The sequence below is a fragment of the Lagopus leucura genome, unplaced genomic scaffold, assembly GCF_019238085.1.
Source record: "Lagopus leucura isolate 7727_CA_CO unplaced genomic scaffold, USGS_WTPT01 Super-Scaffold_73, whole genome shotgun sequence".
Lineage (NCBI taxonomy): Eukaryota > Metazoa > Chordata > Aves > Galliformes > Phasianidae > Lagopus > Lagopus leucura.
The window spans coordinates 28,016,143-28,088,231 of record NW_024962252.1 but is presented as its reverse complement, the minus strand read 5'-3'; the positions used below and the strand labels follow the sequence as shown (position 1 = coordinate 28,088,231).

At 43.1% G+C, this 72,089-nt stretch overlaps 2 protein-coding genes across 4 annotated transcripts in view; one reads left to right on the top strand and one right to left on the bottom strand.

Annotated features, from left to right (window-relative positions):
- Nucleotides 1–26,350: 26,350 nt before the first annotated feature.
- CNR1 (cannabinoid receptor 1) lies at nt 26,351–41,493 on the top strand. 3 transcript variants are annotated; one of them, XM_042890256.1, is made up of 2 exons: nt 26,351–26,409; nt 38,467–41,493. In XM_042890256.1, exon 2 carries the CDS (start codon nt 38,528–38,530, stop codon nt 39,947–39,949), a length of 1,422 nt encoding a protein of 473 aa, XP_042746190.1. In that variant the 5' UTR covers nt 26,351–26,409; nt 38,467–38,527; the 3' UTR covers nt 39,950–41,493. The 3 variants fall into 3 exon arrangements, with proteins under 3 accessions (XP_042746190.1, XP_042746180.1, XP_042746199.1); XM_042890246.1 differs by lacking the exon at nt 26,351–26,409 and adding an exon at nt 26,860–27,016; XM_042890265.1 differs by lacking the exon at nt 26,351–26,409 and adding an exon at nt 28,321–28,338.
- Nucleotides 41,494–67,666: 26,173 nt separating this feature from the next.
- Nucleotides 67,667–72,089, bottom strand: part of SPACA1 (sperm acrosome associated 1) — a 19,047-nt gene continuing 14,624 nt past the window's right edge. The window contains exons 6-7 of the mRNA XM_042875927.1: nt 68,306–68,450; nt 67,667–67,751 (exon numbers count right to left, since the gene is read on the bottom strand). Coding sequence (XP_042731861.1) covers nt 67,667–67,751; nt 68,306–68,450 — 230 coding nt within the window. The remainder of the gene's footprint in view (nt 67,752–68,305; nt 68,451–72,089) is intronic.

The window sequence follows — 72,089 nt, the reverse complement described above, 5'->3', positions numbered from 1 at the left end:
CAAAATGGGTGACATTCTGATCCAATCAATATACTTTTTAAAAATTTCTGTCTACAAAGAGAAATGACATCATAATTAGTGCATTTTCATGAAATACTTCCTTTTGGGCAAAGTGGCACTTTCTAATGGGAGATTATTCTGTTAGACAATTTCAGATCAATGCTGCTGCTAACACACCATTCAATCGCACCTGCAAATAAACTCAGGCACGTAAAGCTGGTCTGTTGGAATCAATGGTATTTCTGTCAGAGGATTCAAAAAGTTTGGAATTACAGATGTGTAGGTACGCATGCATGAATATACATGTATCTTCATCATTTATGTATATTATCTATCTTTTACATATCTATGCCTAGATAATTATAGCAATTGCTGTATACACACATCAGAGAAATGACTGGTCTAACAGATGGGAGTCCTGCAGGAAACCCTAAGAACAGCCAGGGTTAAGGGAGAAGAGAGGCAAAGGCATATGTTTTGTTGTAGCTTGAATTACCAGGGCACCAATCCCCAGGAAGGGGGTACGTTTGACCTTCTGCAGCATGGGAAAGGTTAACCTTTCATATTTCTCAATGATCACATTCTAGGGAAGACTTTCTTCTTCGCTGTGGTGCTAAAAAGCATTGAGATATTACAATTTTTAGCAAGATGGAGATTCTGGAAGATGTTTTTCAGCACTAATAGTGCAACTTACCAACACTGCACTAGCTGAACAGTCAGCCAAATGCAAGTCTCTTAATCCTTGAAATTTGGCCGTTTTCCCATATTTAAACAATGCGGCCCAAGACATCTATTTTCATCCTTGGTTTCAGCGGATTAATGGTTGAATATGACATTGAGCATCATTATCAACTGATGAAAGGTGAAATGACTGAAATGAATGAGAAATACTACATTTTAAAATGTATGGGCCAGCCATCCTCCCGTGAGAAAGGAACAGAGTCAATCGTTAGTCAGCTTTGCTCTTAAATATCCTGAAATCAAACTGTAATGTAAATTACAACACTGGAATATTCCATGCAAGTAATAACTTTGTGATAGAAATTCATAACTGCAAAGAAAAAAATCTGTAGGTAGGTAAAGTTGAATGGAAGGTTTAAGGAGAAAGCCTGTAAATGAATAGTAAGAGCAGATTTTCAATGCATGAACAAAAGTATACCTAAAAAAACCAGACACGACCTCTGTTAGCAGTGTGCAGGCACATGTATATGTGAATGTGTGTAACCATGCCTGCACAGCTGGGCCTGGAGTTATGAAACAAGGAAAGCCCTTTTTTCTTTCTATGAGGGCTGCTGAAAAAGTAATGCCTTCTATTTTATCATATTGGCCTATGCTGTCAGAGGAGGATGTTGGTGGGATGGCAGTAGAGGCTGAACCTTCCCAACAATATTCTGTTACATATTGTTGCTGTGCGACACATGGCAGCATAGGGGCAATCTAACAAGTTGGCATCTGACATGGAAGTGCAGATGAATCAATGGTGTGGCAGTGAATTCCTCCATGCAAAAACACTGCCCCCATCGACATTCATCGACAGTCACTGAATGTTTACCAAGACCAAACAGTGGCTGTGAGCTCAATGAGGTGTTGGGTGGTGTGCTTCAGTAATAGCTGGTTTCAGTAGTGGTGTGTTTCAGTAGGACAAGCAGCATTCCAGACAGCCGTGCACAGCTGTCACACCACAAAATGAAGAGAGCCTCAATCAGCTCACCTGTGCAAATCAGCAGATTATGACCAGTGAATTGTGTACAGAGCTGAATAATCAGTTTCAGTGTTGGAAATAATAGTGGAAATGTTGATATATGGCAAAGATTGCACCAGAGGGGTCCACAGATACTCACATAGGAACAGAAAGAACGCCATATGCAAGCTTGTTAGGAACTACTGAACCTGGACAAGGCTGCAGGTGACATCTGTCTGGATTTCATCATCACCAGCGATAAGATGTCAAAACAGCAGTCCGTGGGTTGATGACATGTAAATCCCCCACTGAAGAAAGAACTCAAGACGCAGCCCTCAGTGGGTAAAGTGATATGCACTGTCTCTTGGGATAGAAAAGAGTTCTTATTCCAAATTTCCTGGAACCCAGACAAACTATCAAACCATCTGACCACTACATCACAAAGTTGACTAAGCTGAAGGCTCTGCCTTCCAGTGCAAGGCTGGAGAAGACAACATTTCTCTTAAAGCATGATGACACCAGAGCCCCATACCAGCTTGAAGACCATGGAGCACATTTGCAGCCTTAGTTGGAATATTCTACTACATCCACCATATAGACTGGATTTGGCACCTTCTGACTTCCATTTGTTTGAGCTCATGAAAGATGGACTGCATAGGCAACTTTTCCTAGAAACAACACCATCATAGCTGCTGAGAAACTGTATCACCTCCAGTGGTGTGGATTTTTACAAACGCAATGACTGAGGCTCTCATTCGTCAGTAGCAAAGATGCATAGCTAACAGTGGTAACTAAGTTGAAAAGTAGCGTTTTGAAGCTAAGAATTTGCACTATCAAATAGTGTTATCATGCTCTTTGTATCTGTTGCAGTTTCCATGAAATAAATAGAAGGCATTACTTTCAGAACAACCTATGTGCATACAAATACTTTTCTCTGCTAGATTTGCTTTTGAAAATTCAGTAGTATTCTTTCTCTTAACACCACGCAGAAATCCTCTGAGATACATCTTCCATTCAGACCTTAATTCTGTCAGTTGTATCTAATATTGAAGCAATCTTTAGGTTGAAGTATGATATATTGCAGACATTCAGAGAATGGAAGCTTTAACTTTGAAATTTTTTTGCTTTTGTGGGCTTATGTCAGAGCTCTAGCATTGCTCTTTCAGTGGAGAAAGTGGGAGATTATGGGATTGTTATCTGGCCAAGAGTTTCTATACTTCAAAATACACAGGTTCTGATAAGCTGTCTCCACCTAGTAAGGTGGGTGTGTTAAGTTTCTTAGTATAGTAGGCTCTGTATATTCCAAGTTGCCATCTATTCCTCAGCATTCGGACTTGATCTTAGAGGTATTTGCCAACCTAAATTATTCTATGAGTCTGTGATTTTATGTAAGACATACACATGTACATAAGAGTGCTTATGTATAAATGTGTGCAAATAGATAAGTGTGAATATTTCTAATTGTATATCATGTCAACTACAGACAATGTGTCTGTACACTGAGGATGAAATGACACTTAGAAATCATGTTCATCCTGGCTGCCATGTTCTGTGGATTGCTATTAGAGGCTCTTAGATTTACTTCTTCTTCAGCATATATCACAGAATTAGCAAAGGAGGTTTCAGCATATTGGGTTAATTACAAAAGCAGAATCCAAACGGTTAAAAAATATGTATGTGCATCATCGGGGCAGCATGACCTGTTGAGCACAAACAAGGATTTATTGTTGGAGTCAAGACAGGCGTGTACCAAGAGTACAAGAGAAGCTAAAGAGCACGAGAGCCCTTTTATACCTAGTGATCCTGATAATGTGCTTACATGCTCACTGCAATAACCCCGCCTTTGCTTTTAATGGTTTAGCTGTGTGGGTGCTGATCTCCAGGTATCAAGCACTGGCTACTCCAGCTTCAGTGGTGACACTGAAGGACCTGGAAAGTCACTACAGATGCTCACTGACATCCTGCGGTTACAGCCTCCAGGTGTTTCCTATAATATGTTGACTTTTCTGATCCCCGTGAGCCTGCGCTGGGATCACAGGCCTGTGGCGGGCTCCCTGCTCCATCTGTACGGAGAGGTGAGAGAGCACACCCTGCTAATGCACTCACTGCTGCTGTTATAAAAGACAGCACCGCTTGCATTAGAGATGGCAGAGAAGTAGCCTGAGGGATAAGTGTGTTGTGCTGACAGTGTTACATCTATGCCAGCAACTTTCTGCTTCACAGGAGTCCTAGCTGCAGCTGCAACACAAAGGCTGGTAGTGCCTTCTCCAAGGGGAGAGGAGCAAGGCCAGTGAGGTAAATGCTGGATACAGCTCTCAGGGACGGAGGATGTGAGCTATGTGTCTCGCATCTGTTTAGATTCAGAGGTAGCAGTAAAGCCAGACCCCTGGTAGGACCTAATTACCTCCCATCTGAGCAGTAACTCAGAAGCTAAATACTGTCGAGGAGAGATGGGAACTCATTTCCAAGAACACAGGCGCAAACACATTCTTATTGGCCATAGAGAATGGTACTGTGTGTGCCAATATAGCATGGATGTCTGACTCAGAACATAAAGTGCAGGTGCCAGCAGCAAGAAGATGCTGTGGAGAAATACCAGCCCTCTGGGATGCAAAGTATCGGCTATCCAGGGAGACCAGAATTAGGAACAGAATGTTGCTGATAACTGCAGGCATGTTTTTTTCTGTCATCTCCTGCTCCTCACCATGGATTTGAAGCAAGGAGCTGTGGCAGCACAGAGCAGTGGAGCTGCCCCATGAACTGGATCAGCAATTCTGACCCATCCTGAGCATGCTGCAGAGGCTCCCTATGCAAGAGGAGCCCAGTGCATCCTTCGCTCTCCTCTTTGTGGGATGTTCCTGGAAGCAGACAGGACTTTGTGGCTTGTCCTCTTCCCCAGAGCCTGCTCCAGGAGGCAGTCTTCAGAGAAGAGAAAATCAACAGCACTGATGCATTCTGTGCAGTGCCTTGCACAGTGTGCCTTGCATAGTTGGGCACACCAAGTAATAACAACAAACAGGCGCTGTCTCTGAGGATAAGAGTGGGAAATGAAGTTATCTTTTGGGTAAAAATAGTTCCTTTTGATTGTGTGTTTTCTGCTGACTCTCTGCCTTCGGGCAATGTATGACAAGTTAAAGAGCACGTTTTTTTTCCCCTAGGCGATGTTTTATTGCTCCATGCCTTAAAGCCAGTCAATATTTGTAATTATCTGTCAATTCTACAGGTAAGCACAGGGCTTCTGAAACAAAAGAATGAAGGTGGCAGCATAGGACCTGACAACATTTGGAGAACTGAGATGATAAAATGTGGGCTGGTGAGCTTCAATCTTTAGCACTGATACAAAAGGCTGGTCCTTTATAGTTTAATATTATAGTTACTCCACAAAACCCATGCAGGTACAAGCGTATGTTTCTGTGTGTATGCACTCATCTATGACTGTATTTTCTTATTTGTGTATGTGTATGAATTCATGCAGCACATGTGGGCGGTGAGAAGCCAAGGGAATGTTTTCAAGGTTGAGGAGACCAAAATTCAATCCTCCTTCAGCCAGCTGGGTTTCACTAAGTGTGTGCTGAAGGAGCGAGGATCCCCTCACAGGCTGTAGGATGCTGCAGGAGGACAAAACCCCAGCCCACCAGCTCTTTGCAGAAGTGTTAGCCCAGCACACTGGCTCTGCTGCTGCCACGGTTATGCTGCTGACAAGCCTCGATAATACGGATATCCTCTCAGTCCCAAAAATAAGCCAGCAGGAGCTTGCTTTGCAATGTCTGCCTTGTGTTCCAAGCAGGCTAGTGTGGGATCTGAGACACCCGTATCTCTCACCAGCTGCCGGTGACAGAGCTGTTAGGAGGGGCACGGCTGGCATGCAGGGCCAGCACATGGCTTCCAAGCTTGCTGCAAGTGGCTCTCCCAGCTGGCCAGCTCCTTTTGGAAAGTGGGGTGTTTCCCCCTCAATAACAAAGATGTGAAAAAGGGAACCAACACCAAATTAATTGTTTTTGGGGGTAGCACACAGGCAAAGTTTCAGGCCTATTGACCTCAGCAGTGTCCCCATGAGTCCAGTTGTGCTGTTTGGAAAGGCAAAGCTTGCATAAAACATCATCCTGGCTCTCCTGCCTGCATTTCATGCATTCAGGAGCAGGGTACGTATGCGTGGTGACAAAAGGTTGTGACACAGCCAGTCCTACACCTCACAGCTCCTCCACTGCAATTGCTGTCACTGGCATCTAATGGTGCCAGGCCCTATGTGACAGGTCTTTTCACTCTCCGGGGAGCTGACACCAGCTCCCAGCTTCAACAGGCACACTGCTTTGTGGATTTGCACAGAGCTCCCACCCTTTCCTGCCAGATCAAGGCAGAAGTGTTTGTCCAGGAAGAGAAACAGAGGCAAGGAGCAGGGAGCAAAACAAGGGGTCCTCCAGGCACTAGACCAGAGCCCAGTGCTCTGGTTTTCTTCCACAGCGAGGCCTGCAAGTCAAGCAGAACACCTGGAGGATGACTTAAAGGCTGCCTGCTATGATGGAGCTGGGGTAAGGATTTCAGGGTGGAAAGAATTCACAGAATCACAGGGGTTGGACAGGACTTCAAGAGATCATCGAGTTCAACCCCCCTGCCAAAGCAGGTACTCTACAGTAGGTTGCATAAGTAGACGTCCAGATGAGTCTTGAATATCTCCACAGAAGAAGATGACTCCACAAGCTCTCTGTGCAATCTGTTCCAGTGCTCCATCATTCTTACCATAAAGAAGTTCTGCATGTTGGCGCTGAACTTCCTGTGTTCAAGTCTTAGGCCGTTACTTCTTATCCTATCACTATGCACCACTGAGAAGAGCCCAGGCTCATCCATTTGCCTTCCACCTCCCTTTAGATATTTACAAACATTATTCAGATCTTTCCTCAGTTTTCTTTTCCCCAGGCTGAACAAACACAGGTTACTCAGCCTTTAGTCACACAGGAGATGCTCCAGGTCTTTTATCATCTTAGTGGTCCACTGCTGGACTCCTAGGAGATCCCCAACTTTTTACAATTGGGGAGCCCAGAACTGGTCACAGTATTCTAAATATGTCCTTACCAAGGTAGAGTAGAGGGAGAGGATCACCTCCCTTGATATACTGGCAATGTTCTTTTTAATGCACCCCAGGATACCATTGGCCTCCTTGGCCACAGGGCCACACTGCTGGCTCACGGTCAACATGTTGCCCACATTCATGGATCCTGCTCCTGGACTTGGAGGTGCCTGGTCTGCAGGGCCAACCAGAGGTGCCGAGATCCTCACACAGCACAAAGCATCACTGAATAAAAGCCAATAGAGTCAACAGGTCAATGTGCAGGTCACCTGATAGGAAACACTGTTGCTGGCCATATAATTTAATGGTACCACCTTGTAGGATATGGATGCATGCCTATGCTGTGGGAAGGAGTCAGTTGACAATTAGACCTGTGTGTGTTTGTTAGAAGAATTTCACTTGGTAACAATTCAAAAGGGAAAGGAAGGGACCCCCTATCCCTCCTCTTAAAACTGTTCATTCTTCAGAACCAGATATGGAATTTGTTAAATCTGACTTTCTCCCAGCATGGTGCCGATGGTTGCCCCATGGGGCTGTTTTAGGCAAGATACAAGGACACAGTACTCTGCAGAGAGGCGAGAAAAGTGGATCTGAACTTCTGCAGCAGGAGAGGAACTAATCCTGTATTTGCCATGGCTAGGGTAATTGTTTTCACTGGAAGATAAATCAGTTATACCCCTATTTACTTCATCCCCATTTTGTGCTCAGAATCCATTTTCCTGTCTGGAACACCCAGGAAATACACAGTCTGTGGATATCACAGGGCTTAACCATGCAGTAAGGACTCAGTTGCTAAGCTGCGATAAGGTGCTCAGGTACTTAAGGATCCAAGGGAATATAGCTGTCAGAAATGTAGCTAAAGATTTGAGGCACCTGCAGGAGCAAACACAGGTTTATAAGCTCTTGTACCTGAACTGCGTTGCCAAAATTTTCCTATGCCCTTTACAAGACCTGCCTACTATGTCCCTTACCAACTTAGCACATTAATAGGGTTTACAGTTTTATTGATTTTTCTCATTAAGTGATTGAAAGAAAAATTGTACCCTAAGCCACTAAGACAATACAATAAATAGTTATGTTTGTAGACTGATAAATTCACGCTATGTGGTCCTTCCAAGGGAAACACATTTTTGTTTTTCAAACTGATAACTCACCTGGAAGACAAAATGAAGAGGGCAATCTTGTATTTCCTCACATGATGCTTGAGGGTTGGTGGGTTTTTTTGTTCACTGATCAAATGTAGATAAGAAAATCACATTACAGATCTGTAGTCTTTTCCACTAAAGTTGCAAATATGACAAAGAAGATCAATCTTTTAGAGATGTGGTAAGAAAAAGCAGAGCAGAATGGACCCATTAGCAGCATGAATCCATTACATTTACTTAATTTTTTCTAAAAGAGCTAAGAATGGAAGCAGACAAATAGGCACCAAAAATTCCTGTGAAACCACTTTGTTGAGCTGGCTAATAGCTCTGTAGTTCCTAAATCCAGCTTTTCATGAAGTGGGAATGAAATAATAGAGCACCGTGAATTTCTCCATTAACTGTCCATGCTCTGATAATGCAAAGCAAGGGAAGAGATGATCTTTCATCCCTCAGCTTAAAGAGTCCAGGAGAAGTCCATTTTTTGGTTTAGATCTGTTGAAAAGGTGGTTTTGCGCAGGGATTTATTTTTATCTATACTGAGGGTTTGGACTAGATGATTACTCTCTCTCTTTGATGGTTATGTGAGCAATATTGCCAGCTCACTACTGTGACATGCCGAAGTGAGACGAAAGTGTAAGCAAAAAGTGATGGTTTGTCACTGCCTGGTCAAATGCACGCTGGAAAATCCACTGCTGGCTTGTTGGACACAAACAGAATCTGCACAGGGAAATTCAAAGTTGTGCTGAACTTCAGGAGCCTCAGCATTTAGTCTTAAACTTCAGGCTTTGCAGGAGGAAATGTGAAAAAACAGAATAACACATTTTTGGAAAGAGGCAAAGATCACTTAAACACTGTCTGCATAAGATTAAGTACTTGTTAGGAAGCCAGAATTGCAAGAAGAACATTGATCATTTTTCTTTTTTTCTTTTTTTCTTTCTTCTTGTACCACATATTCACTCCTAATCCAAATTATTATTTTTCTTTCTGAGGCTTTTCTCTCAGGAATTACCAAACATTGTGACACTCTGAGAAAAGGTGCTGGCTCCACTCCTGCCCTTCCTGCTTTTCATAACAGAAATGCTGCAGGGCTCCCCTTAACCTCCCCAAGCTCCAGCACTGCAGAGCTCACTAGAAGGGGCCAGCCCAAGTACTGGTGGCTTCTGCTGAGATGTCATGGGTGTTCAGGGCTGAGGGCAGAGCCTGGAGGAAGTCCCACAGTGTGCCAGGAAGGCCAAAATGGCCAAGGGCCTTAGCATTCTCTAGAGGAACCAAGAATCTGCAGGGCACAAGCATCGTCTGTAATCATGCTGTCCCTTCTCTCCCTCACCGCCCCTCACCTCCCCCATTCTCACTGCCAGGATCTGCATTCCTTCCACGGTGATGTTTTCTTGGGCTTTTTGGGAATACTTGAGTCCCTGAGTCAGTCAAACAGCTGTGCCCTGAATGGCTGTAATTGTCAGTAATGACATCTGCTAAGAGCCCCTTGAGAATTGATCACCCATGGGCTTTTGCCAGGGCTTATGTTCTGTGCTGAGTGTCCCACAGGACCTACTCAGACACAAGAAAAACAATATTTGTACTACTTAGGGTCTCTGAGAGAAGCCTCCAACATGCTAGCTGGAACCTAGGAGCTGTTATGTGCCTCACCAAGTCAAATACATGTAATTATAAAGTTATTGTGAGGGTGAATAACATATCACACATCCTCACTTGAACATATGGACTTGCAGATTCTATGTAATGAGCAATAGTCTGTGTATTGCTGGAATCTCTTACAGCTTGGGGAGTAGGTTATATATTCACATAGTGTGATGCAGTAGTCCTTCAGCTCATATGTTCCCACAAAAATAGAGGAGCTGCCGCAGTTCTGCAGCAATGATTCTAGTGATGAGGCCTGTCAGAAATGGACATCTGAATAAAATCATCAGTTTTGGTTCTGCGTACATCAAATCCTTAAGCCCATTCTAGAAGCACTAGTGATAAGCTCCTACAGGTCTAAAGCAGGAAGCACCTATTCAACCTGGACCTGCTCCATCCCTATCCATGCCTGCTAACTGAGCCCCACAGCCCCAGACCAGGTTTGTTCCACTAGCATGACAGCCCAAGGCCAGCACAATCCACCATTATGGTGGCAATCTCTGTGACAACCCAGCCAGACCTCCCACAGAGCCCTGGTTCTCACTCTGGGGACTCGGGATTAGGATGCCCAAGGCTAAAACACTGTAGCATCTAGGAGCAAGTAGGCTTTCTGCCCAAATTTCCATTCTACAGGGGATATTTTTCATTCATTGTTGTTGTAAAAAGCCCCCAGGTTTACTATTCCCTTTAGCAAAGATTTTTGTGGGGAAATATAATTACAGTCATCTGAAAGGTCTTATTTCTATTATTTTGATTTGAAGAGCTTTTTCAAGTTTGTAATTTAATTTTTATTTATGAATAGAGCATAATAATTATTGTAATTATAAACAATATCAGATATGGTAATGCAATAATTCATTAGTATTCTAATTGGTAAGTATTACTATAACTGGTGTTTTCTTCGGTAATTGGCATTTTAATTGGCAATTGCTATTCAAAATGGCCATTGGGGTAATTCTTACTACTGACTGGTAATTACAATGGAAATTGTAAATTGGTTCTCTAATTGGTTTAGTAATTCATATTTGGTTTGCCCATTGGTAACAGAGCAAAGTGGTCATTTGTAATAGATAATTGGTTTGGTAATTGATTCAGCAATTGGTATGATAGTGAGTACAACGTAAGCGATCAAAACACATTAATTTATTAATAATATAAAATACACGACATTTTGAAATGAAAGCTTGTTTGTGAAACTGATTATCAAACTTTTCCAAACCAACCACATCATGTGAAAAATGTCCGATTTTAAAGAAAGGATCCTATTTTTAAAAGCTTTGGTGTTTTCTTTAATGGAAAATAATTTGTGGAAATCAACAAGACCATCTCAGTGCTCCAACTTAAGCAAGCTGTTATTTTCCATTAAGTAAGTATTATTCTGGAGAATTTTTGAGTGGCTTTGCTTTACCATCCAGAGCTTGTCACCCGCCTGCTGACCCTGGGGGATAATGCAGCAGGGTGATGCATCACAGCATGTCCACAGATGCTTTTGTGCCCACTTACATCATTCATATCCCTATGGTACCAAAATTGCTGCATATGAGGAAAGTCCTAAATGATTACTGAACCAAGCGTGAGCCTATTGGGGCAATGAATGAGGATTCTCCTATCCTCACATTAAGAGAACACAGGGCAGGAGATCAGTGCCATCATTCATCTCGCCCCAATGAAACCCAGTCATGATGGTATCCACTTGCACAACTCCTGAACTATGACCTCTGAGGAGCATTTTCTTGTTGTCCAGCTTTGAAACATCTCGTCCTCAACCATCTTCTGAACATGATGTTTCCTTGCAAACGAGGCAAAATTTTCCCTAGAACTGCTCTTCATCTCATATTTTTGATGCTATATGAAGTTAGAATGATAGAAGAAGCTGAAACAGCCCATCATCTGATTTCCCCCTTCTCCATATATACACATATACACTGTTTCCAGAAGTGGGGGTCCTTTTCTTGACATTCTGCAATATGGAGTGCAATCCACGGGTGGGAAACCATGTGGCTTAAAGAAAAAAAGACTTAGGAGTGCAGAGATATGGTAATGACATCCATATAAAGACAGAAAAATTAAGGTCTGAAGGGAAGAGTAACTAAAATTGCTCACTATAGACTTGGACGCAAGAAATAGTTGGTTGCTTATATAAGTGATGACACAAATTTTCCAGAGAAATATCCAGAACTGCCAGAACTATTTCTGTCTTATTATGGCCTTTGGAAAACTATTGATTTTCTTTCAGATGCATTAAGTTGAACATCCAATGTAATTTTTCCTGGCCAAAACGGTTTGCATGAAGATGTCTGAATATCTGGCTCATTAGATTGCGTGCTTCCATGCTAAGCATAGCAATTGGAGATAGAAAAGGCCCCTTTGGTCACCCAGCCCAACCCACAGCAATGTAGAATTGTTCCCTCTCCCTCCTACACGTTTCCAACTGTTTTGTCCAGCCTAGTTATAAATGCCTCAGATAATGGGTTTCCCCTGGAAAACTTCTCACCACCACTGTTATTATGAACTGGGACTGGGATTACATCCAGTTACAGGAAGAGAGATGTCAATGCAATGCACACAAAAGGAGAACAGAGGAAGCAGCCAAAGGAAAGCTATGAACTGAATACAAAGAGCCTGTGTTTCAAAGTAAAAGAGCCACCACTCAACAAGAGAGTATAATTTTTTCAGAATGCATCTATTTCAAGTGATCAGGAGGTAAACCAAACCTCATATGACTCATGTACCAGTCTCCCTCAGCTGGTAGCAGCAGTTTCAATGGGAGGTCAGTTGCAAACATGAACATCTTGAGGGACTTGTCTTCAAACTGCAAAATTCTGCTTGCAGTTTCACCTGGTTGAATTCCAAGAAAGATTTCCTTCCGATTCCTGTACTTCAAATAGTAACACAGAAGGGGAATTATTTTTAAGAACCTTGTTATAAACTAAAATATAGGGTACATTTCTAACATCATTTCTGGGACAACTTTTATCCTCCTTAAATTATTTTTGAAATCTACAAGGGTTTCTGAAAAACAGTTCAAAATGCTTGTCTCTACTACCCAGTAATTCAAAGCTGATTTCTAAATCCTTACATAATGTACATGGATTTTATAGAGTGCAATTACCTTTTTCAAATGCTTCTCCTTTGTCTTATTCTTTTCCCAAGTCTTGCTTAATTTAACCAATCAAAAATCCATTTATTTCTGATTTGAAAATTAGTTAATGCAAATAAAGCCTGGCTGACATTTGCAAGTCATTTGCAAATGCCCTTATAGCCTGCAATCACTATTCCTTCCTCTTCTGAATCCACATTTGCTCTGTGTGATTGTGGTTGGGTATACACTTAGCAACACATCAAGAAAACATAATATACCCCTGCTGTTTAGTATATATTCCACATAGCAATTATTATTCACATGTAAGAGTTTTGGCCATGTATACATTGAAACCCACAACAAAGACTCCTTGAAAATTAATGATGAAGGCACCTGAAGAAGCTCTTCCTACACAGCAAAGACACCTGCTGGGTTCAAAAACGCAAAATAACACCGCTGTGCTGTATTGCTTTTGGATCTGGGGCAAGTATTAGCACCAACACCCTCCTGCCAGGATCCTTGTCAGGAGTAGCCTTGTTCTCTGATATCTCAGGCAGTGCTGAAGGACTCACTGCCTTGTTTCTCATGCAAGAGAGAGCAGCAGAATCATGACAACAATAATCAAGATCCAAACTCTTCAGTGTTGAGTTTAAACCACCAAACTAACCTTATCCCCTGGCAATGAACCATCAAATGCCCATCTTCTTTCCTTTTACATATATTTTAGAAGCTAGTTTGAGCTCGAAGCCAATCTTAAACCTGGTATCAGCCTCTGGCTGGGGACGCTTTCCACGCTAGCAGCAGTACTGGTCAAGTGATAGATTTCATTCATAATTTAGCAAATGTCTTTCTTTTTTTCTGGGTATTCCAGGCTGTGGGATGTATGTGCTTCATCTCTCCAAAAAGAAGCTGCAGGGAAAACGCAGGACATTGTGTTTTGAAGCCTGACTTAGATGATTGATGGCTTTGGTACCAGCTAAGAAAATGCACGGTCACATCGCCAAGTTAATCTTTGCTTCTCACAAAGTGCAGCGACCTCATGATCCTGGAGGAGGTGGTTCAATAGCAGCATTAGCCTCAGGACCAGCAGTCTGCAGGTGTGCAGACAGCAATGCAGCACAGGGATATTACTGAGCTTTAAATTCATTAAGGCAGGTATTGAAAGCTATTTTACTGCAGTGACACAAAGCTCTGCATGTGCTAATTTAAGTTGCTCCTCAACTAACAGCTGTGTCCTTGCAGTAAGTACTAAGATTTTTATTATAACTATCATTATAACTATATATTGTTTTCTAGAAACTCTCTACAAGAGAATCCAACGTGGAATCAGCTCTGAATAAAGACACTAACATTCTGGCATGTTTGTGAAGGTGTTTAGGTGTTAACTGCAGCTGTCCAAGACCCCCAGTGGAGAGCTACTCTGGGCCATCAGCTGAGTTTGCAGGGCAATTCAATTAGCTCCAAACTAGAAACCTAAAGCCCACCTGAGTTTCCCAGAAGTGCATGTGTAGCACCTACACACCTGAGATTTTTAACATGAAGCAGCAGGTGTGACCTAGACTTACAGGAGATCCAAGCATTTCAGAACTACTTCATGCTCTAAGGAAGATTGGATTGAACTCGAGCTCTGCATTTAGGTATGTCCAGAGATGGATCACTTGAATCTCCTGCCAGGACCGACTCCATTGAATAAGTCTTCACTGACTTGGAGACCTTGCATGCCAACACCTACAAGCAGACACTTATGCTCAGGAGTATTAATACAGAGTTGTATGCCACTCCCGGTATGTGATTATGCACAGCATACTGGCCAGCATGCTTGCTGCTATGATATCCCAGGGATGGAAAAAGGCATCAGCCTATGCTGAAAGGTCAGACCACAGTGACTTCCCATTCCCATTCCTGTAATTCTAGCAGTGCCACTCACAGCAGCCCTGCTGCACCAAGAATGGTGCAACTCAGCAAAAATTACCAGGATGTGCTACAGAAAAAAAAAGATTCTCCTATTCCTGCCCTTAATGTGTCACACACAGACCCCAGTATCTAAAAACTCTCCTTCCTTCCTGATGAGGTCAGGAGCCTTTTGCTTTGTGCCCTTCATGCCACAATCACAAGAGATGACAGACAAATGAGGGTACAACATCCACCGAGAAGCGGGCAGGGGTGAAAAAGGACAGGAGTAACTCAAAAACAATGATGCAGCAGCTCTGATTAGACACAGTGTTGTCAACGCAGGTTGAGGGGGAGGGTCAGTTGTTGGTGGCTTATTTTCCTTCTTCCTTCTCTCAAATGTGAGCTGTTGGTGGTGAGGCAGCTGGTGTGCTGTGACAGCTGCTTGTCATGCTGCTCATAATTGCCCCATTGATACCTTGTGCTGCCTCTGGCTGTTCTTGGCACCCACCTGTTGTCCTGGGGCAGAGCTCCTCAGCTCAGTGTTACCAGTATGCTTCTCCCACCTGGCCATGGGCCCCCTTGCTACCGTGAGGTAAGCAATCGTATAGCACCAGCAACATTGCTGCAGAGTTGAGTTTGCTGCTGCAAAAGGCAATACTGCATGAAGAATTAAGGTTTGTGTTATGCTGGACATGTTTTATTATGTCCACACAGCTCATTACTAATTTACCATTTTACCATTTGTCACTGCACTAAAGTCCATTGAAGGAAAAAGTGAGTAAGAAAAAAAATACTGATGCTTTTGTATGTAGACGATGTTTGTGCATTGCTGTCTAGCAATATATCCCAACAGAGAACATTTGGATTCTTCAGATCTGCAGAGATTTTCATCTACTTCTAAAACACTGCCAGCTCAATGGACAGATTGATTGCACTTGGGATAGGCAATCACATAATAAAATGTTGTGTTTCATACTTCTGTTTTTTTTCCTTCCACTTGAGCAAAGTTTTTCAGAGCACACAGCCCAGAATTATGCAGGAAAAGTAGTGATTTACAAGGCATCTGTTATCTGTAAGACACATTGACTCCAGGGGTCCTGTTGCCTGCATGGCATTCTCCAGTTTATCAGACAGGGAGGTGGCATAAGCTGGAGGACCTTTTTACATAAACATGAAATTTCACAGTGACTTTACACACAGCTAAAATGAACTGAAAAGGAAAAAATACTCTGAAGACACAACACAGAAGTCTTAGTATGTCTCAGCAAAAATCTGAACTTTCACATGGAGGGTTAGCTCACCCCAGCATGCATGCATTGTTTATCAGAACAACATCCTCCAAGAATTTGACCTTGGCTGTGATTCTTCCTGGGTAACTGAATGCTGCAGAAAGAGAAATATGAAGTAAAAAATAACACCAAATCACAGAAACTCCATGGGTGTTGAAACTAGATGATCTCTAAGGTCCCTTCCAACTCAAGGCATTCTAAGAAACTTCAGATCAGAACAGATCTCTGGAGATCATCTGGCCCAGTCCAGCCTAAAGCAGAGTGACCTTTCAAGTAATATCCAGCTCTGAAGCCATAACAGGTAGCTCAGGGCTTTCCTCATCTGGTGTGTGAGTATCCCTAAGGACAGAGACTTCACACACGCTCTGGGCAGCCTGAGCCAGAGCTCCATCACTTTCACTGTGAAAAATATCCTAATATTTAAGGAATAAGAATTGAAGGAAGAAGCATTTAAGCAAAATTTCAGGCTGAGTTTCCAAGAGGTGCACAAGGCACCCTTCCAATGTATTTATGTCTGTCTGTTCCCTGCTAATAATTCCCAAACCTGATTGTTTATTTCAACCAATTCTGACAGAAACATAGGGATGTGATGTTAGATTTCTCCAAGTTCAATGAGAACTGGTGTGTGGGTAGATGAGACAGATACTGTCAGTACCCTCATTGACAAAAAGCTGCAATCCAAATCCAAATGTTGTTGAGCATTTGAGGACCACATGGCATAGAGACACCCTGAATGCCCCAGCTAACAGAAGAGATGTGATCAGACAGCCAGTGCTTTATTAGTCACCAGAGAACCCGACCACAGGCTTCAAACCTGTAGGGAACCAGGCTTCATTAGTTCTGCTGCTCACAAAATGCTCTGAGTTTTTTACCTTTACTCTTATGCTTCAGTCGAGCAGTCGTAAATTTCCAGGACCAAAAAAAAAAAAAAAAAAAAAAAGCTGCTCCATCCTCCATATAATGCCCCTTTATATATCATCCTTCTCTTACTGAGAAAGAGAATGGCTAAGAATAGCCAGTCAGATGATTTACTATTACAATTTTGTGCGGGTATATGGGATTTCTGGATGTCACTCAGCTGCCCTTAACAATAGCAAGGACACAATTGTTTCCATAGTAATACCCACTGCGATGGGGTGAAGGTGTGTGTGTTGGGAGGAGAGTACAAAGCAAGTGGGAGGCACAGGTTACACAGACTTGCATAAAGGACAAAAATCAGGCACAACAGAATTTGACTCCACGATCCTTGCCATAGAAATTCCTGTTTGAAGGTCAATTCTATTCCATTGAATCTAGCACAAAATTTACTTGAGCAAACACACACAGGCTAAGACTTTCACATTTTAGAAAATGAGCATACATGAGAGAGCTTTGTGTCTTTTGCCACTCTTCCATCTTGAATAACTTAACCACAAATGCACCACTTTTAATGAGAGGAGACATCCCGAGTTTGTGGTCAGTGTCAGAAAGGTATACCTCATCATACTATTTCATTTCTTACTTGATACAATAGGCAAACGTGGTCTAACAGGCTGGCTTCCCAAATCAGCTAATGGTATAAAACAGTCTCTCTGTGTTACTCTTAGAAAGTTAACCAGACAACAATTCCCTGACCAACAGGCTAAACGTGTCCAACATCTTTTCATCTCAAAATATCTCTGTGAACAGAGAAATTCTGATGCTGCAGCATACGTTGCAGCTTTTCTTGGTCACCCTTAAGAAAACAAGAATTGCAGAAACAAATGAAAGCCAACAGTGAAGTAAATAAAACCCTTCCGCTTCTTTCTTCTGTGGTTTAATAGAAAATGCTGCTCAGATGGTCTGCCAGCTGCAGCAGGAGAAGTACCTGAGGATTTAATAAAAGTTGCTTTTATAAATGGCTGATGGGGGGAAAATTGAAGAATTTATCCAGGATTCCATTTGCCCAAGATGGTTCCTGGTGCTGGTGCTAAAAGCTCTGCTATTGACTCAGACGGTTATACGACCCTTTGAGCCAGTGCCAACACAGATGAAGAGACGATAAGCTCCGGCTACTGAAATAGGAAAAGGGCATCGAAATGTGGGTAATAAAATGATCTAGTCCTTTTTCTAGTCCTTAAGTGATCCAGTTGTTTTGCTTTTCTGTTTTTTTGGGTTTTTTTTGTTTGTTTGTTTTTTAAATATTCTGTAATATGAGCTGTCAATCTAAATGTTGTAGGGAAGTAGCTATTAAAAGACCACATTTTATTACTGAATCTGCTCCCCAGGCTGGAGCTCAGAAGTCAGCTTTCCTTAGCCTACAGAAAGGGTGCTCCCAAAGAGCCTAGTTGATTTGTTTCAGATAAAATTCCGGTCATTATTATTTTTTTTTTAGCATTCTCTTCACACAGTTAATTGATTTTGGAAGTCAAAAAAGCCTTTCCTAATCACAAAACCATGTGAGAAAACTCAACTATTCACAACAGGGCTTCAAGATGGGGTCATGCCAAAACGGTCACTGTAAGGCTTCATCTGAAGAACCTCTGTCCCAACTTCTGCTTGTCCTGTTCCCTTCCTTAGTCAATACTTTGTGCTGCCAGGTGAGCTGCACTGGTGAGTCTTTGCCCAGAAACTCACTCCTATTACAGTGGATTTATTTTCCAGTGATGGTGTGGGGCTGTGGAGTGATCAGTCAGGGCAGCCAATTCCCCCTTGTTGCAGCAGAGAAAAGGATGAGCAGGCTTCAGCTTTGCCTTTTTGGGGTTTGATGTTTAAACCCACTGTTTGAAAACCTCCCCCTGGCCCCATTTTGCAGAGCTGAAAATGCTCTCAGTCACACAGATGCCACAGAATCTTAGCTGTATATTCTGAAATAATACAACCTGGGCTGATGGTGCTTCCGTGACCAAAGGGTTTTATTAAATGAAAACAAGCACGCAAATGTACATTTTATGCTGAGGCTAGTGACATAACAATGAATAATTTGCGGGGGGAAGGGATGGATAGCATTAGCAAGCTTTGACCATATGAGCAAATGTAGCCACAATAATTGTAATAATGGCTAAAAATAAATAAATAAATAAATAAAAAAGGCATTGAGAAGCTGGCAGAGGTGAAAGAAACAGCCAGGCTGTCTGCTGAGGACCAGACTGTGGTGCAGCTTGGCACAAAAGAGAGGTGGAAGTTTGTGTTTCTTACTCCTTCAGAATCTCTGCACGTTTCTGCTGAAGTGCAGGGGAGCAACTCACCCAGGATTACTGCATTTCCCTCTGCCACCACACTGCTGAGACACCCAGCCTCAGAGGGGAAGGCTGCAGAAATCTTTAAGCACACACACCACAGGGTTCCCAGGAACATGGCTCCAAGAGAGTGTGCTATGGATCTTCATCCCAGCTGGGTTTTATGGTTACGGGGGCAGCTGAGCTCTCTCTCCATTCTCCAGCAGCGGTCTCTCCTTATTAAGCATCACAGAAGCACACACACAGAAGCAGTGCCTCCTCCACACGGTTCAACTGTGTAGGGAACCTGAGCTAGGAGATGTGCAACCCTCATCCAGATTTGTAATTGTTTCTGTTTTCTGGAACTGAACGTGTATGCTGATATATACCGTTCCTATTTAAAACCTGACAGGAGGGGTTGTTTTTGTATCTAGCAGGGACAAGGAAAATGCGAACAAAAGTTAAGAGGGAAAACAAATCTGTATATTTCTATGAAAGAGCCAATCTTTTTCGGAGTCATCTTAGGCGTGTTTTCAGTTGGGTTTTGTTTGTTTATCTGTTGGTTCCTTTTGCCATGCTGATGAATGATATCGATTTGCATTGCATAGAAATTGCAGATGCAATCTATGCCTTTTTCCATTAAATGCAGCATTCAGAGCACCCAACATCTCTTGGAGACTTTCCTGACTTTGATGCCTCTGTATACTAGCAAAGGTAGAGCACAAGGGAAAGCTTTGTCATCTTGTTTCTCTCCATTTCTTCCCTTGGTCACACAGCTATGTTGTTTATTTATTTATGTTGGGGACCCGCTTTTTTTTTTTCCTTTTGTACTTTGCTATGCATACTTATAATGAAAAGATGATCTGTGTCCTCATTACTGTTCTATTGCTTGATGAAGAAAAAACACGTTAACAAAGGAAAATGCTTTTCAGTCAGCTCATAATGTTCCCTGCTGTTCAGCTGGGACTGTAAAGAGTATGGTTTAATGAAAGAAGGTGAGAAGGTGGGAAAAAAAACTAATGAGGGTGTTTCTCTGCATTGAAAGATCACTTAGGAGCAGCAGTGATTTCCTTTGTGTCAGAAAAATATAAAAAATAAGGTTCAAAGGCAGCATCCCCAAGGTCAAAGAGGCCCATCCTCTCTTACACAGCATGAGGAGTAACACTCTCTGGCGACCTCCTTTTTTCACCTAGAGCAGCATTTTGTAATTTTCACGTGGTAGAGGGAAATGAAGTTGATGTGTCTTAGCCAGCTTTTAATTCCCAAGGAACAGGCACAAATGCTGGAGTAGATGTGCAAAGCTGATTGCATGCTTAATGGAACAGCTCACAGACCCTCACCTGGAGCTGTAGATGGGGATTGAACCTCTGCACAAAAAGGGACTCCCAAATTGGAATCCCAAAGCTCACAAGACTGCTGCCATTTGTTCCAGAGAATATCACAGAATCACAGAACCATTAAGGTTGGAAAAGACTTCCAAGATCACCTAGTCCAACAGTCAACCCACCCCCACCATGCCCACTGACTGTGTCCCTCAGTGCCACATCCACATGGTTCTTGAACATCTGTGGTGACTCCACCATTTCCCTGGGCAGCCTGTGCCAACATCCCACCACTCTTCCTAAGAAGAATTTTTCCTAATATCCAGAGTGAGTTGATCTGAAACTGCACTGAGCAGAGCACATAGCAATGAGTAGTTTGCAGCACAGGGCCCATTGGAGTCACAGAAGCCATACTGTTCTGCTCCAGCCACAGTCACCATGTTGTGGCCTCACACAGAGCACAGAAGCTTCCTTCCAGCCTGCTGGAGCCGAGGCTTCAACATCAGAGGGAATGAGAAAGGAAGGAGAGGGGCACCGTTGATAAGGATCCTTTCCCAAGCGTAAACAAGTGTGTGGCAGGCAACAGATGACAGATAAGCAACTCCTTGCCACAGATCTGGGCAAGCCTTTGTTTCAAAGCAGTGGTTTTGCACCAGTCTTCTGACTGTTCTCTTTTCTCCAGAGCTGGTAGAAGGAACGTGATACAGCACAGCATCACTGCCTTCAGAGCAAAGGAAAAAACCTTGTTAGTGCCCTGCAGTGCCACCCACAACACAATAGGCAAAACACTACCAGAAATCAATACGGCAAAAGATTGAGCTCAAATACATTCTGTTTGATAGGGCTATTAACGCCCCTGTCAGTAATGGGTTGAGATTTTTTTACAAAAACATATGCATTCTTAACTGTGTTACACATCTCTCTCATCTTCCTAACTCACTGAGTTCATAACCTAAATTACACAGAACAGTGACTAAATTGGTTTGTCATTGCTCAACTCCAACCTAAAAGGACAAAGCAAGAAGCGGAAGAGAATAATATTTGGGGAACCGGAGAGCTTCAGGGGGTGGTTAATGATGGGACAGAGAGACTTGAATGGCTGCATCACCAGTTTTAATTTGGTTCTGGGGCAGTAGTGACGCAAAGTCATTTCCATACGATAGCTGTTTCTTTTCCTGGGTGAGAAGAGTTGGTGGTCTCGGTCTGTTCGTTGCTGGCGGATATCTGCATCACAAAAACCAGCGGCACATCGCTCATTCTCACCAGCTGGCTGCGTCGAAAAGCCAAGGTCACATCTGGGGAAAGGGCAGGGCCAGCTGAGCAACAGGCTGAAGCATGCTGTGGGGACAACCCCGAGCAGGGACACTGCCATCCTCAGCTGTAACATGAGCAGGGACCGCCTGCTGTCAGCTCGACCTTGCACAAGGGACCAACATCTGACTGCACATGGAGCTGGATAATTAGCAAAGCCCCCAGGTAACCCACTCGCTTTCATGGATTCTATCATTTTCTGAGTGTTTGGGGTTTTTTCATTATTTGCTTTGATGACAGTAAAGCTACTTCTGGGCAATAACATTTGGGTTTTTATTGTTATTATTTGCAGCATGACAGTGCCTGCAGGTCATAGCCAGGACTGGGGCTTTAATAGATGCTTACAAACTACTACTAAGAGACAGTTCCCTCCTTGATGAACATATCACTGAAATGGAAAAGCCTCACATTGGCGAGAGAAGTGAGATACTGTTATCCTCCTCAGCACAGGAAGACAAACAGCAGGACCTTCTGAGAGGCTGAGCTCCTGGGGCCAGTGAAAGCTGTGGGTGTTCAATACTGCTGAAAAAAAAAAGAACAGGCAAATCTGTTTAATCAGTTTCTGGATCCCGACCTAACGTGGTCTGTTTGATAGAGAAAAATGTAAAAAAGCTGAAAAATCGTGTTCCCACGAGACACTTTTATTGCTACAGCAGTGCCTGATCGTTGGAGGTGCTCAGGCTCTACCCATTAGGGAGAGGAAGCCAGAGTGGGAAATGCTCAGGATTTAAGGTCTTGTTTTGATAGGAATTTCTATCATGGCCCTCAGGATAAGCAGAAGCAGAACTGATGGAGACCCTCTTCAATTTTCCAAAGATTTTATGGCTGTGAAACCATGGAAGAGGTTTTGTGCACCTTTCATTCTCAGTGAGATCCTAGCAGCAAAGTCTCCTAAGCCAGACAAGTATAGATAATGCTTTGAGACGTGCAGACAATCTTCTAAATTAGGAACCTGACATAAGTGCAAATCTTTTCTCTCATTTCAAAATGAGTTAAGAAATTGCCACATAAACCTTGAGAAAAACCATTTGCCTGTGAACAGGGCACGAATGAGGGTGTTTGAAGACAGTGTACCTCCAAATGCCTCTTGGGAGAGCCTTTATTTCTTGTGTGTTCTTCGTATCTACCACGGATGAAGTGATACAAAGGAGCAATACCTCTAAGCTTATCACATGAGACGGCTTCAGAAAAGACTCTTGACCAGGAGAGATGGGAAAATCTTGCAAGCAGCCACAGAACGCCAGAGTCCACAAAACCAGGATGCATGTGATCTTTATGAGACCACTGAACCATCTCACCTGATCATTATATGGATTTTTGCTAAGTAAATCATCAGGCTCACTCATTAGGTACATCTGATCAACCTAAATAGATAAATAAAATGCTTTGCTATTGGAATACAACATTCGTAAAGTGATGGACAATGTTTATTTTTCCTAAAAATATGAAGGAAAAAAAAAAGCTAGTAGAACACAAATGGTGACATGCTGAGGAACAGCACAGGAGCAGCTGGATTATTTCGTGTGTTACCCTCATTCCTCTTCTTTCTGAAACAAGAATTGAAGGAAGTCACAGCTGCAGTAGCAATGTGGGCAGCCAGCAGACATCTGACCAATGTTCTTCTTTGGAATATGCTAAATGGGAGCAACCAAGAGAAAAGTAAGAATGTCTGCTCTTAGGGTCCACAGAATTGGAATCATAGGGGCTGGAAGGGTCCTCTGGAGATCATGGAGTGCAACCCTCCTGCTAAAGCAGGAGTAAACCTATAAGTAGGTTGCACATTACAGCTTACTTCCACATCTCTTCCTTCAGATCTCATCACTATTACTGAACAATTTTCTTTCAGCTGGTAACAAGGCTTAAATTCCTTCATAATCACACACTCTAAAAAGGTGACCATGTACGTACTCTGGACTTCCATCACGTGGCTGGGAGCCCCGCACACTCAGGGACCTTTGTTTTCCTAGGTGTTGGGGATTGAAAATTTCGCACCTAATGAGGACTGTAGTATTCTCTGCCCCAAGAACATCGTGGAGAAAATTAATTAGAGCTGAATGGAAACGTGTTATTCAGGTTGTATTATTTCGTAATACATAATATAAAATGAAATATTTTGAAACCAAAACTCGTTTTGAAAGAAGAAATTGAAACATTTAGCTTGGAAATGTCAAAACGAGATGTTCCCACACTGTTGGAACATCCCTCCATCACTTAGTCTTTTTTAAATGACATTTTCAGTGAAACCAACACAAGTTTGCAGAGCGGTTTGATTTTGACAGGGCTGTATTTTCCAATGGAAAGCTGTTCTGAGGTTTTCCAACCAGCTCCACCAGGAACAGGCGTCACAAGATCGCAGAGACCATCGCTTTGGCAAACTGCTGTGTTAGAAGCAAGATCCTAGATGAGCACAAGGCACGAGGGGCAGGGGACACCCCAAGAAGGCTGGGAACCTGGTGCCTGAGTCACCCCTGGCTGCATCTCAACACATCCCGCCTTCTGCAGCACGGCTGCGCCTGGGGACTGAACTGGCAGTAGCAACTGTGGGGGATTTTAGGGGGAAGAACCTTAGTGTGTAGGCACAGTTGCATCTCTCAGCACTGCAACTTCCCTCTCTGCTGTCTGAGTTTAGAAGCAACAGAAAGAAGAAGTGCCCTGAGTCTGGCGTAAGTCCCAGTTCAGGATGGCGAGCTTCTAGCGAGGCCCGGAGGCGGAGGTGGGATGAGCAGGAAGCAACGCATACCCCGAAATTCACTGATTTCTGTCCAGTGATGTCTGCTGGATGTGACTTGCCTGTGTGAGATGTGTCCCTCCCTCATGGATGCAGAGGAGAAGCTTAGGTTCACAGGAAAGGCAAAAATGGCAGCCTCTCTCAAAGAAAGAGAATCCCTTGAAAACTCCTAGTCCTCTGAGAAGTCTATACCTTCTGAAACAGGAAGGGAAAGAAAAATCTGATCTGTTTTTACTGTAGTGTTAAATAAAGTTCCTTTTACACACCAGCACTTTTGAATTACCAAGCAGCCTGACTAATATCAGAAGCTTGAGTTGGGCACAAATGAGTTAGCCTTTTTTCTTCTTCACTTTCCTCACAGGAATGCCACTTGAAAAAAAATTTCCTTTCTTGTTAATTTAATGATTACCTTCAAGAAGAGCTGGCAGTGGGGAAAAATGTAGGCAATAATGATGATGGAGCCATCGGTATGGAAGCAGGTTCTAGGAACAGCTCAGCAATGGGTCCACGCTCCTGGGCCTGCTTCCCCAGAGCCCTGAGATGCTGAGTGCCTCAGCGCAGGGCCCGACTGCATAAACCTCCTGGGGTGATGGTGTTCAGAGTGCTGGCTCCTCTCAGGCTGCGCACCTGAAACACCACCACCCGATCTCCATGGTCCCAGCCAGGGATAGCGTAGTTCTCTCCGTGTGTCTTCTCCCAGCAATGGAGAAGAGTGTTCTTCCGCCACAGGCAGATGTGGTAGGTGGACCAGTTAATGTCTTCAGACACTGTCAAGTGATAAATATTTATCACGTTTCTGTATTAATACATGTGAAGACAAATCCATATTTATGACACTGCAGAGGGAGAAGCACACTGAGCAAAGCCAGCTGGCTATTATATTCGTTAAGATCTGGCTTTGGGATCAACCCCAGCCCTCCAGTTGTGCCTGCTGCTGTCCTTGTGCCTCAGAGCCATCCCAGCCCTCACCTGAGGGATTCTGTGGTACCTTTGGCTGCCACCATGATGGCTGTTGTATCAGCCAAAGGCACGACTGTCAGCCTCGAGGATAACGGGGAAAAGACAAACACATGACCGCAAAACTCAGTGCTGGCAACCAGCATGAGGAGAGGTGGTGCTGGTCCGACCGGAGGGAACACCTTTCAAAGGTGGCTGAGACCAAAGCACCTCCAATACCCATGATGGAGCCCAGTCCACACTGAGTCCACCCCACCTTCGCGAGCAGCCCTCAAGGTCCGGCGGGGGCCTCCACGCCGCGGCGGGAGGTGCGCTCGCCCCGCGGGACGCCCGGCACTCCTTGCCCGGAGCGCCCTGACGGCGGGGAGGCGCGGGCCGCCCCGGCGAGCCGGAGGAGGCGCTGCATCGCACATTGGCTGCGGGCCGCCCCCCCGGTCCGGCTGGGGCTGCCGGCGGAGAGTAATGGCTGAGCGCGGCACGACGGGGCGAATCGTTACCGATAGCCGAGAGCTCCTCGGTGGCGGGGGAGCAGGCGGGCGGGGCGCGGGGCACTGCCGGGCGGCGAGGTGCCGCTCCCCGTCCCGCCGCCCACTCCCCCACCCCCGGGCGGCGGGGCGAAGTTTGGCCGCCTCCTCGCTCCCCCGGCGCTGCCCGTGCGTGCGGAGCGCCTCCGCGGCTGCCAGGGCCAGGACAAAAGGCACATTAACACGTGATGGGAGACGGGCTTCATAAATGGGACCGGAGCGGGGCGAAAGGCGGGGGGGACGCCGCGGCCGGCGCCCAGCGGCTCGCGCTGCCTCCCCGCGCCGAGGCGTCGGGCGGAGGCGGCGGAGGAGGGCCGGGGGCGGCGGCCTGGGGCGGCCCGCGGCGGAGGGGCGGCGGAGCCGCTCGAGCCGGGCGAGCGAGCGAGCGAGAGCGGCGGCGATCGGAGAGGAGGCGCCGAGGGGAGGGAAGGGGAGGCAGCCGGGGGGAGACGTCTCCCACCTCCTCCTTCCCCTCGCCGGCACCGCCTCCTCGGCTCTCCCCAGTGCCGGGGTGCCCGGGCGGGGCGGCGCTCCCGCTCCCTGCCGGGGGTCGGCGCGGCCGGAGCGGGCGGGGGACGCGGCCGGTGCCGTGCGGAGGGTAAGAAGGGCGCGGGGCGGACGGGGCCGGGGGACCGACGCCCCGCGAACTTTGTTAGCGCCGGGCGACGCCGCCCGCCCCGACGGCGGAGCGGCCGCGGAGCTGAGGGCTGCGCCCCGGGCACGGGGAGGCTCCGGAGAGCCGAGGCGGGGGCGGACGGCTGCGAGGTGCCGGCGGACGGGCGGCCGTACCCCGGAGGCTCCGAGCTCCCGCTGGGGCTCCGCTGACCCCGGCGCTTCTCTCGTCCCGGCCCGGCGCTCCGTTCGGCACCGCTCCGCCGCGTCCGGGATAGATAGCGGCGGCTCGCGATGCTGCGGGCAGCGCTGCTCCGCTGAGCGGTGGCACCCGGCACCCGGCGGCGGCTGTAGAACGCCCCGGCGCTGGGCTTTGGCTGGGTTTTGTCTGACGTTTGGAGGTGGGGAGGAGGTGGGGGGGGAGGTGAGCAGAAGGAAGGGAGCGAGCGCTGTAAACTTCACGCGGGGTTTGTCATGTGAAACCTTCATTTGGTCCGAAACCCTCCAGAGTGACCGGAGGGGTTTCTGTTACGTGGGCATCTTTTTGTTCCAAAGACGTCTGCACCCCTCCTTTGGGAGCACCCCTGGATGAGGTATGTACCGAGCGCTGGCAGGAGAGAGCTCGTTACCGTGATTGCAGTTTGATTAAGTAAAATGGTGTCGGATGATGAGGTCCGGAGTTTTTTCTTATTGCTAAAATTATCGTGAGTGCTATTTTTTATGTGCCGGTAAATGATCACAGTGACAGTTTCGGCGTCTTCTTTGAGAAGAAAAAGGAGGAGGAATGTAAGGCAGAGACAGGCAGCAAAATACTCCTCTTGAGTATCTACAAGTTTAAAGCAAACAAACAAACAAAACACAACGTAGTGTGTCTTTTTTAACCTGCTAAAGGTGTGGCAGTGTTTCTGTTTTCCTTATGTGTATCCTCTTGTTTTCATTGTTATTGTTCACCTTTCCTTAAAGGAATATGGCATTCGCTGCTGGGGGTGGCATTGCTGCTCGCACGGATGGGGAAGGATCGGGTGTTGTGTGATACAGTATCGAACAGCAAAATGTACAGCCCTGAAAAAATTACTTGGGAAGACCTAATTAATTCTTCCCGGATGACACCTCGTACCCACTGCTTTTCTCTTCTTGGGAAAGGAAAAAAAGAAAAAATAACGTGTGATTGTAATAGGGATATTTGTTATGCAGGCAGAGTTTATTGAATCAACTGTAAAAGAAATGAGTATAATGTCCTTAAACAGTTTAGAATATGAATGTGTAATTCCTGATTTGCTTGAGGTTAAAATTAGTCTGGTTGCAACCGGGAACATCTTTGCTTTATTATCCGCTGCTCTTCGGAATGAGAGGCACAACCATTTGAATAGAAGCATTTTAAAACAGAACTGATAAAAGCTGTAATTGTTGGGTTGAGCCAGCAGGCATCTATTGCCGAAGGGAAAAAGTTGGCAAGGGAAAGAAATGGGTTATTTATCCCACCAACCAGTCAGCAACACGGAAACTCGTGGTAATTAAATGGAGATACCTGCAGAACTCCAGGTGGGAGTGAAAGTGGGTTTTTGGCATCATGGGGATGAGCCCGTGGGTGCCTTTCATCCTGCCTGTTGTTCTTTGGTGAATGGTGTTAGCTGCGTTGCATGAAAGACACCATTAGGAGTCTTCATGCTCTGCTGAAGGAATGGCATCTCATGGCCAACGCAAGTCTTTCTGTGTTTGCAGGTTTCTGATTGGGCAACAGAAGTTTACAAAGGGAATAACTTTTTTTTTTTTCCTCTGGTCATTTCTGCCTTTCTTCCCTCCATGTGGCCATCCCCAAGTGCCAACACACTGTGGTTCCTCTGAGAATTTGGTGCTGAAAGTGTTACGTGCTAGAGGGGGAGAGCTCGGATGGCTCTCTTTCTGTTGGATGGAGGTAGGTGGGAAGGCTAAAGGCAGGGGAGAGCCTAAAACTCTGTATTTGCTCAGCATCGACCCCAAGTTCTGCAAACAAATCACCAGTCCCGGTTCCACAGGGCTGTTTCATGCAGTGCTTCCACTCATCCGATTTCTCTACTTGTGTGCTTTTGAAGAGGAATTACCTTCTCATGTGCCAACTTGGTGACCTCTCTCCAGCTGTGCCATCAGCTACCGGCATCTGCAGAATTCATTTTGTCAACAGTGATTCCTTTTTGCAGGTGTCTACGTTGGCTTTATCTCATTCTCCTCGTGAAACAGTAAATGGTTTTAGAGGTTTCAGATAGTTTTGCTGCAATTTCCAAAAAGGTTGTGCTATCTGCAGTGATGAACATTCTCCAAAACTACTCATCAACCACTTATGTGAGAATTTGGAGGTTTTTCTCCTCGGTAGCAGCAAATTCTCACAATCTGCTGCTGATGTATATATAATACGTACTGCAGGCGACCCCAGCACTGGGATTTGGCCAAGTTCAAAGCAGCTGTGCAGATGGACAGAGAAGACAGAAGGCAGAGGGAAATAGACCCTTTTAATCATAACAAGGCTGCTCTTGTTTTCCTATCTATAGTGGAAATGCATGCCAGCCCCTTGTACTTAAAAGCAGGCTTGCAAATGTGCCAGAATAGACAGCAACAGCATTTGTTATTAATGCAAAGTTAAGAATGTGACAACCTGTCTTCTCAGTGTTTCTCTTTATGTCTCTATTTCTCTCCTGACACCATGCTGCTGCAGAACGCGCTCATCTAATTGCTGTTGGTGGGATCAGAATGTGCCCAGAACTTGGGCTCATAGAAAGTGTGTGGCTTTGTTAATGCTCACCGAAAACAGCAATGACCTGTCCTATTGAAATGGTTGTAATGACTTATAAATCAATTGCTCATTAGAAAGAACTTTATTTTTTCTTTTTTTTTTTTTTTCCCTGAAAGTGCCATTGTTACCTGTGAAAAAGGGTCTGGTTTGCAGCCTAAGGTTGGATCACGTTTTGTTGCGATGTGTGTGCCTCGTACAGGGGCATTATGTTTATGCCTCCCTTCAGCGCTTGCATCCTTTTGTGATGGAGCTGCCCACGTCCAGATTACAGAGAAAACAGATATTCCACTCCTGTGTCAGCTAATAAGGTGTCACTCATTATCCTTCAGCTGGTGGAACGGGCTGCTTTGCGCGCTTCAGATGTTGTCTTGTTTGTGTAGATCAAGGCTGGATGGCATCCCATTTTACTTCATCCTGCGTTAACCTTTTTTTATAGCAGTTGTATATTCTTCTCAGGAAGGCGTGCTTACTCACTACAAAGTACTGAGCAGCAGCAGTTCGTTAGGGAGTACTGCAAATTCCATTTCAGCCCTCGCTGGAATAATTTCCATATCTTGCATTTTAGGAAACCTTTCAAAGTTTGCACTTCGGGGGGTTTGGGGCTCCTACGTTTCCTTTCTGGCAGACATGTGAAATGTGCTCACTGCTCTGAGAATTCATTATTTTTGCCCATTTCTGCCTCTGTTTACCACAGCGCAGTGCTGGATTCCAGTCTGTGCCCATGCCTGGAGAATGATGTTCAGTAGATTTGGAGTGTGTATATAGATACCCGTACATATATGCACTTGCAAAGTAATTTTTACAGGATCTCAGAGATAGATGTGCTAATTTTAGATGATCCTTTTTCCCCAGGAAGGCTATGTATGGGAGACTTCAGAATGACATTCAGCAGTTATCATGCCTGTAGTTCTGTACCCACACCTCTAGCTTGTCTGTTGTCCTCTGGCAACAGGAGCCAGAGCTTCTGTGTGACAAACGCTACTGCAGTGTTTGTGAGACTTTGCACAGTTGTTCTTCTAGACATGTACCTGTTTGTGTGCATCTATCCGTAAGCTTAGGTGTATATATCTGTGCATATACACGCACAAATGGAAATTCATAATGTCCCTTGATATCTTTTAACCATTTCTCTAGATACGATAAAACACTGGTTAGGGTCTCTGCATTTTGTTGTTCGGGTTACTCTGATATCAGATCCTGCTGTAATTCTTTCTCACTTCTCTTTTTCTCTCCCTTTCTCTTTTATTTTTAAAAGAAAAGCATCTGCATGTTTCAAAGACATACACCATTGCCAAGCAATCTGGTGTAGTGGCTTAATATGCTGGCAAATAATTTCACAAGTTGTGTGTGTGAAGACAGTATATTTGAATATCATTATATTCAGATTTTAGCTACGAAGAGAGTTATCTGAGCTTATTTAAATTTTATGAAAGGCCAGACAGCTTCAGAAATGAAAGAACGTGTTACATTTTTCATCGGAGTGTGTAGTTCTGCCCTTTACTTGTGCTGATGGTGTGGGACATGGCGATTACCAAAGGCTTTTCTGTCCCAGCAGGCATCTGAGCACTGCCTATGCTTGGTGGCCTGGTGGCAGTCTTTGGAGGAGGACAGCAGCAGAAGGAGCAGTGCTTCACAGTGTGCTGCTGACCCCAGCACTAGGTTTGTGCCATCCCTTGTGAACCCCGCAGCTCGTTTTTCTTTCCTGTGTGTTCATCCATTGTATGGTCATTTGGTTTGAGCGTCCTGCCTGCCTTTTCACCTCTGAAGTATGGATCCTGTGCTTCCTTTTCATAAGGAGCCTGCTGTTTCTTCATGTCCCTGCCCAGATGGGCTCAGCTGGTCTCTGCCAGCCGTCCCCAGTTCAGTGCCATGTGTCTTTCTGTACCATCTCAGTGACCTGGCACATGATGGCTTCTCAGAGCCCTCTGCATCTTCTCTTGCCCTTTGAATACAAATAAAAAATGGGCTTTCAACAGAGCAAGCTGTTGCCCGTGGAGCAGTGGGTCTGTTCTTTCCTTAGGATAAGATCTGAAAATCCCACTGGCTATATCCTTCAGCTTCTGGAGGATCTCTGAAGTTCTATGAGCTCAGATCAGGGAGGTTTTCTCTCCTGAGTTTTCTTCTTCACCCAAACTGCTTCCCCTGAGTTGATCACAAAGTCAGTTATTTACTTTCCCCCAAATCTGCATCCCAGAGGCTCCTTGTCTTCTCTTACCTTTCCCTCGCTCGTTTGCTCCCATCTCACTTGGAGACATACTTTCCTCTTTCACTGCAGTTCAGTCAACACCATTTAACCTTCACTACCTCAGCTTTCAGCATCTTTGCTATCTAGTGAAGACTTTGATTAAAACTTGTTTCTGCCAGTGTCTCACAGGGGGGAAGGAGGAGAGCAGTCATGCACTCTGTGTGGTTTATTAAGATTTCTCCCTGGAGCCTGATGTTTTTTTTCTGCCTTTCTAGTTCTAATCCATACTCTTTTAATAAAGCTCACTAATATTTTCTATCGCTACAAATTCTTGACCTTATTTCTTCTGCTCCAGCTGTTATGTGGAAGCTGTTTTCTTGGAGCAGTTAGCTCTTTCTTTCTGCTAATAAGTGTGTTTTTCCCCTCACTTTCATGCTCCAGACACCAGATCTTTCTGGGGCCCCTTAGTATTTAACATTCAGTGCAATCTGGGTCCTTGAAGCCCTGCTCTGCTCTTTGCAGCTGCTTCTCTCTCTTCAGCTACATCTTGTGAGCTGAGCTGATGTCTCTTTTTGGTATTTCCAGGAAATTGAGTGCTCAGTCCCCATCTCTTTTGCACCTTGCCGGGCTTCTCTGTCCCCATGTAGCATTTATGTCAATTTTGCCCAGCAGTACTAAGTGTCTGCACCTTTTGACATTAGAGATTGGTGAAAAAAGATGTGGGGAGTTAAGTCATTTCTATTGGAATATTGAAATCTGGAATAAACTCTCTTGTTAAAAGAAAAAAAAAAGAAGTTTGAGAGTTCAAAACTGACCAACTTGATGAGTTTTCACCTGTTTTCTTTAAAATGTCTATTCTGTAGCACTGTATCAAACTGTTCTTACTACCTGCTATTTCTCTTTTATTGGAAAGTTGGTCCTACAACTGGAGCTCCTCAATTTCCATTTCATATGGTTCATACTGCAGCAAGCCTATTTGTTGCCTCCCCCAATCCTGTCTTTAGATACTGGTAAGGTATATAAACTATGAAAGGTCCTGAAATCCTATTTCATACCATGTCTCTGTTATCTTAGGACAACGAGCTTTGCGCCCCCTCCTTGACCCCAGAGGACAGACAGGCTGTGTGGCTGTGCCACCATTAATGCAGACTGATGCTCCCCTCTCAGTACTTCACCTTGTCCAGAACAATTGTGTTTCTCAAGCTGAGAGGTTTTGAGCAAAATCAGAGCTCTGGAACGTTTTCATGCTGGCCAGATGGGGCAGCTGTCCCCACTCTTTCCCCTACCACTGTGTGATTTGAGTGCTTCTCTGAATATGTGATCCTTATGTTCCTTGGTTTGCTTAAAAGACAAGGGGCTCCAATCTATGCTTCCCACTTCCCAAGCGTGCTGGAGTATCAATTAGTGCCTATATTTCTGGTTGTTTAACTCTTGGTGTAAAGTGAAACAACTCAAGCAGTTCACAGAGGGCCGGCAGAACGGACGCCTTCATGCTTAGCAATTCTGTAGCAAACGTGGCAGAACTTCATCCCTGCTTCAGAAGGGCTTCAGCCCTTCTGCACTGAGGTGGCTGTGTGTGCCCTGGCTGGGTGGGAAGTGAGACAGGGCGTCTATTCTCTGTGTCCACAAGGCCTAGGTAGAGTGGGCACAACTGAGGAGGGAGGAAGTGAGGTATTTTCTTTTAAAAACATTGTCCATCACTAGATAATGCTTCTTTTTTCCTTCTCTTTTTTCGTTCCCCAATTGTTTGGCTTTTGTCATTCAGACTGTTGGCTGCAAGATGCCTAGGGGGTGTCGTTTAAGGACAGCTCACCCCCAGATTAGAACAATCCAGCCCCCATCCTGCTAGAGTGCAAATGGTGTGTTAATGAGCATAAATAACCAGGTAGCTGTGGTTTCTGGCTAATTAATTTTCAACTTACTTACAAGAGATATCTTTCAGCATAAGTAGCAAATTTGGCTCAGCACTTGCACGCAGCTATTATCCCATAGCTGGCAGCGCACTTCTGTAAGGTGGTAGCACCCCTATTTTGCTCCAGTCCTAGCTTCGGTGCTCTATCCTGACTCCACACTCAGGGAAAATTCAAGTTTTAATTCCTGGAGGCCAACAGTTACTGTAGTAGATCTCCGTTCTTGTGCATGTTTTCAGCTGAGTGCACACGGTTATAAATTACTGGTCTTTCTCCCAAGGCAGTATTTCTGGACCTGGTGGGGTTGTGGTCCCAGCATTCTGGGCACTGTGCAGACTTGTCAGAAGAGACAGCCCAGCCCTCCTCTGAAGGACTTGCAAGCCTTACCACGTGGAGCAAGTCTCCTTCCTGCATTTGTGTATCTTTGTGCATTCGAAACTGTTTCAATTATACCTACTTGTCCTTTAACCTGTTCTTAATTAGCTGTCGCTATTGTAGAAGAAATGTATGCGTATGGAGATCAAAATATTTTAAAATAGAAACTCAAAGGGTTTGATTGTGGATTTCCCTTTCTTGTTTTGATTCCTTTTCTTTTCATATCAGCGCTATTTCAGTTATCGGTATCATCACTGTATTGCTTGTAATTACTTTCTGAGGAAGAACGTCAAATGTTCACTGTTTCTATTCAGGCTATTAATATTGCTCTATCAATCATCCCCTTTTGAAAATTATAATAAATTCTGCCCTTCTTTAGATAACTACTAAAACTTCCCAGTTTTCCTTCTCCCCCAAAGCAGCAGGAGAAAATAGATTGCAGCATTTTAAGAAAGTCACCTTGTTCCTTGTGTGAACTGGTCCTGTGGCACATGAGAAATCAAGAGGAGTTGGAATTCTCCCTGTTGTCCGAGATGAGTTCCCAGCCTTTTATGCATTAACTGATTTAGATTTTATCTAAGGGGTCTTGATACTCTGCTAGCACCTAGACATTCTGTAAGCTGTGCAGAACCATGCAGCAAAGGGCAGTGGTAAGATTTGCCCTTCCCTTCACCCATTCTTCAGATCTGAAGGATGGAGACTTACACAGTTGGGAGTGTCTTCAACTGTCAGCTGATGTTTAGTATGTTTGGACCCTGGCAAAGCAGGCTGGAAGAACAGGATAGATGAAGTTAAATCCAGGTCTGAAGACAGCTCGCTGATGTGTTCATAAAAGCCACTCCATCTAGTGGCAGCTGCTTTGCACAGCCAGTCTGACAGTGCCAGCCAGAAGCCTCAGGTTTAGGAGAGAAGTAGCACTGTCTAAAATGGTGTGCAGCTATTGGCTTTTCTGGTTTTATTCTTCAGGATAAAAGACACTTGAGGTTTTTATCTTTTTTTTTTTTTTTTTTTTTTTTTTTTTTAAATCATGATCCATCATCAGAATTCATTACTGCGAGTTGCTGCGTGCTCTCACATAAATACACTGACAGTTTTGAGTGCCGGCATCGGCAAGGGCTCTTACTCATCTTTAATCATCATTTCTGTTCTTCTTAGAGCCATTTTAAAATAAGCAAAGTTGTAGAGGTCGTCGAGGAAAAGGAGCAAGCTGAGAGCTTCAGGGACTCAAATCCTCAGCAGGAAAAGCGGCTCCTGGCTGGGCAGGAGGGCTTTCCCTCACCAGGCTCTGGGCTTAGCTGCAGCATAGAGCCCTCTCCCAGAGCCTCTCTCCAAAGGAGGGATTGACACGAGGGGCCCTCATCTGCCAGGGAGGCTGTGAAACGCTTCAGGGCTCCCAAGGGCAATGTTTGTGGGTCTCAAGTCATTGGTTTGTGTTGAAGGGAAGCCAACGGGGAAGAACTGGCCATGTGGCTTCTGATGGGGCGCTCCTAGCTCAGGGCCATGCCTGCCAGGTGCACATCTGTGCCTGCAGACAGTGGAGCTCAGTACTGAGCATTGTGTGGTACCAGCCCTCAGACCTCACCAAACAAAGGGACCAACTTTTTGGTCTGTGCTAACCTGTGCATCACCTCAGACCCTAAACTGGACACTTCTGGTAGCCCCGATGGCAAAGTCCAGCCTTGTTTTCAGTAGGCAGCCAAGGAAAACATTGTTTCAGTGCATTTCAGTATTGTAATTTATACTGGGACAAGCTAGCATCTAAATTAAAATGTACTAAATTCCAGTGAAGTACAATTCCAGATCACGTGAATAGCTGTTTTACTGCAACTTTAATAAAAATCAACTGCTGCTTGAATAGGTGCGTGCACACATACTGCTAGAAATTTCCAATTATGATATTCCCAGCAGCAAACAACAACAAAATTAATGTCAGCTGCATCCCCCAAAGCCTAAACTGCACCACTAATGAACTCTCAAGTACTCTCAAAGAAAACTCTTTGCAGAGACAATAAGGTAGAAATTACTGTAATAATCTGAATATAAAAATACTGAGAACAGAAATCATTGAAATTCAAAGTAAGACTTGCCTCTCCTGATCCCATTAACCACGTTGTTAGCATAGCATATGCATGCATGGTGATATTGTCACATAGCTCACTGACACCTCTAAAAGAGCATAGAGGAATCCTTGTTGTTTCATTTGTATTTCAAACAGAGGTAGGGCTTGTAGCAGGGCTGGCACCTTATGATGAGGCCATATACTTAACGTGCCTTCAGCGGGAACTAACTGCCTCGTAACAATTTGTTTGTCTGTCTGGCAGAAGTGTTTCGTTGCATACAATTTTCAAAGCTTTACTCAAACATAATCTTCTCGACATGGGGCTGTGGCTGTATTCATTAAAATGGTTGTCTTTCTTCTGACAGAAATAAGCCAGAGTGTGTGAGTACCACAACCATCATTACATGCTTACAGAATGACTTGGGTTTTGTTCTTATTCTCGGTATCTTTCAAATGAATACCATTTTCTTCACTCCTGGTTTTAAACTGATGTTATAAAGCCAAGTCCAAAGTTGCCAAATTTTACCCAACCCAAATTTTACCTTGTCAGCAGGGTCATTTTTGCAACATACACAATCTTCGAAAACTACCAGGAACATCTGGAAGGTGCCTTCTGGAAGAAAAGTACCTTATGTGTTAGATGATTGCAGTTCATTTTTAATGTGCACTTCAGCGGCATTTCCCTTCTGCACTAATGAAGCCCTCAGAATTTAATCCCTTAATATATTTCAAACTTATCTAATAATTATTTTATTTCTTGTGGAGCAACAATGTCTGTGAAAGCTGACAGTGAGTATCTGTGTTGCATATGGGACTGTCCTGTGCATCCTGGCTTGTTTGTAGCCCTTCTTGCAAGCGGCACCAACATTGCAGTGTCTTCTGAAAGTGAGGGTTCATATTCTTCCTGTATTGCTACGTGTCTAGGCCTACTGAATAGGATGGGAAACATTCTATTAATGAACTATGGAGGCAGTCTCAGTTGTTAGATACCAAGTCAACACGCACTATAAATATATCAGTTGCCAAATGATCTTGGCTTCTTTTGGAAATCCTGATGGTTTCTCCTCTTTTTAAGTGTTATTACAGAATTGTAGAATCATAGAATTGTGTAGATTGGATGGGATTTTAAAGATGGTCTTGTTCCAGCCCTTTGCACCTCTTTCTTTCAGTTTTTATGGAAAAACTTGGATAAGTACAGAGCATGTTTACTTTTTCAGAGTTGTGATCAGTAAGTACTCTTGATTTTGGCCACTAATCTCTGGTGGCCTTTCTGGACATTTATTGTCAGTTGTGTGAAGTGAAGAAGTTACATCAGCGCAAGGCTGTGTTCAGCTTCAGGGATTTCTTGAGCATCTCAGACAATTTTCTCCATTCTAAAAGCATGAAAAAGTTTGCTTTTGTTATTGCTGCTGATGTAATCATCTGAGTGTCCCATAGCAGATGCAGAATAGCTGAAATAATGATTCTAGCTCTTTGCATTCACTGACTGCCACTCTGGCGATGGAAGGGGACCTAAAGCAGGTGTTCAATGTATATTCAGGGAGTGTTGTGTGGATGAAGTTACATAAAGGAGCACAGCGTAAAAAGAGCTGTGAGACCAGTTTTACATGTTGATGTACAGATGATGCTTAGTTGGCGATAAGCATGCTCTCCCAAGGGTACCGTGACCAGGAACTACATCCTGCACAAATCATCAGCCTCAAGCAGAAGCTTGGTGTAACAGAACTCAGAAACCGATGGCTCCCTGGGCACCTTCTGCTGTTTCCCATTTCTGAGGGGACTGAGTGCCTTTGAGGGTGTCCTCAGTTGAAAGAATTACGTTGCCACATTTCTCGTGGGAGCAGTGGTTCTTTGGTCCCTCTCACCCAGAGTTTTGGCCACAGCTTTGCACTGCTGCCAAACTTTGCACCATGTTTTTCTCAGTGAATGTGAACTCTCCTGATGGAGCCTTCCGATCCAGACAGAATGAGTCACTGTTACACCTGCTGATTTTGCAGCGCTGCTCTTTTTCCTGAAACTGTGGAGAGAGCTAGGTAAACACCCACTTTGCCTTGTAGTCTGAGCATCCTGGTTACTTAGGTTTGCTTAGATAGGAATTGAATTGAAACTTTATCCAGGTTTTGCATTTATAGATAAATGTGCTATAGATGCTGATTAATTTTCAATAATAATCTCAGGATCTTAGACCTCAAATTACTGTGACAGAATCATGTGAATGTGCCGGCATACTGGGTGAACTGTGAAATTTAGAGTGTGTGGCTCTTTCTCTGTTCCCTGCATTGTCAGGTTTTCAAAACCCTTGGTGCCTTTTGAAAGGAAAGCAATAAAGGTGATGATTCAGTTTAATGCTGTTCTTGCAGTGGCACTTGGTATTATCTAAATGAAGCAAGCCCAAGGAATATTGGTCTGCAAGGTACTTAGCAATCAGAAGCTAAGTTCAGATCTAGAGAAAAATATCTTCCTGGTGGAGCAGCTCAAAACGTTTTGATGAGAAATGAAAATTAACTTTTGTAGAATACTCAGTGCTTCGTACTTCCAGTTTTTCACCACTTCTAGGGTAATATAATTTTAGTGAAATTCGTGTGATTTTTTCTGAGTGCTCAAGTCATTCTGACTCCCGCAAGTGGTAAAGGGTAGACCTGAACTGAATACAGGAGGAAGGTCAATTTTGACACAGTTCAGCTTAGTTGTTTGTGGAGTTTGTCTCCCTGTGTGTCTTAACAAAGTTTGATCTTTTCCCCTTCTAGGATTTCTTCAGATGTCTTTTTCCATCCTCCAAGTCTCTTTGAAACCAACAAGACTGAGGTTATGAAGTCAATTCTAGATGGCCTTGCAGATACAACTTTCCGAACAATTACAACAGATCTCCTTTACGTGGGCTCCAACGATATCCAGTACGAAGACATGAAAGGCGACATGGCATCCAAGCTGGGATACTACCCCCAGAAGTTCCCTCTCTCCTCTTTTAGGGGTGATCCTTTCCAAGAAAAAATGACTGCAGGAGATGATCCCCTGCTAAGCATTATTCCCTCAGACCAGATCAATATCACAGAGTTTTACAACAAGTCCTTGTCCACGTTTAAGGAAAATGAGGAGAACATACAGTGTGGGGAGAACTTCATGGATATGGAATGCTTTATGATCCTGAACCCCAGCCAGCAGCTGGCCATCGCTGTGCTGTCGCTCACCCTGGGCACCTTCACAGTCCTAGAGAACCTCCTGGTCCTGTGTGTCATCCTCCACTCCCGAAGCCTGCGGTGTAGACCCTCTTACCATTTCATAGGCAGCCTGGCTGTGGCCGACCTCCTGGGCAGTGTGATTTTTGTCTACAGTTTTGTTGATTTCCATGTTTTTCACAGGAAGGACAGCCCCAATGTCTTCTTGTTCAAGCTGGGTGGAGTTACTGCCTCCTTCACTGCCTCTGTAGGTAGCCTTTTTCTCACGGCAATAGACCGGTACATATCTATACACAGGCCGCTAGCTTACAAAAGGATTGTAACCCGACCAAAGGCTGTCGTTGCGTTTTGTGTGATGTGGACCATTGCCATTGTAATAGCTGTTCTTCCACTGCTCGGCTGGAACTGCAAAAAGCTCAACTCCGTGTGTTCAGACATATTCCCTCTCATCGATGAGACGTACCTGATGTTCTGGATCGGGGTCACCAGCATCCTCTTGCTGTTCATTGTCTATGCCTATATGTACATACTGTGGAAGGCGCACAGCCACGCTGTTCGCATGCTTCAGCGTGGCACGCAGAAAAGCATAATCATTCAGAGTACAGAGGATGGGAAAGTACAGATCACTAGACCTGATCAAACTCGTATGGACATCAGGTTAGCCAAAACCTTGGTCCTTATTCTAGTCGTTTTAATCATATGCTGGGGTCCTCTCCTCGCCATAATGGTGTACGATGTCTTTGGGAAAATGAACAAGCTCATCAAGACTGTCTTTGCCTTCTGTAGCATGCTCTGTCTGCTGAATTCGACAGTGAATCCCATCATCTACGCTCTGAGAAGCAAGGACTTGAGACATGCCTTCCGGAGCATGTTCCCCACCTGCGAAGGGACTGCACAGCCTCTGGATAACAGCATGGAGTCTGACTGCCAGCACAAACACGCCAACAACGCGGGAAACATGCACAGGGCTGCTGAGAGCTGCATTAAGAGCACAGTTAAGATTGCCAAAGTGACCATGTCTGTCTCCACAGACACGACTGCTGAAGCGTTGTAAGTCAGAGACTTCTCAGCGTTGTGAGAAAAGGAGTTAGTTAAAAAAAAAAAATTAATTGAACAACAGAGAATACCAAACCCGTGGTGTAACGTGTTTGTACCTCCCTGTAATATCTTTTTGATTTGTCATTGTAAGCTAAGCAATGGTTGTGTTAAGAGTATTACCATCAGCCAGTTCTTCGAGTTTTACAATTAGGGATCCAAGCTAAATTTTCAAAAGTTGTTTTGTTGTTTTCTTTTTCCTCTCAAAAAGTGTTTACTGAATAATAGCGAGTTTCCTGCAAGAGCACAGAAAAAACACCAAGCTAGCAAAAGTTCCTTTTTGGGATGTGAAGAAAAATTGTGAAACCTAATTGAAATCTAATGCATCCTAAATCAATACCATTCAATAAGAAAAAGCCTTGTAATCATGCTGTCCATCTAAATGTGAAATGTATTTCATGTCTGTAAGTAATAGGAGTTTTTGATTTTTTCCAAAAGCGGCAGTGCTGAGTTTTAGAAATTTTGTAAAATGTGTCGTGTCCTGTGAATTGTATGCTGTTTTGTTATGTGTTATTGATATTTGTCCAATTAAACAAAGTGATAAGGTAGATTTATGTGGAAATAATGTGAAATGTGATATGTAAACCCCATTGAAAATACTTACTGTATTTGAAGAGTTCCTATGAGCTATTTTGGAAATTTTACACTTCTAGTGGTCTTCTGTGGATGTAGGGGAGAGGCTTTGCGTTCTTTTACTAAAATTACTTCCCTACTACCTTTTATTTTCACATGCATATGAGAATAACAGCAACAAAGGAATAGAGAAGGAATATAAGAGAGGAATGCTCTGGTTCAGACTTTTAAATACCGCTGCAGAAGGACATTTACTGTTGTACAGACTTATCTCCCTTCTCTTGGGTGTTGTGTGAATATGAACGCTGAAAGCGAAGGTCCTGGATTTTGGCTCCTTGAGTCACATGCTGGTGCTGGACAACTGAAAACAGCATGTGTCCAGCTCCATGTGTGATGTAATCACTGTGCCATCGATGTATACTTGAAGTGTGTTGCATTCCTGTACCCCAGGTTTAAGCCAGTTCAGAGCCTGAGATGCCAGACTCCAGACTTCACTCAAAGAGGAGGAAGTATTGTCAGATTTAGGCATTTTCTTATTGTGTGAGCGTGTATATAAATAAATATCTATGTGTGTGTACGTGTGTGTGTGTGTAAGTATAATAAGTGTGAGTCATGGTAGCATAACTAAGATAGGACACTATGACCAAATGTAAGCTGTATTTCTTGTTGCACGCTTTGCACACAAATTCTGTTTCTAAAATTGAGTTCTTCCAACTGATTGCTGACGAAGGTACCATATTGCGAACATACAGATCCAGCACTAAGGGGTGTATCCATGTGCTAGAGAAAACAACCTTCCAGCTGTGCTTGAGAATGAAATGCAGCGAGACAGAGTCAGGTGTGAGCCAGCACTGACCACTGGAGTGGATGTTGAGGGTGTTATGGAAATGGAGTATGCCAGGAATAAAGGAGCGTTTCAATCCTTTTGTATTCAAATCTGATTGTGTGAAACGAGGTGAGTCTGACTGTGAAACTAGGTTACAGAGGACAAGGTGTGATTTCATCAGCTTCCAAGAAGGTGAAGTTACTTGTGAAAATGGAGACTCTGCTCTATAGAGGAACTGTGTTTGACACCTGGGATTTCCACAAGGAGGATGTTGCTAGTCTTTTAGGCATGGATACTGTCACACATTGAAGGTACTGTGTCCTGTTCTCTGCTGCCTTCCTCTTTTGGACTGTTTCCTCACGCCTTTCCTAACTGCTTTCTGCCAAAATGGCTGTGGATGTGGCCTAGCCCACTAGCTGCCTGGTGCGTGCCACAAGTAGAGTGACTCCCTCAGTGACACTGGGCCAGCAGAGCTGCTGTCCTGCAGTGGGCTTACATAGGGAAGGTGAGCAGGGTGGTAGCCTAGAGGTTGCTGGCCACCAGAATGTCTCCATGGTGTTTGGAAGTGGTAGTGCAGGCCAGAGCAGCTGGTAGCAGAAAAGGCCAAGCTGAGCTTAGCTGGCAGCTCTTTGGTGGCAGAGGTGGCTGTGAGTTCAGGGCATTCAGATACTGTGTGCGGTGGCACCTTGCAGAGATCTCCTCAGGAGAGATACTGTGCAGCAGAAGTTATGGGAGTATTCTCTTCCACCTCCCTCCCTGCAGCTGACCTGAGTGGTGGGACAGGACATCCCGCCCCTAAGTGTGTCAGGGCAGGTCTTTCTCGTATCTAGATGTAGTCCTTCCTAAAGCAATCCTCTTGGAGAGGAGGGGGGAATCCCACTTAAATGTTAAGGTATTTTAAGAGCCATTTTTGAAACTGTCTTCTTGTGAATTAAATGCAAACTTTGTGGACTTTCGTCGTGCATTTGAGTTCTAAATTTTATGTGATAAATCATGGGACAATGGGGCTGTCTTGGCACTTAACTTGGTGCTTACTGATAGAATAAGAAATAGCATCCTGTGAAACGTTACCGTCTATCATCAGGATCTTCATTTGCATAATGAGTTTTTCTAAAGCTCTGGGAACTGTGTCGGTTCACTTAGAACCATTTATTCAAGAGGTGGCAACTATTTGCCTACAAGTTGCACATGGAGTGGGATGGCCAATTCATTAGCAAAACCTGCTGCCGTTCCGAGATAAGCTGTACTTCACCTTCAGCTCCAGCAGTTCCCCATTTGCAGCTGACTACCTTCACCTAGCGATAGCACAGCCAACCTGTGCTCTACGGCCACCCACACTGTCACCACCCAACCAGTGATAGTCGCCATTATGTGTACCTGAAAACTCCAAATGTCGTATAGCTGTAAGAAGATCATTCGTGTTACATGCGTGCAGAGTTAGATTCTCAACAGTCTTGATTGTATATTTGTATAATATAATCCCCGCGACGCTGTGCAATCGATATCTGCGTTTTCTTGCACTGGTCTCTGGATGAAAATTGTAGTGTGTCTGTTGCGAGATAGACAGCGCATTTTGCCTGCTGTTACTGGGCTGAATGTATGTAAATAAGTGGGAAAAACAAAAGTCATCTGTACAAGCAGTGGCCTAAAAGTCTGTAATTGTTGAGTAGGGCAATTGTTGAAGTTGCTGTGACATCTCAAATACTACCTTTGAATAAACTGTTTACAAGGTCTCTTGAGATGCTGTCTCATAGTGAAAGGAAAATACTTCCTTGTGATAATATAACGTAAAGAAATGGGGCTACCTGAGCTTTTTATTTCCAGTGTTTCAAAGTGGACAACATAACTCTTTATTGTCTGTAAATCTAACATTATTACTTCCTCTTAGAAGAATATTGTATCATTAGGTGTTTGTTTGAGCTGGTAACATCCTTGCAACTGCTGCAATATTTTTCACTAGCAACATGTATAATAGTTTGTACACAAGTACTGTTCAGATTGTCATGAAAAGTAGCTTTGACCATTTACCTACCAGTAGCAGAATAGTATTTCTGTAAAATTTCCAGTGTACTACTACCATATCATATTTTATTTCTATAATGTAATTAAACTGTTATTTATTCAAGGAAAAAAAAGAAGCATTTCTCTACTTTTTTTTTTTTGTTTTGTTTTCCAAATTTTGAGGTAATGAGGAAGCCACGTGATGATGCTGCCTCATCCCACAATCTGGTGCTCTACGTTTTGTTTATAAATTTGTCTGTCAGATTCTGAAACAACTGCTTAAACCACTTGACGACAGGTTGTCAAGCTTTGTAGGGTTTAATTGTATGCTGATATCTTTGAAAAAGGAGGTAGATTATGTATTTGTGTATTCAGTACTATGGAGACAAGAGAAATGACATAGTTAAAACTGAATCTCCTGCTCCATTATGTAGGCAATTTCCCCTTTCCTCTGTATTAGCAAAACATGCAATAAATCTCTTTTGCCTTCGTCAGATGCATATGTTTGCACACAGATACCACATTAGAAAAAACTCATACTTAAGAAAGACAAAACACAAAAGAACAGAAGAAATACAAATAAAACAGTGCTGCCAACATCATCAACAACTTAAAGTAGTTTTTGGTGGTATAAAGGCAAGAGGCAAACAAAAATTGGTCTTGTTTTGGCCAATGCCAATGGGTAAAGAGCTATGGGTATGTACTGGGGACGATGGAGCAGTCCAACAACAACGCACAAAAGCTGTGCAAGAAGAACAAACTCAGCCATGCCACTGCTGATTGGACACAATACCAGGCTCCCACCACAGCTGAAAATATGAGCTGAAAAAATGCTTCTACTCTCCTTGTGGTCTCACACGCCCAATCCAAAGCCCAGTGAGTACCACAGAAAGATCACTGCTCATTTAGAGTCAGTTTTCACAGAATCACAGAATCACAGAATGGCCAGGGTTGGAAGGGACCTCAAGGATCATGAATCTCCAACCCCCCTGCCACAGGCAGGGCCACCAACCTCCACGTTTAATACCAGACCAGGCTGCCCAGGGCCCCAACCAATCTGGCCTTGAACACCTCCAAGGACGGGGCATCCACAGCCTCTCTGGGCAGCCTGTTCCAGTACCTCACCACTCTCATAGTAAAGAATTCTCCATACAGTTTAATCTCAGATTGCCTTACTTGGGTAATTTTCCTTCTCCATGTTCATGGTTTTGAATCAGTGGGCATCTTCAGGGTGTGTAAGGAGCATGTCCAATGGTCTTGAACTGTGGTTTTGCCACAGTACGTCTTTTTAAAAATAAGATTACTGATACATTGAAATATCCTTGAAAAGAAAAAGGAACTAGAAATGAAAAATTAGATCTTAATCTTGAACTGTATGCTACGTTTTACGAAGAAGTCTGAACATTTCTGCTGAAAGCTCTCACTACTGAAACAGCCAGGGAGACAATTCCTTCTGTATTCACACATTCAGTAGAAAATAAGGGCTGTGCTGCCACAAACTGACAGTTCCTCTTGACAGTGACACCTAACTGCATCTGTAAGTCTGCTCTGAACAACATGGGAGGAAACGATGACAACTCTGCAAGCAACTACTTTCCTACACTAAACCAGCTCTGGAAGTGTGTGGGCAAATACACTGTCATCATTTCAGCCCTACACGGTGACATTCATTATTATTTCTGCTCTTCTGACAGCTTTTTTTAAGAAGTCACAAGATCATCATGCACACACAAAGCAATAGTTTTCATCAATAAAATATCTATTTGCTTCACTTTTTAAAAAAATACAATCTGTCTTCAGTAGAAGTCTGCTTTGGCTTGATTTAGAAATAAAATGTATTATGTTGGTATGTTATTATGTTGATACAGGTTAGAAAAGAACAGACAAAAACCATTACTGTAATATTTGCCCATGTGTCCTGTTTTTTTCCTTCCCCTTTATAGTGTCTGGTATGATGCTACATTTTTGCTTTGGGAGAAAAACACATTGATAACACATTGATGTTTTAGCTGTTGCTGAACAGTGACAAGGATGACAAGGATGATTCAATTTCTCGTGCTGTCCTGTTAGTGAGGGGAACTAGAGGGGACAGAACCAAGGCCGCTGAGCTGAGCTGGCCAAATGGCTATTCCATACCATACAACAACATGCGAAAAAGCTTTTAAAACTGTGGGGAGTTGGCCAGGGTGTAGCCACTGCTCGAGGACTGGCAGGGCACAGGTCAGTGGATAGTGAGCAACTGTTTTGTGCATCACTTGCTTTCTAATATTATTATCATTATTACTACTCCTTTTGTCTTCCTTTCCCATATCAGTGAATAGTTTTATCTCAACACACAAGTTCTACTTTGTTGGCTGTTCTTTTTTTTTTTTCCAGTTCTCTCCCTCACCTCTCTATGAGCAGGGAGTGAGCAAACAACTGTGTGCTGCTGAGCAGCCTGCTGGGTTAAGCCACAACATCTTGTTAAAGAAAACACCAGGCTTTCCTCTTATTGATAGCTTACAACACCTCCTCCTCCTTTCTGCCTTTGTCCACTGGTTGTTTTAGATAATGGATATAAAGAGTGTCAACAGTTTTCTTTAAATAGCAGCACAACCTACGAAGTGCATGATTACCTTTAACAGGTCTCCTTAATGTGAACAGCCATCTAATATTAATCTTTAAAATTCAGTTAGAGGAAAGCATGATAATGAGCTCGAGGTAATCTTAATAACTAGGTATGAGATGCCCTGGTATTGCTTTCCAATAAATCATCCTTGGTATTCAGGGCAGCGCTCAGTTTCCTGTTACAGCATATTAAGGAGTGGAATCCTGTCTCAATTAAGTCAGTAAGAATTTTTTATTGACTTTGGCAGAAATGACAGCTTACCCCAGATTTTCAAAGCACGTGTCTGCATTTGTGAAGCGCAATGTTATATTCCACTGTATTTGCATTAAAACAAAGGTGAGACAGAATAAATAACAACTTCTATTATTGTTTGCTTGTCTGTTTGTTTTACATCCAAGATAATCTGTTTTAAATTCTGGTGGGTCTGTGCAGAATTGTAAAGCCTGGTGGGTGTTCCATGGACTTGTCATGGGAGTGTAGCAATTTCTTTATGTGCAGATTGGGTAGAGAAGATCATGAACAAAACTGCTCTCAGCGTGCTGATGACAGAGTTCCTTCCTGACCAGGGATGCTGTTTTGATGCTATTTTCTCTCCATATATATGTATATATATGTGCAAGGTAGAAACAGGATACACAAACACCCAAAATCTTCCCCAGAAATCAAAGTCTCTCCGCTAATAATAATAAACAGTCATGATAACGATAACAATAATAATGAACAATAATAATCTGATATATCTTCACAGCCACTAATTGCAGGAAGGAAAAAGCTCATCTGCCATAACGGGATGGATCAAGTCCTGCCATTGCAGGGCATTTTGAGGCCAGGCTGGATGTGGCTCTGAGCAGCCTGGTCTGGTTGTTGGTGACCCTGCACGTAGCAGGGGGGTTGAAATTAGATGATCTCTGTGGTCCTTTTCAACCCAGGCCATTGTATGAATCTATGAATCCATGAATTGCTATCTGAACAATTTTTGCCCCCATGGGTCTTGCTGAAGGCGCTGCAAGGATCAGCATCACAGGGACTCCCCGCTTTCTTCCAAGCTGAAGGGAAGGGAAATAACCAGGTTGTTCGTGGCAGCCTGCTCCCGCACCTGCTCTGTGTGTAATGCTGGGAGGGTCTCTGAGCTGCTCCCACAGCATCTCTGTCCTCCAAGGCAGAGCGTGGGGATGCTCTAACCTGGCCCAGAGCAGAAACCTTCTCAAGAGTGGGGAAGAACAGTCCTTGCTGGATGAGACTCCAAAAAGGAAGGATTTACGTAAATCAGTGTAATGCAGAGGTGGGAATCCCGCTATGTGTCATTTCTTAGTTAACGAACAAGGATTAGGAGTATTATTTTAATAAAGAAACGTGGGGAATTATACAGGCTGTGGAGCCATCCAGTAAACGCTCCTCCCAAACCTTCATGAAGGTAAAACTAAATCCGGTATGGCCTTTCATCAGCAGCCTGGGAAGAGATATGATCATTGTCTCTGCAATTCTTAACTTGTACAGTAATTCAATTCATTTTTAAATTATACACCTACCTGCTAGCAATGCAGCCTGAATAGGCAAAATTAATAACAGGCATGCTCAGTAAATCCAAGGTTTAATGCTTTAGCTTGAATGTTAATGTCTAAATTCAGTAATGCCATCAGTCATGAGAATTACAGTTTTCTGCCTCCCTATCATCTCCTATTTATTTGAGGGCTTTTATTTACTCCCATTACAGCACTGGCAAAGCCTTGCCCGGCTGAGCAGTTCTGGCATTGGTATGGCCTTTCCCTCTGCAAGGGAAGGGAGACTGGGCTGGGTGTGTTGATAGGAAAGGAGAAGGGACAGTGAGCCTGGTGTAAGAGGTGAAGAATGGGGACTATACTGCATCAGTGGTAGGTGTGGACTGTGCACAGCTTGCCTTTTTTCACTCCATGTTGTTAAGGAAAGCTTCCACTTTCAGCGCTGGTGACCTTCACTCAGTATGTTGGAGCTGACCAAAATGTGGCTGTGTTCAGATGACTGCAGGTCTCCATCCCTGTAGGTAGATTAGAGGACGAGTATCTTCCCAGCAAAATGTCGTAAGATTTAAAAAGGATCACACTCTCCACCTAGAAATTTGGCATTTAACCCAGTTTTCTCTGCACCTGCTATCTGCAGGTAAGTCTTTTAGCCTTGGTTCCTGGAGGCTGAGGGCTGGGCTGAGCTTTGTTAGAGAACTGAGCTGACTCACCAATGCTGTGCAGGTCAGGTCAGGCAGGTCTTATCCCCTAGTGATCCCCCAAATAGGTATACAGATGGAGACCTTTTGTGTTCTCTCACTCAGTACACTCAGCCCTGATTGAAAATCTGGGTGTCCATCATTTAATTCCTTTTTATTCAATTCAAAATGCCACTGGGTCTCACTTTACTTAGCTACAGGGTATCATAACAGGGAACGGAGGGAGCCTTCAAACTCAGTGCCACACTATTCTTATATTTTTGCTCTTTGCCTTTTCTTGCTGCTTACATAGCGATTTAAAATAGTAGTCTGTGATCTAATCTTAGCTGCTGTGTCAGCTGGCCTCTGCTGAGGCTTAAATTCTTCTGCTGACTACGAAATGTAGACTCAGGTCTCAAAAGGGAGCAGGCACTTGCCTTCAAGAGAGCAGTGTGTGGAGGTGGAAATGAATGGAAAGTGTTTTTTGTTGGAAGGTGAGCAGTGAAGGATGAGAATATAGCCTGATGTATATTTCCCATTGTTCCTTGCCCTCCCTCAGTTTGGTCTCTTCTCCCCATGCTGCCTCCCCTGTAGTGCCAACACAAGCCCCTGCATGGCTACCTGGTAAGCCAGATGCAAATGTACTGAACCAGCTAAAAACTAATATTTTTTTTCTACATGTGACCATAACCTGGGTTTCAGAGCTGGGGAACGGCACTGGAATTGTCATGCTCAACAGCTCCATCAAACCAGATTCCTACTGTGCCAAACACATAATGGGACTTCAGGGTCTTGGTGTTCATTATCAGAGCAATCTAAAAGTGTTCTCTTCCACACAAGCAACTCCAAGGGAAACGAGTTTCAGAGCCCATTTAAATACCAGAACTTCAGAACTGTTTTGGGGGCTGTATCTGTGACCTTCAAAGTCTTCACCAGAGCTAAGAAAACTCTTCCTGTTCTCAGTGCAAGTGAGAGGTATTAATACATATATTTTTTCAATAGAACTGACTGTTTGAAAAATTCCTTCTATCTTTCCCTTGTTTTGAAGGATGCCTACACTTCTTGTGTACACTTCTACACTTCAGAAGCTCCTGTGCTCAAGTGGCTGGGCAGAACATGTGAATCACACCTTCTTCTCCCATCCAGGTGGCCAACCTCATGTTGGGCATGACACAGAGAACACCTCTCCTCACTGGCACATGAGGTTCCAGGGCAGGCAGGGTAAGCCTGGTGTCACAACAGCCCCTGTAGAATCCTAGAAAATCTGACTTACTGAGTCCCTCACTAAACCATGTCCCTTAGTGTTACATCTCACAATGTGAGTGCCTCTGGGTGCAGGTGTTCATTGCCACTGTGGCAAAACCACAGCACTGTCTGCATCATGGCATTCCTCTCTACATTGCTGTTTCTATTTCTGCACTGCTGCTGCTGGGAACCAAGAAGGTAAGATACTAGGACTCGAAGCAGCCATTTTGCCATTGCTGCAGAGAGGCACGAAGATGCTTGGCAGCAGATACTGCTGGCCAGTTGATGGGCAACAGTGTGCTCAAACTATATCTAAGGTACATCCACTATAGCTACAATGACTATAGCCTCTTTGGCACCATGAGCTCTTCGTGTCTTCTTACTCCTCAAAATGTATTTGAATCCCTACTGGGGGCAATATGAGTGAATGGGAAATGTTAAACTTTGATTTTACAAAACATGTTTGTAGGTCTGTATTGTTAAATAGATAAATAAATAAATAAATAAATAAATAAATAAATAAAATAACTTCCAATCTTCTCTGTGGGAAAATAGGTAGAAAACTAAATCAGGAAGAGCAGCTTCTGTAAATTAGAGGAGCTCTTCCACACTCCCAAGCAGAGCAATAAAAGCCAGTCATACATCTGCCAGTCACAGTGCCAAGCTGTGGATGTGTTTGCTGTACAGAAATAAATGAAACCACATCCATTCACAGGAGGGCAAAGGACCTCATGTGAGCCCTGGGGTACAATATTGCACAAAGGAAACTGGTGCAGGTTAGTTTCACCCCTGGTTTCATACCTGTGAATTCTGTGTGCTCTTGAGCCACTCTAACTTAAACTGGGGACTCAGAGAGCCAGGCATTACCAGTAATGAGTAAGATCGGTGGCCAAAGAGGACTAGACTCATAATACTGTACTTTGCAAGTCTCTGAGTTAATGGCATGCTTTTATATATATTGCCATTATATCCGGCAACCCATGATAATAAAGGGGTAACAGCAACAGCAGAAAAAAAAATAAACAGCCTTTATCAAACCACTCCTAAGAGGTGGAAAAAAAGCACTGTGTATGTCAAAGGCAGCAATATTAGAGTGGTATTTAGGCTGTAGCTAAAAGGCCATGCAAGCCTTTACTTTTAACTGCTAACTCAGATCTCCTCAAGAGAGGACCTGACTGGGATTTAAAGGGTAAGTATTGTGGAATGGTCTGCAGAGGAGAGAGCAGCCCCTGTAATGTGGTCTTTTCAGGACATTATTCTTTCCATATGTATAGAGACAATTGCTCCAGCTAACCTGCCTGTCCTGTACCCCAGGCAACTTGACAAATTAAAACTAACGGCCTAATCCATCAAACAAATGGTTTGCATTGGCTTCATCAAAGGTAAATAAATAGCTATCCCCCTCCCTGGAAAATAAAATATTTCAACAGCAAGGAAAGCTTCTTTCCTGCCTCAGTTCTTTCCTGCCTCACCTTTCCCTTCTCCAGATGCCCAAGGGAAGGATCCTGCAGAATGGCCATGAGGTTTGCAAAAGACCAAGGTCCAAAGACTATCCATTAGCAGAAGTATTTTCTTTCCAGTATGTCCATGAGCACAATGATCCAATGAAGACTTGGGAGAGATGTGGATTATCCTGTCTTGATCCCTCTTGTAGGACACCAAGATAGAATCCAAACCTTGCATTTGCCGGCTTGTCAAGCAGAACAGGTCCAGCCAAGCGCTCAGCCCTGAAAACATAATCGCTTCCAGTGCCCCCATGGCATCCAGCTTTGCTTTGCAAGGCTGAATGTACTCACTCACTGCCTTTGATTTCCTGGCTTGGGATGTGTGCACCAAGCCTGTTAATGAAGCTCAAAGAGCAGAGTGGAAGCACCTTCACAGGGCTGGCTGGCATGAGTGGCAGGAAGCTGCCTGGCACTGGTCACCATCTCTGCATGTGTGCCAGAAGACAATGCCATGAAGCACTAGACAGGAAGAGCAGGCACAGGGCTGGTGTCGATGCATGCTTCACAGGCAACTCTGATTAGTGCCTTCCTTACCTTGTAGTGCCATGAGCCACAAACAGGTCCAAATCCCACCATGTACCAGCTTCAGGCACTCAAAGCCTCATTAATTCAGCATGCATTGGAAGCATCTAACATCTAAAAGCACCTAAAATCACTAGCAACCACCATTAGAATCTGCCTCCCAAAGCATAAAGTTTTATGTTCATCTGCATGGCAGCTCTGGGGTGACAGCCTGATCTTGGGCCGAATCAATGGGCAAGGGCACACTGCCCCAGCCACCTACCATCACCTGAGGCTCCAGCCTCATCTAACTTCTGCCAGTAGTAGCTTTGGGCTCAGCAACATGCTGATGGGTACTGGTAGCTGGCTGGGATCTGACTGAACACAGATGGAGCTGAGGCAGGCAAAGTCTGATGCAAAGTGCTTCCAGCCTTTGTTTCCCTTGGGGTCCATAAGCAGCAAAAACAACAGTGCATCCCAGTTCAGTCATAAAACTTACTTAAAGCTGTTTGTTGGAGGTTTTTTTCTTTGTTTTTGTTTGTTTGTTTGTTTGTTTCTAAGTGAAGTTTTCATAATCTTATGGCTAATAAAAATAAGCATTAGCACTGGACAGGCTGGGAACAACAGTGCACTTGATCAATAGCTGCTTTTTCCTCATCAAAGTAAAATACAGGAATGGCCACTCAGGATTTGAAGAGAAGTTTCTGACACTTGGGGAAGCAAAGCAAAACAGATCCTCTGTGGTGGACCCTCAGAGGATCATGCCCATGCTTCACACCTCATAGTACATCTTGCCACAGGAGATCTGCTTCCACCTTGGCTTTCAGACTGTGCTGAGCTGGCTAGAAGGTTCATCACATCCCAGAGCTGGACCCTGCGGTGTTTATGCGTGTTCATAGTGATGTCTGGGCTGTACCCAAACAAATGGTGGAGATGGCAGCTGGCACATCACAAGGAGGAGACTTTTGATACATGAATGTCACTTCTTGTGAGGGAAAATTGAAGTAGGTGCCAAAAAGACATGGAAATTATTTAGTAGCTTGAGAATCCATTAAATTTTTTTCTGTGAAAGAATAGGTAGCTCCTATCATGTTTTTTTGTTTGTTTGTTTGCTTGTTTTGTTTATGTTTTTTTTTTTTGGGGGGGGGGGTGTTGTTTTTTATTTGTTTGTTTGTTTGTTAATCAAAGAGCAGACTGAAAGATAGCTCTCTTGTAACACGCAAAATATTTCCTTGGGAGGAAATACCAGCTACTAGAAGGCTCTTTTACCAGCAGAAAAATGCATAACAAAAGCCAGTGGCTGGAAGCTGAAGCCAAATTAAAATGGGAAATAAGGCATATATTTTTAAGAGTGACGGTAATTAACCACTGGAACAAATCCTCAGGGGAGACTTTGGATTCTTATCTCTGGAGAGTTTCAAATCATGGCTGGATGCCTTTCTAGAAGATGTACTTTAGCCAAAGAAGCTATTAGGTTCAATACATGGGTAATTGCATGAAATGTAATGGGCTGTGATACATGGGAAGTAAGAACAGATGATCTAATGGTTCTTTCCGGCCTTAAACCTACGAAGCTATTCATCTAGATGGGAGCCCTTTGCCTATAGCTGAGAATTTGATCCTGGGCCCCCACTGCAACATTTATAAACCTATGAAAAATGAGTGTATAACTGCGCCAAAAAGAATGGAATCGAACGATGGATGGGGAGCTAAGGAAGAAGAAGCACACCCATAATATCACCTATTTCTATTTTTTATGAATTATGTCAGAATGTAATGAGCACCTATAGAAACAGGACTGTGAGGCAGTAATTTACACTGGAGAAATTCAAATGAAACGGGCTGATATGAGGCTATGTTTGAAGACTGTCAGGTTTCTGTGATAAAATTGCGTTAGTAATTAATAATCTCCCAGAAAAGAGAGAGAGAGAGAGATCATCTGCTACCATGTGTCTATTAGCAGATAAATCCAGAGTGAAAGATATCCCCTCTGGGACAACTTGATGGATTATATTAAATTTAATGGTAATGGAAGGAATACTGTAATTGGAAGACGCTGGAGGGAAAAGATATGGTGGGAGCAAGAGGAAGAGGCACATGCTGATACGGAAGACCTCATCTTATAGAAGTGGGCTCAGGTCCTGCCAAACTACACCAAAAGAGCAGAAGAGGCCTCAGTCCCCAGGGTCCAGAAAATGTACAGGATGACCTTAGCTAATCTGGAAGCCAACCTATAATGTTCTCAAGGGAGGTGCATTTGGCAAGCGCATTGTGGAAAATAAATATTAGAAATACCAGGTTTTTTTGAGTCTATGACTGTATTTTGGGGGAAAAAAAAATGACAAGTTCAATTAGGTTCCTCGAAGCAGGGGAGAGAAACTGATTAATCAGGCATGGAAGTTCCTAAGTAACCAAAACAACTGTGTGGGCTTTCTCCTCTTGACTCATGTTGCAGGAGGAGGGTGTATCTATTTGAAAACGGAATACATTTCCACATGCTCTATAAAAGAATGTCCAAACACATCTAGATAAAAAATGTTCCCTGTTATCTAGGTTCCTCCAGAGCCTCTTGTATACAGCGTGATGCTCTGGAGTATGCACAGGAATTTTTGGGTGTTTTCTTTGAAGATAAAGCGTCCTTTTAAAGAATGCATAGACTCAGTGCCAGCATCCCAAAGGGGCAATAGAAACTTCACAAGTAAACTTGTATCGAGCAGAATGACACCTTCAGCAAATAGGAACCAAGATTAAAATAAAACAGCAAGCCATTTATAATGTCCAAAGTCCAAAGTCTTCTTGGAAAAATAACTGTCTGTCAGCAAGGGAGGATGTGAAGAACCACATCTCTGCAAACTGCCAGCAGAACAGCAAGAGTTACCAGTGAAACAGCAAATGATTATTGCATCTGAGCTGGCTCTTTCCCAGAGCATTAGATGCCAACTCTCCCAGCTTTAGAAAGCTGCCTTCCGCAGATGGGCTTTGTCAGAGGTGTCGCACACCTCACTGCTCAGGGGAAGAGGCAAACAAAAGCCAACAGTGTGACACAGCACTGAACCATGCAGATCACATCATGTGAGAGGACACATCCTGAGCATAACATCACAAGAGGTCTGCAGAAAATTCTGCTTCCCAGCAGCATGTCGCTGGCTCACTTGGGTTGAAGGCTGAGGCAGGGGGAAGTGAAGCCCCACTCGTCTCCGAACCCTCATGTTTTGAAAGAGATTTTTCTTCCAGTCATTTTTACACCATTTTTTTGTGACAGTTGATTGAATTTGATCATAATAGTCAGTAGGAGGATGACTGTGAGAGGGCTATGCTCTTTGATCACGAGCAGGAAATCACTGACACAGCTGCCATACTCGCCTTGTTTTGGGTTCTTCTCCACCACCAGCACACTGCCCCTGCCTGCTGCTGTGTGGGCATCCACACCATGAGTAGTTCAAACAGCAACATTGATCTTCATCACGTTGCCGCTCCTTGGCAGCCCCAGCCCCTCCAACCACGGCTGGCAAGTCTATTTTTGGGATGCGTTGTGATGTGGACTCGTAGCCACTTCCCACAGGAGCATGCCTCGGAGTAGGAAATGTTCCAAATAACACATGAGCTGCTACATACATCCACCGCAGAGCAGGGAGGGTGGAGAGAGAGAGCATAGCATTCAGCACCCAGCACTCACAGCATTTAGCCCTGGTTCCAATGGCAATGTGCTGCAGGAGCAGGGATATTATTTAGCTCAAGTCCCTTGTCCCTGCCTCCAGGGCTTATTATCAGGATGAATTATTTAATGTGTGTGCACAGCTTTGATGTTGTACGCACCATTTCATATGTACATAAGTGCTAAAGATTATTAGGCGGTTCTGTTGTCGCTAGAACACCAAACACACATTTCTGGGCTTAATTAGGTGTGTTAAAACAGCTCTACAAGGCCACGTCAGAAAATGTGAGTACTGATGCATTGGTAATTGTGGGGCTATGGCAAAAATGGATCTCAGCAAGAGGATTCCTTGCATTGGGGTTTAACCTCTGCCAAAGCCTGCTAAGATGCTGCTAATGGCCTCCAGGTTCCTAAGTCATCCAGAGATGTTCCCATCTAAGTTCTTCTCTGGTTTGCCCGGTGTTTGAGCAGAACAGTGCGATCCTTTCATTTAAAAAAATCAGCAGAAACCTGGACAGAAGTCAGAAAACTCTGCTTTAAGACCAGTTCTCGGGCAGGAACTCCTGGGTACTCTGGAAAGGAGGCTGGTGGGACATGAGTCACCTGGCATGCATTAAGCCATCCCAAAGCATGTTTTGTGACATCCACACACCTGTTAGCCACTAACCTTAGGCTGCCTTGGAGAAAAGCTTCCCTTGCAGCACCAACGTACTGATGCCAGAGAAACCCTTCCTGCAGGTCAGCAAGCTGTGATTTGCATTTGTGCAATTTACTGCTGCTTGAGGGCCTGCTGATCTCCACCAGCACAAACAGTAGCTTTCCCACTACGCACTTGGGGACAATGCAGACAAAGCCCCATCAGCGGCTGTCACCAGTGGATATAATATGACCAAATCCCCAAACCAAACAAGACCTTAATTTCTCATTGAGTTTTGGGTTTCCTGAAATCTAAACTTGAAAGAGGTTTCATCCCTTGCTCAAGGGGAAAAATCCTCTAGTGAGGAAAGGCAAATAAAGGTTCACAATGTGCAGGCTTTCTGCAAATAAATGGCTGAATATTTCACCAACAGGGTCACCATGATGTAATGGCAACAGCATCTCACCCTCATCTGTGCTGCAGGAGCTTGGGAAATGAGAGTTCAGCTTCTTCCGGTGATCCTGTGTGATTGCAGGAATGTTTTCAGAGTACATTCTTTATATTTTAATAGTTTTGCATGTTATTAAGCCAAATCTAATTATATTAGATTTGCTATGAGCAGCAAATCATATTCACAATTGTGCTTTTATTAAAGAATATATTCTATATAAAGATTTCATTAAGATGTTAATTGCTACTGGAATTATGTGCACATAAATAATAAACAAGACTATCCACCCATTATTGGAAAATAAATTCAAAGTATACCAAACCAATTACTGTACATTTCTTTAGGTTTTAATGGGAAGCAGTGTGCCTGGCTAGAACTAAAAAAAGACCCTCTGTTATGGAATGTGGCATTATTTTTTCTATGCAGAGTTCTAGTATCAGGCCACACTAAAAGGAGAGGAGATGTCCGATCAGTAAAACTACTGGTGATCAGAAATACAGGGCAGATTTAAGTCACTGAACAAGTCAACACAAAGGCCCAACAAACATAGGCTATGAGATGAAAGTGAGAGGACAGCAGGCACTGCTCTGCCTGTGGACTCTGTTCAATCTGATTCAATCAATCAAGGTCAAACTCTCAGCCTTCACAAAGCCCCACATGAGATAGACACATTCTACACCATAATCCCATTGAATTTGCTAGTCTTCATAGAATCATAGAATGGTTTGGGTTGGAAGGGATCTTTGAGATCACCTAGTTCCAAACACCTGCTATAGGCAGGGACACCTCCCACTAGACCAGGTTGCTCACAGCCCCATCCAGCCTGGCCTTGAATGCTTCCAAGAAGGGGCATCCACAACCTCACTGGGCAACCTGTTCCGGTGTCTCACCACTCTCACAGTTAAGACATTCTTCCTAGTATCTTGTCTAAATCTACCCTCTTCCAGCTTAAAACCATTTCCCTTTCTCCTATTGTCACTACATGCCCTTGTAAAAAGTCCCTCCCCAGCTTTCCTGTAGGCCCCTTTCAGGTACCAAGGAGGAGGGACCATAAGGGCCCTCCAAAGCCTTCTCCAAGCTGAAGAGCCCCAGACTGTCCTCATAGAGGAGGTGCTCCAGCCCTCTGATCACCTCTGTGGCCATTCTCCAGACCTGCTCCAACAGCAAAATGTCCGTCTTGTTTGGGGGCCACAGAACTGGATGCAGTAATCCAGACGGGGTCTCACAAGACAGAATAAAGGAGCAGAATCACCTCCCCATGACCCCTGACAGGTCATGCTTCTCTTGATGCAACCCAGGATACAGTTGGCCTTCTGGGCTGCAAGCGTACGTTGCCAGCTCATGTTGAATCTTTTGGCAACTGACACCCCCAGATCCCTCCCCTCAGAGCTGCTCTCAAGCCATTCTCTGCCCAACTTGTATTTGTGCTTCGAGAAGCAGGAAAAACTTGCTGAGAGATGAAGAGGGAGCTCCCTGGCCAATGTACAACCACCAGCCTACACATCAAGGACAACAGCAGTGCAGGAAATCTTGGTAGTTTTTCCCCTTTGCTGGTGTGTCAGCAGCTGAAAATGACACTGGTGAGCTTGGTCACATCATAGGGAAATATCTCTATTTCTCTAATATTGCTTCTGGCAATTGGTCTTCTGGTGTGCTGACAGGATGGTGTCTATTTCTGGCCTCCAGAAAGAGTATCACTCGTTCTCGAGGAACATATTGGACAGTGAGATCAAATGTACTCTCTGTAAGCTCTGCCGACATGCCCTGTTGGGCAACAGTCATCTTCGGTGACATGGTGAGAAGAGTGAAATGGAAAATGTGAAAGGTCTGGCAGTACCAACAAATTCTGCTTCTTGTGCCTTCTATCCAGCACCGCAGGCTGACTGTGTGGGGGAACAGATAGCTTTCACTCATGAAGAAGGTGGAAAGGAGCAGGAGAAATGTAAATGCAGTGTGAATCAGAAGGCACATGCAGAATAACAGAATGACAAGAAGTCTCTGCTTCAAGAGGAGCCACTCTAGCAGCCTGAAAGCCTGAGCAATAGGAAGTAGGAAATAGAAAAAGGAAATTAAATTTTTAAGACCCTGTATGTTTAGATGGTGTTATCTTCAAGACAACAAACAGTAAGGGCCCAGGAAATTCAAAATTAAATACAACACTCTCCTTATTTCCTGATTTTCTTTTATTAAGCATAAAAGCATGGCCAGGATCAAGTTAACATTATATTTCCTGCCGTGTGATTCTATTGGCATTGGTTTTGTTGCTATGTATATGAATACTGATACGCATTGAAATTTAAAAAAAAATACATTAATTGCATTGACTTGCAGAGAGAAGTAAGCCAGGTATTTCAGTGCTGCAGTTCCTGAGAGATGTAACAAGGGCACACGCTGGTCCCACAGCAATTTTTTGTACATCTGAAGTAGATGCCTCATGAACAGAGTTCATATCTGACGGCAGAAGTTGTTGATACGACATTTACAGATGAGTGTGAGCTATCTGGCAAGTGTTTAGCACCAGAAATTAAGTCAAAGAGCTTTCTGGTGCTGCTCCGATATGACATCTGCTGCCATGAAAAGCAGAACTTCATCAGATTGTGTAGGAAATCCTGGGGTAAGGAGGCAAACCTGTGCTCAACCTCAGGTTAGGTGAATTATGCCTACACTTACAAGTGACACATGGAAAGAAGAATTCTGTACTGTATTCTGATCCCATTTTGCTATTTAATGCATTTTCATTCACGTTTGAAATGTCTAGCAATACAGTTCATTTTTCAAGCACCACTGTGAATCAGTCAGTCAGAGACAGACATCTCTTGTGAGAGGCAGTGATAGATACAATTCTTTCTCTGCTAAGGCTTGACATGTAACTGGCTGATGAAAACAATCTTATCCAACACCAGCTGAAATTTTAAGACAGCTCTGAAAAATTTGGTAGATCCTTTTCAGGACATCCAAGGAAGTTTTACTGCAAAAATTAAAAGTCAGGCAAAAAACACATCAAAGTCAAATGCTGTGAAAATCTGCAAAAATATAACACTAAATTTGTCATTTTAACTTTTGAATCTTCCAGGGTTTCCGGGCTTTCTTTTGCCACTATGAGCTTCTGCAAAAAGATAAGGAAAAGCAAATATGAGAATATCACTGTCATGGACCATTATCCATTTTATTGGTCCTGAAGGAAAAAAGATAGTGAGATGGAGTTATAACTTTTTGTAAATATCTGGATTTTTCGTTACTAAAAATACTCTTTAGAATGAAAACACCATGAAGAATCTATCCAGTCCTAGCCTGGTTGGTAGCCCCAGGCAGAGACAAGGATATGTCCCCAGGTGCATGCTTCTTCTTGTGACATCTGTATGAATCAGGAGACACTGGAACAGAGGTCTCCTATAAAGAGAATGGGCAATGTCTATCTGACAAAGCACCCAAAAGCACTTTTAACTGAGTGCAGTTTAATGGACTGTGCTTCTTCTGTTATTTTACTGTATAACCCCTTAACATAAAATGCAGATAGAGGCATACTCTTCAAGCTGAAAGAGATTCAAAGTTGTGTTCTTATTATCTTTCCACATCCATGCCAACAGAAATTGAATTCTTCTCCAACGGCTGCTACTGCTGAAATGGGTGTGGTACATGAAGATGGATGTAAATGAAGATGGGACAGACACATCAGGATCATATAGGAACAACTTTTATCTATGTGTGATTTACCAGAGCCAAAAGAGAAGAGTGGTGAGGCAGTGGCACAGGCTGCCCAGGGAAGTCGTGGAGTCACCATTCCTAGAGGTATTCAAGAACCACATGGATGTGGCACTGAGGGATATGGTTAGTGAGCATGGTGGGGGTGGGCTGAAAATTGGACTAAATGATCTAGAGGTCTTTTCCAGCATTAATGACTCTGTGTTCCTGTGACTCTATGATTCTGTAATACTGAGTGAGGAACAGTGTTTTATAGAGATGTGGCTCTGGAAACAATTTAAGATGGAGGGATAGCAAGCAGCTGAACATGGACATCAGTGTCACAGGACATATTTGGCTCTTGGCTAAACAGAGAATGCTGAAAAAGCAGAAGTTGTCTAAAAAGGAGTAAGAAAAAGTACCCAAACATAGAAGGAAAGGCATTTGAGAAGATTTTTAAGAAGTGTAATCATAAAAGAAGACTGGTAAGTGATTGATTAGAGTGTTAGTGAAAAAAAATTTTTCCATAAAGAAAAAATATGAAGTACTAAAATACTTGAATTTATCAGAACCAAAAGTTAGCAGCTGAAAGATGGAAGCAGATGTGTTCATATTTTGAAAGAAGAGCATTTCTTATTTAGCACAGAAGGCAATAAACCTCTTAAACAAATTTCCAAGGGAAGTGTTAGACTTTCAGACTTCCTGTGTCCCCCAGAAAGGCTGGTTGCTTTTACAGCAGGTATCATTTAAACATAAACTGCAATTGAGTTCCTGGGCTCAACATGAGAGCAACAGGGAGATGGAGAAAGCCTCCTGCAGATGCAAAATCAGACCAAGTGATCCAGTGGATCCTTCTGGATGTGTGCTCTGAGAACACACAAATTCAAGGCCTGTAAGTTTTTTCAGAAGATCACAAACATCTTTCCCTGAGATTAGCAAGTGCAGCACATGAGCAGCCTGGATAAAATCAGTTCTGTGACAACAAAAATAAGAGATTCAATTATGCATTATTTGCTTCTATGATCTTCAAAGGGAGCTGGCATTTTGACTTCCACTGGCTGAGAACCTGCTGTGAACATCACTCGGACCAGGAAGACTGATGACATTTTGAAAGAACTACATCATTCACCTGATGAACATTTTATGAGACAAGGAATTTACCTTTATTTGTTTATCTATAAAGATAAAAGTCTGCAGGCTTTAGAAGTGAAAAACAGGTAAAAAAAAACTGACTCTCTTTTTGGGATCATTTACAGTGAGGTAAACACACAAATCTACCACTTCATTAAGCTTGTCTCTCAGTGTCTTACCACATTAAATTCCCCAGTGGCCCTCTCCTTCTCCTTTTTAAGCTGTTTGGATGAAGTCTCTGGCCAAACTTAATGGGGGAGAAGTGGTGGAAGTCTTTCAAGCTAGTTTTGCCTTTGAGATGCCTTCCAGACAATCTGCTTGGGTATATTTACCAGCTCTTGGGTTGCTTAGCCAGCCCTGCCAAACCAAATCTCCTTCCTCATACTCCTCTGAGTTCCCAGATGGCTTTCTAACTTCCCCTCAGTGAAGATTTTGCTCACAGGCTTCTCTCTTTTCATATTATCTGCCCTTTCTCCCCGCTTTCATAATAATTCTGGGCACAGCCTCATTGTCCCACTAACTTCCTCATGACGCTGCTCCTCCCTAATTTATTTATGGTCAGGATGAGATTAGCAACATATTTTTCCACAGAGTGGGTACCCAGAAAAGTAAAACACCAGGCTACACTTCCTGCATCCTCAGAAAGAAAAGTAGGAGCCTGAGGATCATGTATTTAGCATGGAAAATTTCTGCCCAAAGACTACATTCTAGCAGTTATAAGCAACAGAAGATTAGATCATTGCAAGTATCAAGGGATATTAATTAACAATTTGCCATTATTCTAGGTGTAATACTACATAATGTGAGATCAAAATAGTAACTGATTCATCTGCACGGCAGTTCCATGCCACTATTTAATTCTTGTGTTTTTATAGTGTCGTACCCTCAGAAAGGATCACCGAACGTGCTATAAGACTTTGTAGGCACATGTAAAACAAATTCATCTCTCTGGGAAAAGGTTTACCATCCAAAATGAAAATTTAAAGGCTACAGCCTTCCTGTTTTGCCAAGTAACTAATTGTACGAACATGAGGATAGGGAGCAAAACACATGTAGGTTAAGTAATTTTAATCAACCAATTATCCATATCCAGCCATGCTGGATTTGGGGTTTAATTGCTTCAGGCATGCAAGCTTTTTCTCCAGTTATCTTTTCACAGCCCACAAACACAATTTCCTGCTAAAGTAGCATTGCCCTGAAATTTCGCTATAATGAATTTTGCAGTCTGAGCACTCTGACCCAGTTCTAAGCAGAAAGTTTTTCTGTAGAGCTAAGAAAAAACTTACAAAACCAAATGTGAACAATATTGGCCTAATATAACAAGTTTCTCATAATGAAGCAGAAGACGAATGCTCAGTTCTGAAAAATCCATCTCTACCCTTTACAGAAACAATTGGAAAGTACAGACTTCTATTTCCAAAACTCGTATCAAACACTGTACATTTGGCTTAATGGTTAGCTATAGCTTTCTGATTCACACATCAATTTATTTGCTCATTTACCCCTCGTAATATCTGCACAATGCCAAAATTTTGCCACCAATCAAGGAGCACCAAATCCATTTTGAACTGTCATTTATTTTATTTTATAGAGCATCAGGTAAAAATGACCCATATTTCGGTGGCAATTTCTCTCCTGCATGCACAGCAGCAAAGAAAGAAAAAACATGAGTACTTACTATTTTGTTAAGTGTGTTCTACTAAATGAAGTTATAAAGAAATAATGAAAACCTTTGCAACTCACCATAAAAATTTCATTTCCAAAAAGAGACAGTAAAGCTGTCACAGAAAAAAAATTCATGTCTATGGCATACACCATTAGACCATACATAAAAGAAACTGCACATACATCAAGACCTAAATAACTACACAAACGCATCCTAAATTTCCCGAGACAGATGGCGGATCCCATGCAGACAAGCTATGCATTCCAAAAAGATTTTTCTTTAAGAAGAAAAAGAAAAGGGAGATGAAAGAACAGTTGGGAAATTTCAAAAATTCTGTTAAATTAAAACAAATCCCACAAGCTTATGCAGCCATATTAACCTATGCAAAGCAAGTGAATTAGAGAATCATTAAGGCTGGGAAAGACCACTAAGATCATCTAGTCCAACCACCAACCCATCACCAACATAGCCACTAACCATGTCCCCTAAAAATCAAGAGTTGGCATCTCATCTTGACCCTGATTCAGGAAATCACTAAAACGCACGTGCAAGAAATTCTTAATTTGGGGAAAAAAAAAAAAAAAAAACAAAAAAAAAACAGGATCAGCTTACATTTATGTACGATGAGATTTTCACCTTCTCTCTGGGCTGTGTGTGCCAGTAGGAGGGCGTCCCAAAGGGACTGCTCAGGCAAAGCCATGAGCCTGCAGAGTGCTGGGATCTCTGTGTAGATCACACTTCATGGAGCCGAGCAGGGAGGCTGCCTCAGCTGCATTGGCCAAAAAACTCTTTTAGGCAGCGTAAACTCCTGAGATCACACTGATATTTTTATGTGACCTCTGCCCCTTCCCCTACTCTCTTCTCTGTTCTTTCCCCTTAGAAGTGCCGCACATCTTGCTTCAGAGCTCCAGTGGCACTGGCTTTAGCAGGAGCTAGACACAAACCTAAGGTCTGAGAACAATGCTTTATACCCTGGGGTGAGCAGCAAAGGTAAGGTTTCCACTGCAGTCCGTAAGCTAGAGAAGACAGAAATATTGTGCTTGAATCTGCAGAAAAGGAGAAACGCTTGTACGTCATTTTAATTAATCCACTGCCAGAAGGTAACAAGGACAATATTCTTTGTATTTCTTGGGCACTGCAGATAAAAGCAGTTGCACAGAGGACTGGTACATATCCGAGATGGTGAACACTTTTGGCCATAAGTATTTCAGCAGTTATTCTTCATCTCTTTAAAAATGCATGCTAATAAATTTCTGAGGGCTGCTCTGAAAGTGGTGCCTCCTATCTTGTTCTGCTGGCCCACCATGTCAGACGTGGTTGGCAGCAGAGGTTGAATCTTCTCACCAGTATTCTGTTATGTACTGTTGCCTTATGACAAATGGCAGCAGAGGGGTAGTCTGACACAATGGCGGTCTGACATGGAAGTGTGGGTGAAGCAAAGGTGTGACGTTGAATTCCTCTACTTGGTAAAAAATAACACCCATTGACATTCATTGATGCTTCTATGGAGACCAAACAGTGGGTGTGAGCACAGTGAAGCGGTGGGTGATGTGTTTCAGCAGTGGTGACAGCAACACAAATGACAAGCCATGCTCTGAATGGCCGGGCAGGCTTATTACAAGCACAGCATGCAGACTTGTTCACTGCTGTCAAAAATGCATCGTTAATGGTGGTGTCTATGCTGAAAGATATTGTTTCATAGCTGATAATTTGCTCTATTTAATAATGTTATTGTACTCTTTGTATCTGTGGTATTTTCCACAGAAATAAATAGGAGGGTTATGCTAAGGTGATTATTTTGCACTTCCTATATGTTTTATACTGCATCTAGTACAAAGAGTAATTTATTCAGGCATACATTTAGGGTGAGAAAATGATAATATGGTGGCTGTGTGGTGATTGCTTGGCCAGAGTAATCTTAACTTCAGGAGTTTCCTCACTTCTTGGAGTTTCTGATTTCAGCTTTGATGACAGAACAGCCTCTTTATCTTATCTGGTGAGCAGCAGGGTGTTCTTCCACATTTTCGCATTTTTGCACCTAATTTATAAGAGGTTTTATTTTTGTATTTCAGGAAGCTTTCAGGAGTTACAAAAGAGTGAAAAGATACAAGCCAATAAACAGCAAAAACTCTTTAATGCTCTAAGGCTTCCCACGTTCACCAGTATGGATTAGCTCAGCCTTTTCTAAATTTCATTTTCTGAATACTCCAACTATATGTCTGTTACTTCTTGGTGGATTTGCTAGCAAACCACCTTCAAAATATCAACCCAAATAAGACTGGAGATTCTTTGCTAATGTTATTAAAAGATGTAGTTTGCTCTGAAAGAGCACAATAACACTATTTGACAGAGCGTATTCTTAGCTACAAAACAATAAATTTCAACATAGTCATCACCATTAGCCGATTTGTATGGATGAGCTGATCAAGATGCTCTTCATTTCATGGTGTGACAGCAACACATGCCCATCCAGAACATGGCAGTTGCATTCAAGTCACCGTCGCCACTGCTGAAACACATCACCCGCTGCCTCACTTACATCCACTATTTGGTCTCCATAAACATTCAGCAAGCATCAACGAGTGACAATGGGTGTCATTTTTTTCCACACAGAGGAATTCAGTGCCACACCTTTGCTTCACCCACGCTTCCACGTCAGACGCCATTGTGTCAGACCGCCTCTCTGCTGCCATTTGTCTCAAGGCAACAACACGAAACAGAATACTGATGGGAAGGTTCAACTTCTACTGCCATACCACCAACTTCAGCCTCTGACATGGTGGGCTAGCAAAACAAAATAAGAGGCATTACCTCAAAGGCAGCCCTTGTACAAAATGACTGTGGAACAGTACACTTTTGCATCCTTATGAAAAATAGTACTCTAGTTTTCCCTTTTTCTTTCAGTTGTGGCGCACCTAAATTGCATGACAGCAATGAATTCAGAAGTCAATCCCAGAGCTGGTGGTAGGAATTCACTTTTATTATACCTTCCATGGGAACACTTTCCTGAATAATAACCACTGGTTTGAGTCTATTTTTGCACTTAAGGTCTAATCCCAACCTCACCATGATAGGCTGTCTTTAATTGCATGGGATCATAAATTCATGTGGACTGTGTAATCTAGTACTGCAAGCTGCAAAATCATTATTGTCTGTTCCTTCCTTCTCTATCTACTTTCTTCTTAATATTGCAAATTTTTTACATTTGTCTACCCCACGATACAAAATGACATAGCTAATGAGAGTTACCAAAAATATCATTTCCTTTTAAAAAAGTTATTTTTACAGAATTAAGTGCACATCATTTTTGAATATGATGTTTTATTTGCAAAAATGTAAATGATCTTTTCACTAAACAGCAAACAAAATGATGTATCTCTGAAAAAATATGATAATGCTTTCTTAAGGATGTGCAGATGGTGCAGTTAGAACATCTGCAGCAGTACAGGAACTGAAGAGAATAAGAATTCTTTGAAAGGATGAGTTACTACCTCCAATCTATTTTATTTTGGCTGATTTTTTTTTTTTTTTTTTTTTTTTTTTTTTTTTTTTTTTTTTTTTTTGTAATGTTCTCTACTGAGAAGCTTTCTCTAACCTGAAGTGCTCAGTATTTGGCCATAGTTCAGTGTGTCTATTATACTCAAGAAAAAAGCTTGATCATGAAATCTATTAAACCTTTAACTCAGTCCACAGTCCATTTTTCAATGTCATCAGTTTGTTTTTCATTTGTTTATATCAAACAATGTTTATTTACACAAATAGAAGGCACCTTCATAAACTTAACAGTAACAAAACTGAGGACGGTTAGAGAAAGTCATCAAGGATGGTCAGAGACATGGTAGAGCTTCAGGATGACCAATCACTAAGAAAGCTTAAATTTTTCAGTCTAGAAAGTAAATAACCTGGGAATATTTTGGAGACCTAGAAGAGGCCCTTTCCAGGGAGAGGTACAGTACTGACTAATATTTGCTGCCTTTTAAAGAAGTGAAGTGAAACAAATGAAACTAGCAGGAAGCAGGTTGACCATGGACAAAAGATATGGTTGTACTGTATATTTCCTCATCATAGGATGTTTTATGTGAGAGAAGCTTATATAAATACAAGGAAACATTGAACAATGTAATTAAAAAGAAATTCATGCCAGTTTGCTAACTGCTTAGAAAATGCATCTTGCTTAGAAAAAAAAAAAAATTGTAAATGGCGGGAAGCTGGAAGAATATGTGAGAAAAACATCATGCAACTTTGACTTGCTCCTGTACTCCTCCCTCAACATCCTTTGTCTGTTGATTTGATTGACATACATGAACCCTTGGCCTGAACTAGGCTATGCTTCTATTCACGTGTTTTGGTCCCTTGGATGGCAGAAATGATTATACATGCAAGTGTGAAGGTAAAAAATTAATGAAGCTTAAAAAGCAAATTTTATCAATCTTCCCTACCATTTCATACCCTTCCATATGTCTAGAAGTGTGATTACAGTGATTACAGTGATTATATATGAGGTTCTGTAGTTGAAGATCATCAGGAAGATTAAGAACACTTTGTTTTTGCCTAGTTTCTACCTAGGCTGTATACTCATATAGTCTAGAATAACACTGCCATCAATATAAGAGATGTTAAATATATTCTTTTCAATCTCCTCCTCAAAATTTGGCTTTAATTCTCCAAATTAGAGGTGCTCAAACTATTACACTACCTAGATTGGATATATACCATAAAATAGGATGATTACTATAATTTTATTTGAAGTTCAGTAAACTAAGTGAATAAACCGTAACAAGTATTCCTGTTTTGTTTTGTTTTTAATATCTTTATATACTGCTTCTGTGTAATCTGATCTTTTTTAAAAAATATATTTTTCTTTTCTTTTTTTTTATTAAATTTGTTCATTATGCAAATGCTGGAAGGACTTCTGGCACTTCTTGTATTATGGCTAATGAAGTTAGTGAGATCACAGTAGATGCATGTGCAGGAACTCCAACACCTTGAAAGCCAACACTGACTCTGAACAAGTGCCTACTCATTCCAAGGTATTCACTGCACTTTTGTTGGTCAGTTTTTTGTCTTTGTCATCTTGACAAACCAAACCAGTATTGACAACAGCCCTGAAATAGAAAAAACAAAACAAAACAAAACAAAACAAAAAAAACACACACATTTAAGTAGGTTTACATAAATTGCTCTGAATCATTCCCTTCCCATCCGCAGTCGCTGTAACTGCTTTGAAAGGTACTTCCACCCAGTCTTCAAAAGCTTGCTTGTCTCTCTTTACTGGCAATACAAATATTAAACTACACAGAATCTTGAAATGCTTTAGCCCAGGTCATTTTTGTCACCAATAATAGCATATTTTGATGAAGTAACACATAAAACACATTGCATGTTATCTGTAGTAGGGATTGATTGCAAAATTGTAGTAGAGAGTGATTGCGAAATCAAACAATAAGGTAGTACGTGCTGTAACCTGATAGGAGGACCTACCTTGTATAGGTGGTCCTATAGTGCTAAGCAACGATATATAAAGGGATGTGTTGTTCAATAAAGAGAGCATTCTTCAAGACCGCATCATACGAGTACAAGCTGCTTGATAGGTCGAGGGTACAACGTTCGCAGGGAGCTCTCACATAGTGAGAGCGTGAGGCAACAGTTATCCACTTACCAGTGAAGAATTATAAAGATTATGACAAAGATCACACCAATGGTCACAATGACTGCAGTAACCACGCAGAAGACCAGAATGGCATTTGCCCTTCTTCTCCTTGATTGTCCTTTTTCTTTTCCCTTTGGTTGTGTTGTTTTCAGTTCTGAAGAAAAGAAATATATAGTCATTACCATGTTCAAATTTTCAAATTTGATGGAAAGAATCAAGCATTTAATATGAACAACAATGAGAAGGAACGGTACTTCATTCTTTCATCTTGAGGTCTTTCATGACCTCCATGCCTTTACAAATCAGAATAGTAATATTCTATGCCTTTTTTGCAAAGGCAGATCTAACCAAGGTATTTGGAATGGGATGCAGGAGAAGACAGAGAGGGGATCTTATTAGCACTTGTAAATAGCAAAGGGGTGGGAGTCAAGTTGGTGGGGCAAGGTTCTTTTCAGTGGTGCTCATCATCAGGACAAGGAGCAGTAGGCAGAAACTGGAACACAAGAAGTTCCATACAAGCATGAGGAAAAACTGCTTTAACTTTGAGAATGACAGAGTACTGGAACAGGCTGCCTAAAATGGAACCTGCTATAGCAGAGAGGTTGGATCAGACAATTAGATGATTCTTTATCTGGAGAAGAGGAGGCTTAGGGAAAACCCTACACTCTCTACAACTACCTGAAGGGAGGTTGTGGTGAGATGGGCGTCAGCCTTCTCTCCCAACTAGTGATAGGACCAGAGGGAATGACCTCAAGTTGTGCCAGGGGAGATTCAGGTTGGACATTAGGAAAAGCTTCTTCTTTGGAAGAGTGATCAGGGACTGGAATGGGCTGCCCAGAGAGGTGATGGAGTCATCATACCTGGAGGTGTTCAAGAAATGATGTTTAGATGCACTGAGGAACATGGTTCAGTGGGAAATATTGGTGATAGGTAGAATGTTGGACTGGCTGATCTGGGACGTCTTTTCCAACCTTGGTGATTCTATGATTCTATGAACTCTAGAGGTCTCTTCCAACCCCTGTGATTCTGTGTTTCTGTGATCTCACTTAAGATAGCTTACTATGCAGATATTTGAGATAGCTGTCTTAAGTTTTGTCTATAGCCTTTGGAGAGGAACTGGCACTTCCAAGCTACTCTCTGCTGACCTGGTTTAGAAATCCAAGACAAGGTGAAATATTTCATAATTCATCAGTAACATAATACTAACTGTAGAGAGGCCTGGATGAACAGCTCAGATGCAAGTATCTACAGCCAGTTGGAAGAATTCCACTCTTTCCACTTACTTGAAGTCCAAGCAGATCCACTGTTTTAAATGCCAGACAGAAAGATCAGATAACGGAAAGCCATATTTTGGCAGGAAATAACTACATTGAGAGCACACAATGGGACTGAACTGCACACATACACACAAGTTAATAATCTCAGTGACAGTCATAGCAGGACAGCTGTCAGAATACTACCTATAGCCATGTAAAATAGCAGGATTACAGTTCCTAAACACTAAAATGAAAAAATTAAAAAGAGAAAAACATATCTATTTTGGTGTGTGTTAAGAATAACTGGAAAGGAATTGTTTTGCGTGGCCCAGAAACAAATATCAAGGAGCAGCTCCATGAAGATGAGAACTGAAAAATGTAGAAAAAACTTCAAATAAAGAATATACTCTGTAGTGCATACTGTTCAGCCTTGAAATACTTCTAAGGAAATTGAGGTCCCTACCACTGGTTTAGCTTTTAATCTCAGACAAGAGATAACTTTTGCAAGATGATTCTGACAAACAACTTAGGAAAAGTGGAAATTGCTGAAGATGATCAACCAATTGCCTCCATCTGTTTTTTGACCCTGGAAATCAAACATGGTCACCTTGTTCTGAAATTTAATTGAACTTCTTAGTTCAGCCACATTCAACCAAATCAATGAACACATCTTTCCAGATCTCTCCAGCTTTGGTAACAGTAGACAGGCAACTTTAATTTTTCTTTTATTTTCTCTGAGTGTCTAAAACTATAATGTGATATCTCATTGCTCATTGCTATGCAGAATTATTCAAACTGGCATGTATTCTCTGTTAGCAGAACGACTGCAGGAAAACCATTTCTATTTCTACTGCATTTCTATGTCTGTATAAGGTCTTCTGTCGCTGTCATCACTGTAGTATCTAAACAACTCTTTCATCACATCATTTGAGTTTCATTCTCCTGCTTCACAGAATCTTTTGGCATTCATAAACCACAGCTCATCTATAGGATTCTCCTGATCTTTCTGTGAGATACAAGATGGAGAGAATGGTGAACAAGCTGTGAACATCATACATAGTATGACTGAATAACGGCTTTTCAGACAATACAGAGTTAATTGCTTTCAGACTAATTTGCTTCACTGACTGAACTGTCTTTCCAGAATTACATGCCTATGTGGGGAACAGACATCAGTGAAAATTATCTTTGATTTGCAATTTCATTAATGTAATATATTTTTCTCCTTGACAAGATGTGAATTTAGACATCTAAGAATACCTCTTTTTACAGTCTGTAACAGGAACCTCCTAAAGAGAAAAGCAAGCTTTCTGTTATCCACTGCTGATCTATTCAAGTTTTCTTCCTAGGCAAGAAGTTCTTCTGGTCGTCAAGATCTAAAACCGCCCTAGAGACAACCTGATAATACAAAGGGATTTCCATACAAGTACACTCACATTTAAAACGCAAGCAGGAAACAGACAGAAAAGCAACTTCCCAAGAAGCTGTTTTATGATGAGCAAAAATTTTCACATCAGGAGCAGCATCAAGCCCCTGATCATACATGTCAAGTCCAGGCAACATTCCCAATTAGGCAGTGAGAATGTTGCTGCTGCCAGAATGTGCCTTAAAGCTTACAGTAAAGGTTGCAAAGATATATTTACACAAGCTTAAAAAAAAAAAAAAAAAATCCACTTAACTTAGCTAGAGTAGAAAGAACAATTCTTTTTTAAAACATGAAGTTTAGTTCGATGACATTCAGCTTGGAGTTTACAGCTCTCTGAAAGTCTGCAGACTACTTTGTTATAAAGAATGATGAAGAAAAGTGCTATTGTAAATATTGCATTTATTCCACCATTACACTGTAATGAAATTCCTAAAGTTGTAAGCACCATCACTGGAAATTTTCTAGGGTTCTACAGACCAAAAATAAATTTATAATGTACCTGCTAGTCTCAAGCAGATTCATAGAATCATACAATGTCCTGGATTGAAAAGGACCAAACTGATCATCTGGTTTCAACCTCCCTGCTATGTGCAGGGTCACCAACCACCAGACCAGGCTGCCCAGAGCCACATCCAGCCTGGCCTTGAATGCCTCCATGGATGGGGCATCCACAACCTCCTTGGGCAACCTGTTCCAGTGCATCACCGCCCTCTGTGTGAAAAACTTCCTCCTAATATCCAACCTAAACCTCCCCTGTCTCAGTTTAAAACCATTCCCCCTTGTCCTATCACTATCTACCCTTGTAAACAGTCATCCCCCCTCCTGTTTATATGCTCCCTTCAAGTACTGGAAGGCCACAATGAGGTCTCCCTGGATCCTTCTCCAAGTTAAACAAGCCCAGTTCCCTCAACCTTTCCTCATAGGAGAGGTGCTCCAGCCCTCTGTTCATCTTAGTGGTCCTCCTTTGGACTCATTCCAAAAGCTCTGTGTCTTTCCTGTACTGGGGTCCCCAAGCCTGGACGCAGCACTGCAGATGGGGCCTCACAAGAGCCGAGTAGAGGGGGACAATCACCTCCCTCTCCCTGCTGGCCACCCCTTTTTTAATGCAGCC